Here is a 68,303-nt window from a genome sequence, read left to right as displayed (position 1 = left end):
CCCCCTTGCCCTCCCCAGTAGGAGGGACTAAGGCGCCCACCACCATGCTCAGTTAATTTTTGTATTTTTAGTAGAGACCGAGTATCACTTGGCCAGGCTGGTCTTGAACTCCTGACCTCAAGTGATCCACCCGCCTCGGCCTCCCAAAGTCATGGAGTTACAGATGTGAGCCACCGCACCCACCCGCTCCCCTCCAGGTGTTAAGGATCCGGCTCCTGCAGTCCTCCTGGGCAGGCAGGTGCGGCCTCCTGCATTCGACCCGTGGCTCCTCCAAGCCCTCTCCTCTCCCAGCGTCACCCTGGTTGGGCCTCCACAGGCACTGGGAAGGTGAGGGGTGGGCTGAGCTGGCATGGAGTGGCCGCTCAGTAGCTGGAGACTCCTTGGATGCAGCCAGCGGAGGGCTGTGCTGTGACCTGGGGCCGGGATGAGGGTCAGGGCCAGTTCCGGGGGCCTCTGGCCACCTCCTTGCCTCTGGGTTGCCACCCCGCAGCTCCTCCCCGCCACGCCGACGCCACGCCCCTCCCCCCCACGCCCACGCCACGCTCCTCCCCACCAGGCCGACGCCATGCTCCTCCCCGCCACGCCGACGCCACGCCCCTCCCCCCACGCCCACGCCACGCTCCTCCCCACCACGCCGACGCCACGCTCCCCCCCCCAGGCCGACGCCACGCCCCTCCCCCCCAGGCCGACGCCACGCCCCTCCCCCCACGCCCACGCCACGCTCCTCCCCACCAGGCCGACGCCACGCTCCTCCCCACCACGCCGACGCCACGCTCCTCCCCCCCAGGCCGACGCCACGCTCCTCCCCACCACGCCGACGCCACGCTCCTCCCCCCTACGCCCACGCCATGCTGCTGACACCTGCAAGGCCTCCCCACACACAGGCTTTGTCCTTGCTCCTCACCTCCACACTGCCCAGATGGCACATGTCCTGCCCCTGCACTGAGCTTGTCACCCGTGCGTGTCTCAGCCTTGCACTGCAGCCATCGTCCTGCTCCTGTCCACCCCGTCCCTAAACCTTGGGATGCCACCTGCCATCTGCCTGGCTTGGGGGCTGTCCGTTGACCTTTGACCTGCCAGGGCCCTCTCCACTCCCGGCCCACTTGGCCACTGCCCTTCTCTGCCCTGCAATCCACAGGCCCCTTACTGCCAGGGATGACTCCTCTGGCCACAGCGTCTGCTTGGTTCAGGGTTCCCAAGGAGGCCCCTTTCTCTCCTGCGATGCAGCCCCCATCGTCAGCCCTACCTGCAGCAACACCTGGGACGAGGCTCGCTACCTCCCATGCTCCAGAGCCCTCTCTTCCCCACAGCGTTAGCGGACTGCATCTCTGACGGCGCCGTGCCCCAACGCCACTGCACTCTGCCTCCTTCCCCCTCGGCCCTAGCTGTGCCCGGCCCACGCTATACCACCTCCTGGTTCAGCTCTCGTGCAGGCTTGGGGAGGGGGGGACAGTGGAGTGGCTGTTTGCACCTCTCCCCCTGGAATGGGAGCGACCAGCTCTCCTGCCTCTGTGTCCATCCCCAGCCCTGGCCCAGGGCCTGGCTGTCAGCGAGCTCACGCCAAGCAGTGAAGGCAGCAGAGTGGCAAGCGCAGGGGGAGGCCGGCGGTGCTTTTCAGAGGCCATGAGGCTCCTGGGCCCAACCTCTTGGCACTGGCACCCAATGGCAGTTTGTACGACGACTGTGCCTGGCACAGAGCAAGGGGCCCTGGTGCCCAGTGTGCACGCACCTGTGACTACCAGTCTGGAGTGGTGGGTTCACCCACTTACACTGCTTCACTCCCTTCTGGGCTCTGCTTGCAGGCTCCCACCATTCATTCATTCCTTCAACCCAAAGGAATTGTTCTCTGCCCCTTTTGGTAGTGGGGTGAGGCCTGGGACAGAACCGAGGTCACTGGTACAGGTGTGCAGGTCTCAGCTGCCTGGGACTGGTGTTCCTGCAATGAGGCAGGGCTGTGTGTAACTGCAGGGACCTTCTGTCCTGGAGCCACGGCCCAGTAACCAGCACCATCAACAGTGCAGAGGTGGGGTAGGGGAATATCTCTTTCTGGAAGCAACCCCAGGCATTCCCTGGCCAAGGCAGCTGCCGCTCTGACTCCCAGAAGGTCTCTGGTGCGCCCTGGAGCCTGAGGCAAAGCGTTACCTGATGGCCCCTTGGAGAGGGTACCCAGAGCCCCGACAGCCACAGCACAGGGGCCCTCAATGCACAGGATGCCAGCTCCCACCTGGCACTACCACACCACAGAGGACACTGTGGAAACACCCTGTGATCTCACACCCCTGCATACATGGCCATAGCTTTCCACCCCTGTCTGCCGGCTGGACACTGGCTCTAGCTAGACCTGGAGGGCACGGGAGGCTGGGAGTGCGCTATGGAGACCCAGGGCAGGCCCCTTCAGCCCGTGTACTGGGCATGGCCAGACATAAACAGCCCAGTGCCCTGAGGTCAGCATTGCAGCAGAAGGATGGGGATTCTAAACTCTGACCAGGGCGCACTGGAGCCCTGTGGTCCTCGGCAGGGAGCCCAGTTATCCAGAGGAAGTATCTTGGAGATGGAAGGAGGAACTAGGGGGTGAAGGCCAGGCACTGCCAGCCTGGGAACAGGGGGCAGGGGAGACCCCGGTGCGCCTGCCTTCAGCTGCCCATTTGAGGAGTAGGAGCTGGACATGCAGGCGGGGCACGCAGGGGAAGGAAACACCATGGACACGAGGGAGGAAGCACAGGCGGAGGTGCCTGGGGACCCCTCGGAAGTAGGATGGGGTGTCCGTGCCCAGAGAGAAGAGAGGGAACACAGGACCCCAGCACAGACAGGCAGACAATGTGATGTGGCCGCAGAGCAGGGAGGGCAGACCTGGCTCAGAGGAGACTCAGCCTGGAGGGGAGAGAGGCTTGGGAGCAGCCAGGGGAACAGGCAAGGAGGAAGATGGCACAGTGGGGCCAGGGGGCATAGTGCAGCCGAACAGACCCAGAGCCGCCCTGGAGTGGAGGAAAGACAGCCGAGGTGTGAAGGTGGGGGTGTGGGCAGAAGGTGGGGGACGCAAAATGTAGGCTCAGCCTGGAGAAGGGAGGCTGCCCAGGAAACAGGTCCTAAAGGTGGACCCAAGGCGGGAGACTGTGGGAGGTGACGACACTCTCAGGGGCCCCCAGGTGCACTCTGACCACAGGCCCCAAACCGCCGGGATGGGAAAAGAATGAGGCGAGCCGTGCGGGGCTTTGGGCAGCCCCAGATCACCTCTGGGCAGAGTGGAAAGTCCGTGTCCAGGGTGAGCAAAGCAGCGACTCTTGCCAAGTGCCAGGGGCCACCAGGGGGCTTGGGAGCTGGGCTCGAAGTGATGGCTCTGCTGGTGCAGGCGTCAGCAGAAGGCAGAGCCAGAGCCTGGGTGTCCAGAGGCTTGGGCAGCCAGGGAGGGAGCATAGTCAACACCCAGGGTGGCCCCAGGCCCAGGTGACCCTTCGGGGACTGGGGAGCAGAACAGGCTTGTTACCAGGGCTGGCAGCTTCAGCACTCCTGGCAGCCAGCCTGCCTCCCAGGTGCAGCCCAGCCCGCTCTGCCCACTGCATGCACTTTGACCACCTGAACCACTCGGCCCTCGCTCTGTCCTCTGCTCAGCCCCTCGAGTGAGAGGGTGAGGTTTGGCCTCTGTGCACCTGGAGACCTCCATGTCGGGTACCTTCATCTGGCTTCAGGCATCCACACTCCAAGTAAGAAAGACGCAGTCTTCCCTGGGGAGATCCAGCCAGACCCTCACTCTGCCAGCCTCTGACAACATGGGGTGGTCAGACATGGTGTGCACAAGAACAGGGGAGGTGCTGGGAGCCCGGTGGTGGGGGAGAACCCCCACCGCTAGGAGGAGAGATGGGCACTGTGAGGTAGGGGTCACTGAGCACTTGCAGAGAGCCTGGGGCTGGGGCCCCAAAGAAGACCAGTCCCTGACCTTCCCTTGCAGAGCGGCGCCCTGCTGAGATCCAGCTCGGTCCCCGCACTCGCGTGTGGGGACAAAGGGCCGGGCCCTGGGCTATCATGGTGGGCACGTGGCACCCGTGAGGGCTCCAAATGTGGCAGTGACTCATTCCTCCATGCCTGAGCCTCCGTTCCCCTGTGAAGGAGCTCTTCAGGATGATCCTGCCTCACTGGCTTGTGAGGAGGCTGCAGGGGGACAGGTGTGGGCTCCCTCGGGCTGTGGGGTGGCCTGGAGGGGGTGGCCTGGTGGCCCGAGTGTGGGATGGGCTCCAGCCTGCTGCATCCTCCGCGCTCCCGTCTGCAGCTGCGAGTGAGCGGGGCTGTGGGGGGACTGGAAAGGGAGCACAGCAAGGAGTGCCCAGATCTAGAACCATCTCCACAACTGGGAGCGGAGCCGGATGAACGCTGTGTACAGCAGCTGTAGGGGCCCCAGCCCGCCCTGCAGAAGTGCACAGCGCCCACCAGAGCTGGCAGCTCATAGGGAGGGGCATGGGCCTCACTGGAGCAGAGAGGTCTAAGGAGGGTCGGGGGCCGTGGCTGCCCCACGCTGAGGGCACTCTGGAGGGTGAAGAGCGGTAGAGCGCTGGACACGCCCCCTGGTGGCTGGGGACAAGGTGGCGGGGCAGAGGCAGTGTGGAGGGAGCATGGGCTGAGGACCACCTCTAGGACCTGGGGGATCTCTGGAGCGAGGGATGAGCTTGCCTGCTGCTTAGGACGGAGAGCGAGGGGGGAGGTCCCCCACCGTTCCAGGAAGAACTTTCCAGGAAGCCACAGTCCCTTCCGGCAGGAGGGGCTCAGACAGCCCTGAGCCACACAGGGTGCTGGGCTGACTCCCTTCTCTGACAGGGATCATCGCGGGCCAGCCCTTCTCTCTGGAGCTCAGGAAGGAGGCCACCGAATCCTGAGAAGGGGCGGTGCAGGGGCCCTTGTTCCATTATTGGCAGCAGCCCCAGGCAGACTCCAAACCCCAGATGCGTGCATCCCAAAGTTGACCCCTTTGTGCCTGGAGCTGTAAGTCAGCCCATGGGCAGCAGAATTGGCTGCCCTGGCATGGGGCATGCAGCCCCAGGGTGGCGGCCTGAGAGAGTGCCCAGTGTCCAGCTCAGTCAGAACAGATGGGGGCGCTGAGAGCCGCTGCCGGCTGGCAGAGGCCCCGCCCTGGGCCCTGGGGGACAAAGCAGGTCTGGCCTCCTCGGTGGCACTGCCAGCCCCAGGGTCACCCTGGCCAGAAGTCTGTGGCCCTTCCTTTCCCATGTCTGGCTAGGATGGGCCCAAGCCCCCTCCCTCAGGCCCGGCCCCAATTGCCCCCCAGGACGGCTGGCCCCCTTCCACCTCTGCCTCTCCTTGGCTGGCTCACCGGGGTCACCCCCACCCAGTGGGCAGCTTTTACCCCTCCACCACCTGCTGACCCTGCGGGGAGCCAGCTAAGCCCTGTCCCAGACCCAGACAGGCCCCAGGTGATCACTGTAAATGAGGAAGGGGGGTGTCTTGGGGGTCCTCAAACCATCCTGGGGCTGGGTCCTCTGGTTCCCCCATGGAGGGTCCAGCGTCGCACCCATGGCATGCGCCACCCCCTGAGGATCGGGTGTCCCCAACTCAGCGACTTGTATTTATAGCTGTGCCCTGGCCCGCTGCCAGGGTGGTGGAGGAGCGGTGGGTGGAAGGAGGGCGGTGTGTGTGGGTCGGGGGTTGTGTGAGTGGTGCGTGTGTGTGCGTGGGTGGGGTGGCCCTGGGAAAGGTGCTCCCGGAAGGAAGGCATCCAAGCGGGTGAGTGACCGGCCAGGGCATAGGAGGACAGGGGCCGTCTGGGTCGGGGAAGGGGGGCTCGCTGGGCGGTGGGGGAGGGACCCGGCGCCCCAGCCCGCACCTGGCAGCGGCTGATGATGTCGGCGTCCGTGGCCAGCAGGTCCACCACCTTGCCTTTGCCCTCGTCCCCCCACTGCGCGCCCAGCACCACCGTCACGCGGGAGCCGGTCGCCGCCGCCTCCTGTTGCAGCCTCCCCCGCTTGACGCCGCCTGCGCCGGGGGGCCGGTCGTTGGAGGCTCGGGTCCCCGACATGCTGGCTCGGCTCTTCCGCTGCGCTAGCCCGGCCAGGAGCCCGCCGCCGGCGGCGTCCGCGCCATTAAATGGAGCCGGGCCGGGGCAGGGGGCGGGACAGGGGGGCGGGCCGGGGGCGGGCCAGGGCTGGCGGAGTGACGCCCCGGTGACCTCCGGCCGCCAAATCCCCGCCCCCTCGCCGCTGCCCGGGAAGCCCAGTTGAGTCTCGAGCACTTTAGGGGTGAGGGGCCGCACGGACCGACGGCCAGGCAGGCAGATGGCCTGGGGCGCCCCACGAATTTGCCAACGGAGACAGTTTCTCGCTAGCCCGTCAGGAACCAGGGCTTGTGCGCCGCGACCTCACCCGCCCAGGCCCTTGCCGGGCCCAGGACTTCGGGATTCCAGCAACTGCAGGGGTGGTCGTTCCCTCCAGGAAAGGAGTGCGGTTTGCAAAAGGGGGGCTGCGTCCTGCACCCCACCTAGAGGGTCCGCACTCTCGGGGAGCGCACCTGCCCCCCGCGGAACCCCCAGTCCCCTGGGCGCGGGCGCGCCCCCTGGCGGCCACGAAGAGCCGCGCAGCGCGTCCTCGCCGAGGACGTTGTGTCCCCGCAACTGCCCGCACCTCGGCCCCACGGCAGGGGCCCCGCGTCCCGCCGGGGCGCGCTGTGGCTCGGGCCTGGCTGTAGCGAGCAGGCGGGCTCCAGCATGGAGCTCCGGCCCTCAGCACCCAAGTCTGGGGTAAAGGGACCCATCCTGTCAGCGTCACCTGGCTGGCATGGGAGCAACCCCCAGGGATGCACACCACCGTGGGACCCAGGTTCCCAAGAGGCCCCACCCCAGACCTTCCCGTCCTAGCCTGCGGAGGGACTAGGCCCCAGAGGGAGGCCATGGTCTGCGAGGCTCCCGTGTTCCCGGCTGGTTGTCCTGTCTCGCCCATCCCGCCCCACCCCTCCTAAGTGGATGAGGCTGGGAGGAAGCCAGCCCTGGTGGCCAAGAGAAGGGTCCTGGGGTCCCAAGGGCAGAAAGGAGAATCAGGTTCTTGCTTCAGAGCAGGGGGGCGGGGCCGTTGGTTCCCTCCCTGAGTGCTCTCAGTTGCCAGAGCCTGGAGCCACGAGGCTCCTTGGGCTCAAGGCAACTCCAAGGCTAGTGACAGGGAGACCATGGAGACGGGACACTCTCTATGGGGAAGGAGTGGAGCTTAGGCCTGTCACAGCAAAGGTCGCTCACACTGAGTTAGTGATTCAGGCGCAGCCAAGGACACCGCTGCCCACCCCTGCCTGCAGCCTCCCCACCCCTCCTTTCTGGGCGCCTGACCCTGCCCCGGCCTGGGGGAGAGGGGCTGTTCGAAGCCTGGCCTCCTGCCCCCTGCACCCATGTCCCCAGTCCCCTCTTCTTCCACCGGGCACATGGACGCTTCCTCTCCCTCAGCATCCTCGCATGAAAAATGCCGTTATGTGGGTTCCAAGCAGTCAGTGGGGCCTCAGTAGAAAAGCAGTCTTCATGCATGAAGTCCTAGTGCCACCTTGGGGGTGACAGCTGGTGGGGGGTGAGCAGACCACCTCCCCCAGCTTGGGAAGGGGCTGGAGCAGGGTTGGAGGGCTCCAAGATTTGGCAGAACCTGGAGCCTGCTGAGAAGGGGCTGCACCTGAGGGTGGGGCAGTGGGTCTGGGGGTGTCAAGGAGGGAATCTGGGGCACAGCAGATGGCTGTGCAGGTAGGGAAGAGGCGGACTGCAGCAGGAGAAACCAAGAGGGTCACGGGAGGTTTGTTTCTAGGTGAGAGAAACTGACAATGTTAAATGCCTACCAGGAACCACAAAGTCCCATCAGACAAGGGGGTGCTTCCAGGGCCTGGTGGGGACCACCAGCTCTGAGCCCTTCCTGGGGACCCCTGGGGCTCTGGGCTAGCAGATGTCAGATAGAGGCTTGGGGGACTGGGGGACATGCTAGACCACCTCACTAAGGGGGCTTAGACTGAAACTGCAGAGATGAACGCTAGTGACTCACTGACTTCTCCAGGCCTGGACTATAAATAGCCACGGGCCCGGGTGGGGGCAGGGAGTTGGGGATTTTCTAAAAACAGCCCTGCCCAGGCCCAACAGCTGGGGCCCCTGCCAGTCACACGGCCCAGCCCGAATTAGAACACCCCCACCCCATACCCCCCACAGTGGGCCGGTCCCCAGGTGGTGGGCAGCACAGGAGCCACCGAGCTTGGGTGGGGCCATCCATCTGGGCCCTGCTGTCTTGATGTGTGACCTTGGGCAAGAACAAGGGTGCATGGGCGTGTCCACCTGTGGGTTCCACTCTTTGGGGGCCACACCTCCCAGTGGGACCATCATACACGGTGGCCCAGGACACACAGACACCCACAGCCGCCTGCATACACGCTTGCAGCCACGGAGCCTCACCATGCAAGGCACCCCCAGAGCTCCTGTCCGTTTTGGTTCCTTTGCTGGCTGTAGCCCACTAAACTGACTTCTCATGGAGCACAGAGGAAAAAGAAAAACCAGGCTCCAGGAAAGGCAGCGCCTCCTGTCACAGGGTCCCCAGTCCCACCTCTCCAGGCAGGAGGGGCGATGGCCTCACTTGCTGCAGGTGACCTCGTAGGTGACCCCACCCAACACTCCATAGTCCAGTTTTACTGGCAGATCCGTGGAGGGCGGGGAGGGGGAGGCGTTGAGCTATTTAACTTAAAAACAATAGCACAGATGGGAATGAAAAATGGTGCAGCTGCTTTGGAAAACAGTTTGGCAGTTACTTAAAAAGTTAAACATAAACTTAGCATGTTGCCCAGTTGTTCCTCCACTAGGAATCTACCCCAGAGAAACGAAAACTCGTATCCACAAGAGGACTATGCAAATGCCCACAGCAGCAGGATTCACAGAAGCCCCAAACTGGAAGCAACCCAGATGTCCATGGACAGAAGAGCAGACAAAATGTGGTCCATGCATCAATGGAATGTGCTTCACCCATGAAACGGAATGAAGTCCCGACACGGCCTGCAGGGAGGATGGCGCCTGAAAACAGCCGAAGGAAGCCAGGAGACATGCATGACATCTGGAGCGTCTGGAGCGCAGGTGAGTGGCTGCCAGGGCTGGGGAGGAGCACCGGGAAGGGGTCGGACTGATGGGTGCGAGAGAACTTCTTGGGGTGACAGAGAGATTCTCAAAATGGATCACTGCACAACCTTGATCTGCTGGAAAGCAAACACCACCACAGCACGCACTTAACCAGCGAGTCTGGTGGTTTGTAAATTATGCCCCTGTAGAGCTGCACCCATCTCACCACTGTTGGGTGCGGTTCACCATTGGGTCTGCCCTCTTCTAGATGTTTCTTACTGCCTCCTGAGGGCTCCAGGGACAGCCCCTGGCCTGGGGGACTGGGGGACCCTCAACAGTGAATGTTCACACGGGACCTGGGGACCCCTCAACAGTGAATGTTCACACGGGGCCTGGGGGCCCCTGGACAGTGAGTGTTCACACGGGGCCCGGGGGGCCCCTCAACAGTGAGTGTTCACACAGGGCCTGGGGGCCCCTTGACAGTTAGTGTTCACACGGGGCCTGGGGGCCCCTCAACAGTGAATGTTCACACAGGGCCTGGGGGACTGGGGCCCCTCGACAGTGAGGATTCACATGGGGCCTGTCCAGCGCTCACCACGTTTGTGGGAGCCCACGTCCACTGCCCTCCCACAGCCTCTGAACATGACAGTCGCACACCGGGCTAGGTCTGCTTTTTATTGGCCACGCATCCAGCCGCCAGCCTCAGGGCACACACCTGGCAGGGGGCAGGCTCGGGCAGGCTGCCCTCCCTGGGTGGGCAGTGAGGGGGCAGCGGCTGCTGGGTGTCACCCTGCAGCCTCTCAGGTGGACCTGTATTGTCCCCAGGGCCTGCCCACACTGGGCAGCTGGCACTGGGAGGGGTTTTCTGTTGATGTGATGGCCAAGTTTCAGCTGCAGGGCAGAGACCTGGCATTGGCAGCAAAGGCAGACCGCCCCTCACTCCAACTTCAGGGGCTGGACATGCTGGAATGGGGGCCAGACCCCATGGGAGGGGACCCTGGCCTGCCATGGCACTGCCTGCCAGCTTACCCCTGCCCAGCACCCCCAACTCAGCCACCTCCAAGCAGTAAAGACTTGCAAAGCATTGCGTTTTGATTAAGCCCTGCTGGGCTGAAGGGCAGGCAGAGCTGTGGTGGACACTGGCAGGACGCAGCACCCCCCGACTGGCCCTTGGCAGGCTGCACCGGGCGCATGCGGGTGTGGGCCAGGGTTGTCTTTAGGAAGCAGGTGGGAGGCTGGCACGTGCAGGCGGTCCAGGAGGGCACCAGGCCTGGCAGGGCACTGGTGCCTGTCGGGGTCCCAGCCACAACACCCCAAGAAGGCTCCAGGAGGGCCCCGGCTGGGTAAGGCACGGAGTTTTGGTTTCCGGGGCCCAGTCCCAGCCTGGCCCCCAGAAGAGCCTCTCTTGGCAGAATGGCAGCATATCCTGTGGCCTGGGCTATCTCACTTGGCCTTGGGCCTGGGCCTGAGGCCTGTAAGAGAGAGAAAAAAATGACATTATTAGGAGCAGTTTTGCTGGGTACAATACCAGGTGCCCGCTTCTGGGTCCCCAGGTCCCTGAACCCCTCATCACCACTGTCCAGCAGGTTGTGCCATGCATCTCAGGTCCACTCTGACCCCAGGCTCTTTCTCTGGAGCAGCACAACTTATCTAGGTGGAAGGTGCTGGGATGGCCTGGCCAGGCTGGGTTTTGGCAAGGCGTGGCAGCCTGAGCCTGTCTCCTCTCTGCTGAGATGGGGAGTCTCTGTGGCCTGTCCCCCACCCCCTGTCTGAGACCCAGGATGCACTCTGTCCTTACTCATTCATCCCCACTGCCACCACCTGCAGCCCTCCATCACGTCCACATTGGGCCCTGGGCCCCACACGAGGACCACAGCAGCGCTTTCTCCAGTGGGCTGCTGAGGGCGCTCAGCCCTGCCCCAACAGCTCCCGCCACCCAGATGGCCCCCACACACGGCCCCACAGGCCTCCTGCCCCCAACGCCCTCTTCGCTTTCTGGTCCAGGGGCCCTCGATGGCCCTTGTCTGAGTGCCACCCCCACTGCCACCACAGTGCCAGGTGGTGTCGCAGCTCCCCAGTGGGATGGCCCAGGCAGGGTTTGAGAATCACTACTCTAAAGAGACAGCAAGAAAACAAAAACTGTCCAAAACAATCACTCAAAGGGGAATCTCAGCACCATTCCCCACTCAGGGAACCTGGAGAAATGGCCAAGACCAAGGCCTGGGCAGGGATGGGGGGGATCAGCAAGTCTGGGGTGAGCTGGGAACAGGGGCTTGTGCCAAAGATGGGAAGCGCTCAGGGGCTGTGGGTCAAGGGCCCCCGCTGGCCCCCATCAAATGCACGGCAGTGGCAGTGAAGGATTACTGCACATTCAAAACTCACGTGATGGAAAAAGGGAGGGGAGAGGGGAACGCTCGGAGGAGGGGCGGCGAACACAACCGCGCTGCAGCGGTTTGTTCCACAGGTCACCACCGGTGCTTATTAACCAGACAGCATGGTGTTCGTGCAGTGGAGGTTCAGAAACCACCCCCGCAGCCGTGGTCAGCACTGCTGCCACAAACGTCCCCACCCAGCTGGGGAGGACATGGCATCCCTTGGGGTAGAACTCCTGCCCCAAAACTCAACCTGGACCTACTTGGGGGGCGCAATCAGGCAAACCCAAAGTGAAGTTATCTTCCAGAATGTCAATGTCATACAAGATAAAAAGGGGCATGAATGTTCTAGAACAAAAGAGACTGAAGTGATATGACAACCAAACACAGCATGTGACTCTGGATACAATCTTGTTTGCAAAAACAACAAAGCAACAACTAGAGAAGGAATTATTGGGACAAGTGGCACATCCGCACTGGGACCAAGTATTAGAAGCATGTGGACTTGAAGCGCCCCGCAGCATACCCTGCCCGGGGGGGACTGGGAGGACGGCAGCGCACCCTGCCCGGCGTGGGGGGGACTGGGGAGGATGGCTGTGCCCTCAGGTGTCTGTGGGCGAGTTTAGGGCTCCAGTGCCATGATGTTTATAAGAGACTCTCAGATGGCTCAGTTGGAGGGGGGCAATGTAGCAAAATGGTCACAATTTTGGTATTTTTGGCAAATGGTTGTAATTTTGGGGAGAAGGTGTTGTTCATTCTGATCTCTATGCAATTTCCTGTGGTGTTGAAGATTTTCTAAATAAAAAGCTGGGGGCTGGACACGGTGGCTCATGCCTGTAATCCCAGCACTTTGGGAGGCCAAGGCGGGTGGATCACCTGAGGTCAGGAGTTTGAGACCAGCCTGGCCAACATGGTGAAACCCTGTCTCTGCTAAAAATACAAAAAATTAGCCATGCGTGGTGGCGCGTGCCTGTGGTCCCAGCTACTCGGGAGGCTGAGGCAGGAGAATCACTTGAACCTGGAAGGTGGAGGTTGCCGTGAGCTCAGATCGCACCACTGTACTCCAGCCTGGGCAACAGTGAGACTCCGTCTTGAAAAAAAAATAAATAAATAAAAAGTTGGGGAGAGAAGAGGATTCCTTCCTCTTGCCCTCAGCTGCCTGCATGGCAGGAGCTGGGGCGGGTGGAAGCTAAGCACGTGTAGCAGGTTCAGGAGGGAACCGGGTGGAGCGTGGAGCTGGCACTGGGCACGTCCATCTTTCACTGGACCATTGTCAGATGTGGCCGCCCGCCCCAGGCCTGCATGCTCCACTGTTCCTCACACTCAGGGCCAGCAAGTCCAAGTTCCAGCCTCTAAGGGAGATAGATGCCAGCACCTTTCTAAAAAGTACACGTGGGTGCTTCACACCAGAGAGCCACACTCGGAAGATGACCCTGGAAGCAAAAGCTGGAACCCAGGGTGAAGGCCGTGCCCCAACAGCGAGGACAAGCTGTCCGGAGAAGCTTCTCCGGGCTCACGACTGCTCTTGGCTCTGACGGGCACCAGCAGACCTCATGTGTGCACCTTGAGCCTAAGCCCCAGGCCCAACGGTCAGCATATCTGTGATACACGGACACCGGGCTGGCTCTGAGCAAGGCTGGAGGTGCTGGAAGACGCCACGACCTGGGCTCACAGAGCTCACGACTGGCCAGGCTGGACCTTCTGGTTCTCTGCTGTAGCCCCTCCTCCACCCAGTGCAGGCTGGTCTGTCTAGCTGGATGCATCAGCCTCTCCAGCCATGTGGACGGACCTGGCTGACTGACCTTTGGGCTGGGGGCCCCCCAGAAGATGCGGTGTGCTGGGGGTAATCTGCTTCTCCACAGACCCACCCATGGCCTCGGGGTGGGAGGACACTGTCCAACAGGAGGGGGGTTGCAGTGTGCTTGTCCCTGGCAGCATCTGCCCTTGCGACTGTCCCGGTCTCCTCACAGACTTCCTGGGGACATGCCCCAGGAGGCCCCACGCCATTGACATACTCAGAGTGAAGATATCCCTCCACCGACAGACAGAGCAGGAAAGCCACAGGGTTACTGGAACTGCAGTTAGGGCCAGGACACCAGACAGGAGCAACCTCAGCCTGTCCTGCCAGCCAGGAGGTCCCGCCCACACCCCGGGGCCCCGGATCCTGCTCGCTAAGGGAGCCCGGCTGGCCCTGCCACCTGCCCTCTCGAGGCCCGCATGCCCGGAGCCAGCACTGAGGTTGCGTCCTGCCCGCAGGAGGCACCAGTTGAGCAGGTAACCTGCGGAGAGGGAGGGGACTGGGCGGGGAGCCACCACCAGGGCTGCGGAGAGGCAAGGCCGCACTGACGCACCGCGCGGGCTGGAGAGAAGCCGGGTTAGTGTCCCAGAGGGGAGTGGGCAGCAAGCTCCAGCCCCACTGCCCTGCAGCTGCCGTTAGCCCCCACGGAGTGCCAGCTGCGTACATACCTTACTGGATCACACACAGTTTCTTTGTTTTATTATCATCAGAATCAGGGGGAACCTCTGCTTCCAAATAAAAGAAACGCACTCAACGGCTTATCACACAGGAGCAACCCTGACTTGGAGTGGGTGGGGCTGGGGGGCCCGGGACAGCCATGCCAACACCCTCTGAGGGCTGCCTGGTTCTCTGGCCACTAAGCCACATGGCAGCCACTTGCCTGGGACCTGGTGCCCGGTGTCCGCCCCCTACTCCCTAACGGAGGTGACGTGAAGGTGGGAATTGGTAGGTTGGAGGAACGGTTGCACGGGCCGCGGCAGCCCACAGTCGCCCTGTGGTGGACGCGCTGCCGCCTCCTCTCCCGCGCTGCACCCAAGTCACCTCTCCTGGGTGCCGCTGGAACTTGCAGTACCCAATGGGGAAGGGGAGGGACCGGCTGGGTGCCAGCGCCCTGGCGTGGGACGGTGCCCGGGGCCCCTCCCTGAGTTACCTTCCTGGCTCCTGGAGGGACGCTTCTTCCTTCGCTTGCCGGTCCCCTTTGAGGCCCGGCCCCGGGCCCTGGGGAGTGTGCCCGACCCCGAGGAGTCGGTCACCGCATCCTCGGAGAAGGACTTGTCCAGGGATGTGTCCAGTGCGGACTCTGGGGCCGTGTCCTCCTCGTCCTCGTCCTCATCCCCACCTGGGCCTGCTGCAGGAGGTCTGGCACCACGGCTATGGACAGCGTCCTCCAGCCCCTCACTCGTGCTGTCGGCTTCGGCCTGGAGGACGCCCAGCAAGGACGTGGGATCCTTGGCATCTTGCCTTGAACTTCCGGCTGCAGGGGGCTGGTTGCTGGAGAACTTGAGGGGCTTCAGGGCCTGAGCATCTCCCAGAGTCACCGGCCAGGCCCCCTCCAAGGGCTGGGGGCACTGGGGATCCTCAGTGGTTAGGACATCGCTGGCATCCACATACCAGGAAGAACGCCTCTCCAGGGGCCGGGGACCACCCTCTTCCGACTGCTCCAGGGTGGGCTGAGGGCCAGGGGTCACGGCGTCTACAAGGTCCCAGCCCTGGGACTCGATGGCCATTGTAGCATCAAGGCTGGGCTCAGAGGCAGGACAGCGTGTGCCGCCCACGGAGTCTCCTGCAGGGTTACTGGTGGCCACTGGACAGAGGGACACACCAGTGAAGGGCAGGCACCCTGCCCCGAGCCAGCGCAAGTGCAGCCTCCTCCATCCCGCTGTCTACCTGAATACCCTGCAAAGCCTCCTCCCCAGGAAGCCTCCTCTGATGTCTCAGAGCAGGACTCGGCCTCAGCGTCCTTGGTCTGTCTACACTGTGGCAGGGTGGGGGACACTGGGCCACGCCATTCCCAGCACCCTGAGGCAGCCACCCCAGGAATGGGGTTCTCCCACCAGGGCCTTGCTGCCTGCCTTTCCTGCCACCTCTAGCACCCGCCGAGCCCGGGGGCATCTGTCAGTGGGCGTGGCCTCATCTCTCTGGAGCCCAGCGGGCTGGATCGCTGCTTCAGCACTAAGGGCAGGGCCTGTTGTTACGGTGGAGGAGCTGGAGTGAGTGGAGGGAGGGATGAGGGATGAGGGCTGAGCGGCCACCACCTGTCCCCTTGGCTGTCCCCAGTCTTAGGGGCCTCCAGGGTGGCCCAGGGAGAGGAGAGGGCTTTCCAGTGAAGTCAGGAGGACTTCCTGGAGGCACATGGTAGGGACAGTGGCAAAAGGACCATGAGGAGGCAGTGGGAGGGGTCTTACCAGGCTCTGTGGCTCTTGGGGGATCCATGGAGGCTGCCCTGCTGCCCCCTTCGGTGTCCCCGCGGCCCCGGGCCGTCTTCCGCAGCTGGAAGCCCTTCCTGATGTCGGCCAGCAGAGCATCGATGACACACACCTCCTCTTGCTTCCCGGGCCCCTTCCTGACTGAGGAGCGTGGGGCACTCAGAGAGCGGCACGGGACCCTGGAGCCCACCTAGAGGGCTGGGGGTGGTGGGGAGGCTGGAGCACAGACAAGGATCCCGGAGCCGCCCCCTCCCCGCCCAGCCGGCCCAGCCTCACCAGGCTTCCCGTCCTCTCCCCGAGGCCGCCGCGCCTCCTCCTCCGCCAGCTGCTGCTTCCTCCTCTCTGCCTTCGCCGCCTGCTCCTTCCGGTCCTTGTTCTCCTGCACTGGCAGATGTGGCCCCGTCACCCCAGCGTGGCATCCCTCAGGGGCTCCGTGGGCCTGGGCGTCCCCCTCCCTGAGCCGCAGCAGCGCACGGCCCACATGGCTGTGTCAGCCCGGTGAAAGGTGCCTCTGCCCGTCCTGCTGGAGGAAGCCAGACAGGCTGTGCCCCGCCGGGCTGCCCCACCTTCAGGGCGCGGAGGAATAGGTCCCGGAAAGCCTTCATGGTGCTGAATGTGTCCTCCAGGGACAGCTGCTGGGTGTCCTCACACAGGTAGTCAGCCAGCTCCCGCTGCTTCTGCTCGATGGCGTCAAACAGCTCGTCCAGTGCCCGGAAGGCCGAGATGCTGGCCTGGGGGCAAGGGCACGTGTCAGTCCTGTGAGAGCCCCGCGCGGGCACCACCTGGGGTGAGGCTCTGAGTTGCGGGAGGGTGGCGGCCACAGGGACAGGCCCTGAGGATGGTGGTCTCTGAGAAGGAGCAGGGGCCTGTACCCTGACCATGCACACCTGGGGAAACTCGGTCCCCAGGATCCACCCTGGAGCCGGGAGACAGCACAGCCACTCGCCCGGCTCGCTCTATCAGGGCAGCCTCTCCTGCCAGCCCCAGGCCCAGGTACCCACTTGCCTGGAGGCGCTCGGTGTACTGCTCCTGGACCTCGGCCACGGAGGCAGACACCTTCCGCTCGGTCTCCAGAAGCTTCTTCAGGTTGGAGCTGGCCTCTGAGCGGATGATCTCCAGGTTGATCCTGAAAGGTGAGGACGGCCGGGCAGAGACAGCAACAGCTGATGTCAGCCTCTCTGGGACAGGGGAGCCCCTCCTGTGCACACCCCCCACCCCGGGTGCCCCACTGTGTACACCGCAGGCTGTACTCTGAGGCTGCACGTGCAGTGTTGGGGTTGAGCGCCTGTTCCAGCCGGCCCTCAGCCCCCTGTGAACATCTGGGCGGGGACCCTAATGGTCAGCCTGTCCTGCTTGCCTAGTTCTCCCCAAGGCTGAGCAGCTCCTGAGCCAGAGAACCTTCCAGGGCAGGTGGAGCCCAGGAAGGACCCTGTGCTAGGGGCCCAGACTGTGTAGTGGGGTGGCCCAGGCTGCCCTCCTGCCTGGGTTGTGTGACCCAGGAGGTGACACTGCTTTCCTGGGCCTCCGTTTCCTCATCTATACGATGAGGGAGGCCCGAACCTGCTCACGGCTGTCGTGAAGGTTCACCTTGTGAAGGGGCTGTATTAGACCTGCCCCTGGCGTGACCCTGACCTGGCCAGCCCTTGCCCCCTCTAGGTCTGTTTCCTTGCTTAAGTCAGAAGGGCAAAGGCCACGGCAGACCCGGTCCTGTCCCAAAAGGAAAGTGTTCTATTGGGCAGGGCTCCGCGGCGCCGGGGCTGCGCTGCGGCTGTGAGACCCAGCCCTGGCGGGCAGCCACCTCACTGGCTGGGGACAGAAGTCAGGCCCCCGCCTGGCTGAGGTGGGTGGGCTGGCAGGAGTTGCCTACCCTGCTGCTTGCGAGGGCTGCTCCAGGTCCCGGGGCAGCTGCAGGAGGTCGGGGTGGCTCTTTTCCGCTTCCTGCAATGGGACACGTGCAGTGAGGTCCACTGTGGCCACACTCTCCACCTGGGGATGCCCCTGTTCCCACTCCCCCAGCTCCACCCCTTAGCAATTAAGGTCCAGAAAACCCCCAGCACTCCAGACCCTCAAATCTTTCCCTTGGGCCTGGCTATGACTTTGTGATGTTTCTGCTTTTCCTAGGGACTGTCCCCCAGACCAGGGACAGATATCCTGGGGAGGGACAAGGCTCGTGCAGGGAAGCCAGTGCTGCAGGAAGGAAGGGGTGCTGGAAGGGGTGGGGGCGTGGCTCTGATTGAGGCTGCTGGCTCTAGACGGGGTCCTGAGACAGGGAGACCGGCGGCCTGAGTGGTGAGCACAGGGGGGTATGGCCTCTACGCCTCTACACTGCAGGTCCGGGGGGACTCGAAGCCCTCCCATCATGCCCCCGCTGGTGCCCGCCGCCACGGCCCACCTCCAGCACGTGGTGCAGCAGCGTCACGCGGTTCTGCTGGGACTTGGTCTCCGTGAGCTTCAGCAATGTGCTGATCTTGAAGCCGTCGGCGTCACCGGTGTGGCTGCCCTGGGAGGGGCAGGGAGTGAGTCTCGCCAGCCCCCGGCACCAGGTGGGATGGGGAGCTGCTCCTGACTTACGTAGTTGAGGAAGTTCCCAATTCTCAGGATCAGCTGGCAGAAGATGGGCAGCTGGCGGCTGGTGAGCAGGCCTGCAGGGGCAGCCAGGGCTGGAGAGGGGCTCTTGGTTTGGAGCCCCCAGATGCCCTGGCGGTGTGGTCCTGCTTGCCAGTGCCGCTGCACTCCCTGGCTCCTCCCCAGGCTCAGCCCAGCACCGGAAGGGTCACAGGACAGGGCTTGGGGGCTGCAAACCCTCCACCGATGGGAGTGGACACCTACAGTGTGCCTGACAGACGTGAGCTGTGCCTCACTGGTCTGTACCTGTCCCTCTCCCTGCCCAGTGGCTGTGGCAGGTCTCCGTGGATTCCCCTTTCAGAGATGGTGCCCGTGTGTGTGCACTTGTGTCTGTACATGTATGTGAGGGTGTGTGTGTTGGGGGGGCGTGTACATGTGTCTGTGTCCTGTGTGCATGTGTGTGACTGTGCTTGTGGGCTTCTGTGTGTGCACGTGCCCGAGTGGCAGTGTGCTTGTGTGCACGTGCCCGAGAGTGGCGGTGTGCTTGTGTGTGTGTGTGCGTGCCTGAGAGTGGCGGTGTGCTTGTGTGTGTGCATGTGCCTGAGTGGTGGTGTGCTTGTGTGCACGTGCCTGAGAGTGGTGGTGTGCTTGTGTGCACGTGCCTGAGTGGCGGTGCGCTTGTGTGTGTGCATGTGCCTGAGTGGTGGTGTGCTTGTGTGCACGTGCCCGAGAGTGGTGGTGTGCTTGTGTGTGTGCGTGCCCGAGTGGCGGTGTGCTTTTGTGTGTGCACGTGCCCGAGTGGCGGTGTGCTTGTGTGCATGTGCCTGAGAGTGGTGGGGTGCTTGTGTGTGTGTGTGCATGCCCGTAGCGGTGTGCTTGTGTGCACATGCCTGAGAGTGGCGGTGTGCTTGTGTGTGCACATGCCTGAGAGTGGCGGTGTGCTTGTGTGTGCACGTGCCTGAGAGTGGCGGTGTGCTTGTATGCGCGTGCCCAAGTGGCAGTGTGCTTGTGTGCATGTGCCTGAGTGGCGGTGTGCTTGTGTGTGTGCACGTGCCTGAGAGTGGCGGTGGGCATGCGTGTGTCTGTGCGTCCAGCAGGTGTGTGCACCGAGGTGGCGGCAGCAGGGTGGTTTCCGGAGTGGTGGTGAAGGCTGGCACCCTTAGGTGCTCTTAGCCGCCATTATGATATTGGCAGTAGCAGGGGCCCCGAGCAGCCCTCCGGCCCCAGTTCGGAGGCCTGTCCCTCCTGCACACGTGCCCTGCTTGGCCCCACTCACTTTCGCAGGCAGCCAGCACCAGCTGGGCCTTGGGCCGCACCATGTCCAGCACGGCGGCCGCGCCCTCACACAGCAGCATGCACTCGATTCGCAGCTGGTAGCTGGGGATGGCACAGACAAGGATCAGTGGCCTGCACCCTCCACCTGTCCCTGCCAGAGGGGCACTCAGCACAGGGCTCTGGCTTGGGTGGTGGGCAAAGGGAGGGGGTTTCCACCGCCAGCCCCATCCAACAGGCACCCTCCTGGGCCTGTGCAGAGCGGGATCCAGTTCCTCCAGAGGCCTCCAGCCCCATACTTTGAGGGGAAGGACTGGGGGTGGGGCACGAGTGATGTTTAGAAGCCCGACCGCTGCAACGCTGCTTCTGGAGCCCAGGGCAGCCATTGGCACAGCCCCTTCTCCTCCCTGGCTGGGCCCTGCTCCCTATTCCTGTTCTCCTCCCACCTGGGGCCCAGGCCCTGGGATCTGAAGGCGGCCGTGCTCACCAGGGAATGGCCAGCAGGAGGAGGTAGAAGTGGTCGGCGCTGGCCAGCTTGGCTCGCTCCTCTGTGAATGCCCGCAGGTTTTCAATCTGCCAGGAGGAGAACGGCGTGTGGGATCCCCCCACGCCAGCTTCCCACCCTCCCGGACTGCCCGCCGGGCTCAGCCCCTCCAGTGCTCAGCATGGCTCCCTGTGGCTCACGGTTCAGGGCAGAGGTGGGGCTGGGGTGCCTCCCTTCTCTCTCCCTGCTGGGAGCCCCCAGGACAGCCTCTCCCTTGGTTGGTGGCACTAACTGGGGGCGGGGTGTGGGGGTGGTCCTCTCACCTCGTGCTTCTCCGGAAGGAGCTTAAGGAGTTGTTTGAGAACCTCCACATCAAACTTGGTGGTATCCCCGGCCCGGATCATAGCAGCGACCTCCTCGTTGGAGCTGGAGCAGGGAGAGGACCAGGCAGGGGTGAGTGAATCATGAGTCACCCCCACCCAGCCTCTTTGGGACCCCGCCTGGCAGGGTCTCCCCACGTAGTCATGGGGTGGCCAGGGCAGGTGGGACACAGAGCGGTCGAGTTGTTGCCCACGGTCACGCGGTGAAGGGGACCCAGGCTGACTCCCATCCTCGCTACCCTCCATGGGCCCTGCTCAGAAGATGCAGGATGGGTCAGGTCCAGCCAGCTCCCTCGGGCCAGTGCTGGACACCCGCTGCAGGAAAGGACTCGGGGGCTGACAGTCAGGGCCCACTGGTTTAGCTGCTACTTGTCTGTGGCCTTGTGGGGGGAGGTCCCAGCGCTCTGTGCCTGGGAGCCTGGACCGCCCCTAGCTGGGGCAGCATAGGGTTATTACCCGCCCACAAGCCTGCCTAGGGGGTGCAGTGTGCACTTCCCATGGTGGCCTGCAGAGGGCACTGCTGGGCCCAAGTCAGGAGGCTCAGGTGGAGGTGAGGCTCCGTGGCCTGGGACGGGGGCCACCTCCGTCACTCACCACTTAAATTGCTTCAGGAAGATGTTGAGGTTCAGGCTCTTCTTGGCATCGAGGAAAGTGATCTAGAAAACCCCCCACCCAACAGGCTGGTACCGGAGGGTGGCCAGGCAGGCGGCCCCGGTCTGAGTCCCTTCCCCGTCCCCACCTCCTTGGGCTCCTTCCTGGCTCGGGTGGCCGCTGCGGTGGGCTCCTTGGGCTTGGCTGCAGGGAATGAGAACAGCCGCTCGATGCTGGAGAAGTCGGGCTCCACAGCCTCGGCGTCGGGGCTGCTCAGGGACGCCCACATAGAGTTGTGCTCTGTCGGGTGGGGACACGGCCAGTGAGGCTCTCGCAGCCCCGGGGCCTGGCGATCCAGCAGGCAGGGGCTGGAGCCTCCCAGAGGGTCTAAAGGATGCCCTGCCTGGGGCCCAGCAGGTCCAGCACACAGCAGGCACCCTACCTCCCTACCTGAGCACCTGTAGCCCGGGCCCCAGGGCACCATGGCACCCCGGATGCACTGGCTCACGGGAGCATGTGGAGGGGGGTCCTCAGAGGTAGCCCCTGCCCTGCTCCTTCCCCGTCCCCACCTCAACCACAGGCGCCGAGCCCAAAGCAAGGGCCAGGCTGCCCTGGCCACGCACGGGCAGGACGCGCACACAAGTTCCATGTGCCACCTGCCCCTCTCCCCAGCAGAGACCAGCCCCCGTCCTCGGAGAAGCTTCCCTTGGGGGTCTGGGGACCCTCACCACGTGCCACGTTGGATGGCAGCTTCTGCCAGTTCAGTTTCTTCATGCGCAGTGTGGGTGGGTTCACCCGCCGATGGCTGGGGACCCATGCTGAGCCCAAGCCGTGGTCTACCTGGGCCACGATGACCTCCTCCATGCCTCCTGCCACAGGGCGGCTGCAGGTGCAGGGCAGTAGTGGAGGTGGGGGTGGAGGAGGGCCCCAGCCCATACCAGGCAGCAGGGGTGGGGGTGGGGGCGGGCATCCCATGCCCGGGAGTGGTGGAGGTGGTGGGGGCAGGAACTCACAGGAGCCTGGCAGGGGTGGTGGTAGAGGAGGTGCTGGGGGGGCCATGGCCCCCAGGCCTGGCAGGGGTGGGGGTGGCGGTGCTGTTGGGAGGGCCTTAGCCCCCACACTGGGCAGGGGGGGTGGTGGGGGAGGGGGAGGGGGCGCGGCACTGGAACCAGGGAGCAGGGGTGGGGGTGGGGGTGGGGTGGACGCCTGCTGCTCCAGGGCTCTGGGCTGTGAAACTTTCAGGATGCTCTCACTCTGGGTGTGGTCCACGGGCTCGCAGGCAGCAGCTGCTGCTGGCTGCTGGCCCTCCACGCTGGGCTTGGGGGTTGTAGTGTTTTGCGGGGAGCTGCCCCTCTGGCTCTGGTCTAGGTTGGCTTGGACGCTTTTATGGGCCTTGACCAGGGGGCTCGGTCTGGGTCGCCCCTTGACAGACAGGAGCCGCTCAACCACTTCCTCCAGGGTGCATTCCTGAGCTGCAGTAGGGGATGTCCAGGGTGAAGGGAGAAGGGAGCAGGGGAGGGAGGCATGGGGGCTTGAGGAGGAGGCAGGAAAAAGCGGCCACCTCCCCTGGGCAGAGGATGGGTTGGGGCCAAGGACAGGCTCCCTCCCCCATGGTCTGAGACCCCAGTGTCTGCCCACCAGGCTGTGCCTATGCCCCTGCCCCGCCCCCTCACCATCGCTGGCCAGGAGCACGGCCCGGTTCACGAGGCTCTCCAGGGCCTCCCAGAGCAGCTGGCTGGAGCGGAGGGTGGGCTCCAGGTGCAAGAGGCCCTGCAGCACCGACAGGAGCTGGGCAGACACCGGGGAGCAGCTCACCTGGACGGGCGAGTGTGGGGTGCAGGTCAGCAGCCGGCCCCTCCCTGGTGGGCTAAGGACTGTTGGCCTGTCTGCCAGGGCGTCCAGCCCCATCACCCCCTCTATTCCCACGGATCCCTAGAGATGAGAGTCTCAGCGACTGTGGTACTGGTGACATGTGGGACTGTCCTGTGCATTATGGGATGTTAAACAGAACCCCTGGTCTCTACCTACTCAATGCCAATAGCACCCCCTGCCCAGCCGTGGCAGCCAAAAATGTCTTCAGATGTTGCCAGATGAGAGCTGCCAGGTTCAGGGAATGAGGGGAGGGCCTGAGCTTGATGAGAATTCAGCCTCTTAGACCCTCCCCAGGCCCTGAGGCCTCTGAAGCCCACCTCATGGGGACTGGACAGCTGGGGCCCAGGACAGTACGGCCGGCTGTGGGCCGCACTGGTCTTTGGAGCCCTGTCCTTCTGGGTCCTCTGGCCCTGGCTTTGCCCCTAGGGCCCAGCCCAGCCCCCAGGCTGCCTGCTCTAGGCGCCAGCTCCCTTTCCAACCCCTGGGCCCCAAAGCTGGCACCATGGCCCAGGTCACAGCAGGGTCTGACCAGGGCAGGGAGGACCATTCCAGGCCCAGCATCTGGACCTCAGGGCCACAGCCTGCCCTGCAGGGCTGCCCTCCGCCCTCCGGCCCCCAGCCCACCTTGTGGAACAGGGAGGCAAAGACCTCCTGGTGGCTGCTCATGTCGACCCCGCCAGAGACTCGCAGCAGCTCCTCCTCGTCCTCGGCTTTAGCCTCCTCGAAGGCCTCCAGCTGGATCAGCAGGTCGGCGTCCTCCAGGTCTCTGTGCAGGAGGGGCCAGGTGGGCTAAGCCTGCTGCTGCTGCTGCTGCCGCCACCAACATGCAGGAGGGGCAGCCCGGGTCGGTGCCAGTGTACCAGCCCCGCTCAGCCCACCTGGGACTCTGAGCCAGGCCGTGGCCAGCTGTGGCTGACATGTGACCCACACAGCCAGGGATGGCGACCTAAGAGTGGCAGCTCCCAGGTCAGTGCCTTGCGCCCTGCCAGGCTGCCCCCGGGTCACCAGGCATCTGCACGCCCCTGGGGAAGGGGTAAGGGTGAGTATTCCCACTCCCATCGAGTAACGTGCACCAAGGCCTGGGGAGGTGGCACACAATGGAACCGGGCCGTGACCTTGGGGGAGGGAAGGCCCTCCCCTGGGCGCTGTGTGACCACAGTGAAGACCACACCTGAGGTGGGTCCACAGGGCTGCATGGATACAGGAGGCACAGGGCTCTGGCCTGAGCAGGAGGAACCTTAGTGTTCACTGGGCCTAGGACTTGCCAGTCATTTCAGTCTGGTCAATGAGCAAAGCCCTCCGCAGGCAGGGCCGGCCCCCTTCAGCCCACACTGGTGGGGCACAGGCACCCATGTGGGCAAACTTTGCCTGAGGCCATTTCTTTTTTTTTGAGATGGAGTCTCACTCTGTCACCCATGCTGGAGTGCAGTGGTACGATCTCGGCTCACTGCTACTTCCACCTCCTGGGATCCAATGATTGTCCTGCCTCAGCCTCCTGAGTAGTTGGGATTGCAGACACATGCCACCATGGCTGGCTAATTTTTGTACTTTTAGTAGAGATGGGGTTTCACCATGTTGGCCAAGCTGGTCTTGAACTCCTGACCTCAGGTGATCTGCCCATCTTGGCCTCACAAAGTGCCGGGATTACAGGTGTGAGCCACCGCGCCTGGCTCTTGAGGGCATTTCAACACCAGGCATTCTAGCCCTGGGCTCCTCCAAGCTGATTTCCCTGGGTGTCGGGACACTCCCCTGAGTACAGTCCTGACTGAGGCCTGGGATAGAGCTTCTCAGCTATGTGGGTTCCCAGCAGGGCTGCAAGATTTAGCAAATGAAACTACAGAGTACCTGTTCAATTTGAATTTCAGACAAACAATGAATAACTTTTGGCATAAGTATATCCCATGCAACATCTGGGATATACTTACACTAAAATATTGTCTGTTGTGTATCTGAAACCTGAATGAACTGCATGTCCCATACAGTACCTGGCAACCCTAGTTTCTTTTTAAAAAAAATTTTTATTTTAGACTCAGGGGGTACATGTGTGTGTTTGCCACATGGTACACTGTGTAACGTAGGCAATGGCCTTCTAGGGCAGCGGTCCCCAGCCTTTTTGGCACCAGGGACTTGTTTTGTGGAAGACAATTTTTCCATAGACCGGGGTGACGGGAATGGTTTAGGGATAAAACTGTTCCACCCCTGATCATCAGGCATTAGATTGCCATGAGGAGTGCGCAGCCTGGATCCCTCACGTGCGTGCGCAGCGAGAATCTAATGCAGCGCTGATCTGACATGAGGTGGAGCTCAGGCAGGAATGCCCGCCCACTGCTCACTTCCTGCTGTGTGGCCGGTTCCAATAGGCCATGTACTGGTCCGCAGCCTGGGGGTTGGGGACCCTTGTTCTAGTGGGCCTGACACCAAGTAGCGACGAACACTGTACCCTGGAGGTAGTTTTTCAACTCTCGCCCTGGAGCCCGTGTCCCTGTCTCCATCTTGTGTCCACGTGAACCACCCTATAGTTCCCTCTTACTGGCATTTCATTTTCTGTTTCTGGGTTGATTCACTTAGGATCATGGCCTCCAGCTCCATCCACGGTGTGCAAAGGATATGAGCTCATTCTGTCCTTTCTATGGGTGCTGCAACCCCAGTTTCTGTGGGCAGCTGCCAGGGACAGTGAGCTGGATGCTAGCCTGAGACCTGGCTTCTGGCTGGACCCCTGGGGTTACTCCAGGGGAGCCACCTCCCTGCCATCTGGAGGTGCTGCTTAGGTGAGATGGCTGAGATCCAAAGGGCAGGTGGGCCTGGCTTTGGGAGCAGGAGAGGCAGCCAGCAAGACCGCTACAGTGGGGACTCACCGCAGGCGAGCCAGGACGTCCAGCAGCTGCAGCCCTAGGAAGGGACGGACAGGGTCAGAGGGTTTGGAGGCCACTCCCCGCCTTCCCCATTTCACTTCTGCCACCCAGAGCACCTGGCCCTGCTCTGCTGCACTCATGGGACACCAAAGACCTGAGGCTCCAGAAAGGAGACATCGTGCTGGACACAGTGATGCTGACTCAGGGCTCGCCGCCAGAACAGGCAGGGCTGGAACGAGGTCTCAGGCCCTCTGGCCCGCTCCACTGCCTGGCGAGCCTCATAACTGAGAACGGTCCAGGGTTGACCCCCAGGCGTTCTGAGGCCTGTGTCCATTGAAGGGGCAGGTGGTGGCAGGCCTGAGATGGCGCCTTCCTCTGGGGCCCTGGGTCGGGGGCAGGTTTTGTGGCGCTCCCACCTCCCAGGTGGATGCAGCATGGGATGCGCTGGCCAAGAGGCGGGCAGAAGCGGGCATGCAGCCCAGGGCGGGTGCTTACCAATAAACTCGTTCCGCAGCTGGGTGCGCGTGCGCAGGTCCTCGGGGCCCAGGATGACGGCGTTGATCACGCTAAGCAGGGTGACCACGTAGGGCACGTTGTCGCTGCCGGAGAGCTCGTTCATGACAATGCTGAAGCGGTACTGCTGGCTGCACACCGTCTGTGGGGAGGGCGGGGTCAGGGCACACCCAGGTAGGGAGCCCCATGTGCCCAGGCCCAGGCCCTGCCGCCCACCTTGTAGTGGTCCAGGGCGTCCAGGGTCAGTGCGTGGCCCTCGGGAGAGTAGATGCACAGGGCGGCCAGTAGCTCAAACACCTGCTTCTTCACCATCACGTTGGATGTGTCCAGGGCTGCCAGGGTGGAGTGGGCAGGCTCAGCAGGGCCAATGCACCCCTTCCCATGCCTGTGCAGCTGGGCTCAGGGCTGGGGCTCTGGGCCTGGCAGGCAGATGCCAGGGGGTGCCGGGCACTTGTCTGTGGCCCACAGCAGTGCTGAACAAAGGGCTGGGACCCAGCGAGCTGCCCACTCCTCGGTGTCCTAGCCCTGCTCCTGGACCACAGGGCCAGACCCTGCAGGGAAGGGCTTGGAGGTAGCTGCCCCATCCTGTCACTGGCTCTGGGCCCAGGTTTTCTCCCAATGCAGCACTTACTGTGTTTATGGCAGACACAACCTCATTCCTATGAACCCCTGCCTCCCACCCCATCTGGAGCTGTGAAAGTTCTGGGGGTGTCTCTCATCTGACCCTGCTGAGAACAATTCACAAAAGACTCCACAGAGGGGCTCTGCCAGGCCCAGGTTGGGGAGACAGGCTGAGAGTGGCTGGCCTCTACACCTGCCTCTGTCCCCTGGGTCCGACAGAAACGAGGCGCCTCTGGCTTGCTTGCCTGCACAGGTACCTGCCGCCCCCATGGGCCCAGCCCCGCCCATCACTGCCCACCCTAGCTCATCCCCAAGCATCGGTGGGACCTGGCAGCAGCCATGGAGTGGCACAGCAAGGGTTTCTCTCAAGGGGCCGGGACTAGCTTTGGGCACAGCCTGGGGAGACTTCCTGGAGGAGGGGAAAGTGAGCTGGGGCTTAAAGGCTTAGCGCAGGACCTTGGAGGACGCAAAGGCAGAAAACACGAGCAGAGGCAGAGACCAGGGGCCGGCCTGCCTTCCTGCCTGCCTGCCGGGGACGAGTCCCCTGGGTGCTGGAGTAGGGGACAGGGTGGGGAGGAAGGCGCTGGGAGTGGAGGGTGACACCATCAGTAGGTGTGGGCCAGACCTGAAGGGCTCTGTCTGGGCTGAGGCTGAAGGGCTTGGAGCCAGGCAGGTGTATGTAGGAGCCACTTGGGTGGATTCGCATCTCTGACTCAGGTGTCAGGTGACTCCTGCCGCCGAGGTGTGGACAAGGGCAGAGAGCCCATAGGGTGGGAGCCAGCACAGGACGTGGAGGAAGGGTGGGGCACAGCCACCGAACAGAGGAGCACAGAGGGACCGCTGATGCAGCAGTGCAGGGACTGGGATGACCTGGAAGCCTCAGACTCGGAATCAATGTGAAAGTTTTTCCTGAGCCCAGGAAGCCCTCCTTGCCTGTCTGGCTGCGCTTCCTCCCGGTGGGTCCCCAGGCTTCCGGGGGCCTTTTGGGCCTGAAGCCTCATACCAGGTCCCTAGCGTCCGCCTGGGCGGCCCTCCCGCACTGCGGCTCACCCTGGGAGAGCTGGCGCACGTAGCCCTGGTTGCTGAGGATGTACTCGATGCCCTGCCGCGAGTTCATGACGGCGCGCACGCAGCTGACACAGGTGAGCTGCAGCAGGGCGTCCGAGATGCGTGCGACGCCGCGGCCCGACAGCCGCGCCAGCGCCTCGAGCAGCAGGTCCAGGCCGCTCTGCTCCAGGAACTGCACCATCCAGCCGCCGTCGCTGCCCTCCAGGCGCTTGCGCAGGCCGGAGTAGTTGACCACAGAGGGCATCTGGAGCAGCCGGATGCACAGCTCAGGGTCCGCGCTCTCCAGGTTGGCCTCCGTGGGGTCCGAATCCTGTGGCCCCAGCTTCTCCTTCAGCGCTGCCCACTTGCGCTGTGCGCCCTCCTTCACCGACATCTTGCCGAGCTGCGGGCAGAGGGCAGGGAGCCGTCAGAGGGGAGGGGATGGGGGCTGTCCTCCTGGCCACCAGTGCGGGCGGGGCCACTTCCCTGGGTCTCAGTTTCTCTGCTGCAATTCCTGCTCACGTGCCATGCTGAGGGTTAGGGGTAGCACTGTGTCCCTCACTATATCTTAGGCTTCTCTGTACCCATCCCTGACCGAATTTCAGCAACTGAGGCGGCAGCAGGAAGGGCCCCACTGCGCTCATGAGGACCCCGGGGCTCAGGGCTGGGAGGGGAGGAGTCGGCTCAGAAACCTGCACCGCGAGGCCAGCACGGTCCCTGCAGACTGACGGGACCGGATGAGCTTGGGGAGGACTCGGGGGAGCGGGAGGCTCCACTGGCTGGAACATTATCCATGGTAATGATGCAACAAAACGGCGCATCCGAGGCTGCCTTATCTCACCCCAAGGCACTTCCCCCGCCCCAGTGGACAATATGGACAGGGAGATTCCAAACCTCAGGCATGCCTGAGTTGCCCACAGCGTCAGCAGCGTGGCTGGGGAGGAGGGGCGGCTCCCGGGTCTCCCCTGGGCCTCAGTCTGCCTATCCGCACGTGGGTGGGGGGCTCACACCAACAGGAAGACAGAGACCCTTGGCACTCAGGGTTTTACCAGGATTCAGTCGCAACAGGTCTGACACCAGCCCTGGGAACACTCGGGTAACAGGCCCAGCCCAGAAGAGCCCCAACACGTGCCTTTCCCCAAAACAGAACAGCAGGACAGGCGGGTTGCACCTCTGACACCAGCTCCACGCCACCACATCCCCCCAGCCGCTGTCCCCAACCACAGACCCTGGGAACTGGCCTCGAAGGTCAGGGGCATCCCAGGCCCTCCTGCAACCATGTATGGCTCAGATCTTATATTTAGCGTCTGAGAACGGCAGCGTGGAGCCTCGGGGAGGGAGCTCGGGGCCGGGCCTGGCAGGGACACGCTCTGAGCCTCCACCCTGGCCCGGCACTCTCTACCCTGGCCCTCGGCTTCCCACCACCTCCAAGGCAGGCACTTTATACCTCCCTCAACAGCTGGGGAACTGGAGGCGGCTGGGTCCCAGAGAAGCTGGGTCTGTGCCCACAGTCCCACATGGCTTTTCTTCAAGCGCTGCCCAACCCGGTAAGTCAGGGGACCCCAGGCCGAGGGGCATTTGAGGTCACAGGAGCTGAGCGGGGTCGAGCACCCAAGCGCCTGCCTCCCCAGGAGGCTCTGGCCCCAGCCCCACTGTTGTCCTCACCACTGGAGGCCCTTCTTCCCCTCCTGCCTAGGGAGTGTCCTGGAGCACCTGCCCTTGAGGTCTCAGGCCCACTCCCCAGACTGGCCCACGACCACGCCTGGTGTTTCTGCAGTCCAGCCCCTACTCCCCGCACTGCCCCTCAGCCCTCCGCCTGTCCAACTGCCCCGGGGGGCCAGTGAGCTCCTTTGCGGAGGCAGCCTGACAGGTGTAAGCCAGAGTTCTGATCTGCATGTCCCCAGCTCGGGCCCTCGCCAGCAGACCTGGGCCCAGTCACTCATCCTGCCTGGGCCTCAGTTTCCTCCTCTGCACCTCCAGCATCAGGCTGCCAGGAGCATCCTGAGAGGCTGTCCTTGGGATACCCCTCCTCCCTGAAGGGGGTCCTGGTCTGGGCACTGTAGAACGGAGAGCCCAGAGCCCCCGGCCCACTGTGGTTTTAAGCCACTCGCCCAGGCCCAGCCCTCTTGGTCACCCAGTGGCTGTCCACTCACCCAGATGCGCAGGACCTTCCGGCCGCCTCTGCCCACCCACTCTGGGCCCTGCCCTGGGCTGCTCCTCACGCTCCCCTGGCTTCTCATCGCTGCTGACCGCTGAGCTGCCAGAGCCACCCGGGTCCCTCCCAGGCAGCCTCAGGTCCCCAACGCCCCTCCTGGTGGCAGGAGGGTTGCTCCCACCACTGTGAAGAGCCAGGCAGCCGGGCCTCTGCATATATTCCCACCCACCTTGGCTGTTGCTGCCTAAAGAGGCCCCAGAACTGACCCTCCTTTCCCCCCCCGCCTCCATTGGCCGGAGTCCCTGTCCCCTTGGCACAGGCTGAGTGGACGGAGTTATGAACTCTCCCAGGCCCGGCCCCTGGCATCCAGAGTGTCCTCTCCAGCCAAGAGCCCTGGGGGTCCCTCCATGCAAAAAATCCTGACCTTTTAGAGACAAGCAGTGCTGCTGACAGCCACCGTGCCCCAGGCCCCAGGGTGTCCCTGGACACAGAAGGAGCTCCCTGAGCTGAGTACTGTCCCTCTTGGCACTGCCCAGCGCTCCTTGCCCTGTGCAAGCCCCTGAAAGACCCCAGTCAAGAGGAGCCCCCTTGGTCAGTGGGGTGGAGCCACGGTGGAGGAAACTGGCCCTCCTGCCCATCAGGTTCCTGTACCCCCGTGCCTGGGTGCCCAGCTCTGTGTCTGAGCTGCCCAGCTCTGTGTCTGAGCTGCCCAGCTCTGTGTCTGAGCTGCCCAGCTCTGTGTCTGAGCTGCCCCAGTGGGCCGTGCCCCACCGGGTGCTGTCTGGGGGCAGTGAGTGTAGCAGGGCCTTGCTGGGCTGCGGCCCGGCATAGACGGGGCTCCGGCTGAGGACCCGGAGGCTGAGGCCAGAGCTGCTTTCCTTCTCCTGTGATGACACCAAGGCTGCCCGATCTCATCCAGGCCCCCCGGTCAGGCTGGACACGGGGAATGTTCCAACTGCTTTTCAGCATGAGGCTGAACCTGCAAACACACTACGGCCAGACCGTATATGCAGCACTGTGACCTGCAATCTGGCCACTGGCCCCAAATGGCCAGGACCTGGTTAATAACTGACAGCTTCTGTGATTTTTTCCCATCTCATAGGAGCCCAACTTCCAGCCAGCAGCCTCTCTCAGGGCATCCCCGAGCCTTCCCTGTGTCTATAAAAAGCTTTCTATGTATAGAGTGAAGTATCCATATGAGAAAACCATGAGGCTTCCCACTTCCCCGCCCGCCTGTGAGTCTCTGCTAAACGCGGGTGGCAGTGGCCGACTCCCTGCTACAGTGAGCTCTGCACAAACAGCCTTGCCTGTTCTCACTGGGGGGTGGTGTCCACTTCTGCAAGGATTCCAGAAGGAATCCACAGTTTACTGATCTCAGGGGCACGGGGCTATGGGGAACAATACGCTGGAAGGCGCCAGTGCCAACTGAGAAGGGAAGGGGGCGGGAGTCTCATTGCTGAGCTGTGTGCCCCTGGGCAGGCTACCCTTCCCCTCTGCTCTCCATCTGGAAAGTGGGTTGGCGGGGCCACCAGCGTAGGAATGTGTCCTCAGAGCTCCCCAGCCCCGGCTGTAGGGCGTGGCCACTTCCCCACAGGCACAGGAATTTGCGTTCTTCGCAATCTTTTCTACAGCCGGCACCAGCTCTGGCTGAGGCAGGGCAGGACCATCCAGGCTCTGCAGGGCCCAGTACCCATGGCTCAGACCAGACACCATGCCTCGGACAGCAAAAGGGTCAGGGCACCAAGAAGGGGTGTCCCATCCACCCCACCCCCGGCAGTCCACCAGCACCAATGGAACTGCACAGGGCAGGGTCTTCTGCAGATGAAGACTCCGAGGTCTGAGGGGCTCACCCCACGCATGCTAGTGGGACATCACCACGGTTCTTCAGCACTTGCTTTTGTCAACCAATAGCATGGGGCTTCCAGAGGACGGGGCCATGCCTCTCCCCTCAGACTCCAGCTCCGGCAGGCAGGGTCCCCCTCTGGGCCTGGGCCTGGCCAGCCTGGTGTGGTGATGCCAGCACCTCCATCCGAATGCCTACACGCTAGGGCAGCTGCACTGACTCTCGGGAAGCCACCGGGCCACCGCCCCGCCTGGCAGTCAACAGTCAAGCTGAGTGTGTGTGGTGTGGGTGGGGATAGGTCCATGCTGGACCTCACTAGACCTGCGGCCATGTGCCTAGCCCCTGCGGTGCAGACAGAAAACCAGAGCCAGGGAGTGTGGGCTCTCGAGGCAGGCCCAGCACCAAGCTGTGGAGAGTAGCTGGGGGCTCCTGCATGGGCCCATGGCCCTGAGCGGCATGCAGGCGGGGTTAGGGTACGCAGGCTTGAATCCCAGCATGCGAGGGACCTGAGCCAGCCACTGAAGCCCCCAGGTCTCGGCTCCCTCACTTGCCTCCCAAAAGCCAGGTGAGGATGGCCTTCCACAGCACAGTGTGGGGGGTCCTATGCCCTCGGCCAGCACCAGTGGGCCTGGAGGCCCCGCTGTGACATGTTCTGAGTCTGCCTGGGACAGCCCCCTCCCCTGTGAAGGCCCCACTGGTAGGGAAGGGAGAGGTCTGCCTGGGTCCAGGCCCCCACGAGGAACAGGCCAAGCCCTGAGCCTGGCAGCCCTGGGGCGGCAGGTACTGCCTTCTGTGGCTGGGACGAAGGGGCTCTGGGGACCCTGAAGCAGTGGCGGGGGTAGGGCAGGCACCGGCTGGGCACATGAGCACCTGTGGGGGGCCACTGCCTGGGAGTGGGCAGGCAGCTATGGTGTTGCCCTTCTGGCACCGGCACAGGGCTGGGTGCTTCTGGGCCCTGAGCCAGCGTTGGTGGTGGGGGTGCAGGGAGGGAGCTTGTCTTCCACGGGGTGGGCGGGCAGAATGGCAGGAGAGGATTCCGGAACTAGGAGGCAGGGGCTGCCACACTGTATTTTTAGCTCCTCCGAGAGCCCCAATTTTTCCACTGCTTGGCAACCCATGGATCTCCAGGACTGCACGCGTTCCTGGCAGCACCCTGGGGTTCTCGGCAGCCCAGGCCCTGCAGGGCAGTGGAGGCACCTGGAGCTGAACCTGTCCTGCCATGATTCCCATTCCCCTCCCTCACACTCAGACTCCCAGCTCCTTTGAGCCTCCAGCATGTGTCACCTTCCCCACCAGGACAACAGCCCCTTGAGGGACCTTTACTGACCTGGTGGCTCACCGACTGCCGGCAAGGCCCAGGGAGGGCCTGTGCACAGGGGGCCTCAAGGCAGGTGAGGATGGGGGTCCACCCACTGCCACCTGTCCAGGGGCATGGGGCGCACTGGGCCTTGGTGAGGGCTGGCTGTGTCCTCACTGTCACACCCAAGAAGCATTTCAGCCTCATGCCGCCTGCAGTCCCCAAGATCTGGATGGAGTGCAAGGCTCCTGCCTCCAAAGCCCTCCAAGATCTTGAACTCCGCTTGTTGTGCAAAGAGGGCCCCCGGGTCACTGTGGGGACCCACAGCAGGACAGAAGGGTCCCCTGGGAGCAGGTGGGCAGAAAGGCGCTCTCAGCAGCGTCATGATCAGAAGACAAAGATGGGAAGCAGGCGGCATGGTGACTGATTTCAATCACATGGTGGGTGTGATACCACCAGGACACCTGCCCAATCACTAACTGAAGCTGCATCTCGGATGAATATGGTCGTTTTATACTGAGGAAGAAAGCAAGCAAAATGATCAAAAGACAGCAACATCTCACAGAGGGAAGCTGGGCTCAGAGCAGTGGCAGCCCCTGCTTGGGTCACCCAGAGAGCAGAGCTGGGAGCCAGGGGTCCTTCATGGCACTCTGGCAAGTGTCGGTGGAGGCGGCTGGGGGGTCTGGGCTGGCCAACACTGAACGCCAGGGGACACCACTGGTCCGGGAGCCAGGCTACAGCTGGGCTCTCTGTGTCCCCAGGATCTAGGGCAGACAATGGGCCTGGGGGAGGTGCATCTTCCTGGGTTAGGAACAGAGCCCTGTGGAAGCCACAGGGAGGAGGGCTCTGTAGGGGGGGTGGGGGGATGCAGCAAACAGGAAATGCCCCGGCTCACTGGGAGGAGGGCTCACTGGGAGGAGGGTCGGAAAACGCAGCCCAGGCAAGGGAGGACAGGAAGGGCGGAGGCCCCATGCCAGGAAGCCCGGCTCTTGCTTCCACCTGCACTGAGGGTATGCAGGGCCTGGGCGGGTGGGCGGCTCACCAGTCACCGGATGGGCCTTCTCCAGGCCACAGTGTCTCCACTGCACAAAGAGCAGGGCCAACGGGGTGCTGCCTGAGGGCCTGGTCACCTCTGGCATTCTCAGGGGTCTGGGCTGGAGTCTGGGGGCCCAGGGAGAGGCGTGGGGGGACGAGCGGCTGCATTGGAAGTACTTCCTGAGCCTGAGGGCCTGCCAGCACCTACCATGGCTGTGGCTGGGAGTGGCGTGTGCAGATCTATGGTTAGGGACTGGGGAGGGCACAGGGCCTGATCAGGCCCTGCAGGTGGCATGAGCCCAGGGCTGGCCTATCACAGGCCCCAGACGTACCCTGCAGGCGGTCTGCTGGGCAATGAGGGCAGGTGGCCAGGAGCACGAAGACCAGGAGCTCATCACCAGAATCCCCCCACCTGGGTTTCCTCCCCCCAGACCAGACACACTCAGAGATGCCTCCTTCGAGGCCCCCGGGTCCCCCTGTCCTCAGAAAAGGCCTCCCTCAACCTGGGAGGGGGAAGGGCAGCAGCTCGTTGGAGCCAGGCCCCGGCTTCAGGGATCAGGTCCTGATTGCTGTGTGCCTAGCTGGGCCCCAGGGTGCCCAGCCCCCACCCTGCCTGTGCCAGGACAAGACGGCTGCCCGCTGCCTGCCCACGAGCCAGGCTCCATGGTCCCTGCCCCCAGCCCACATCCCCACTAGCAGCTGCCTTCCCAGGAGCAGGGAGAACAAAGACAGATTGAGAGTGGGGGAGAGGCTGAGCCTGCGCACCCAGCATGGCCAGGGGCTGCTGCCAGGGCCCAGGGTGGGGGACAGCTCTGATTCTGGGTGAGACCGGGCTCTGCCGCTGACCGGCCTGTGACCCATAGGATCTCCTGGTTCCTGTCCTCAAATGCAGATGAGTGTGCCAATGCCAACCCCACAGCTTACTGACAGATCGACGAGATGCCGCCTGTAATGCCAGTGCATAACCACGCACTGACCGCCCGCCTTCCCGCTCAGCCCACCTCCTGCTTGGCGGCTGGGACGGAGCTAGGACGTTGCATGAGTCTTCCCAGCCCCTGCTCAGCATCTTTTGACCTCTGCTCCAGGCAGCCAGTGCCAGGGAGCCCGTCAGGCCCAACTGGGCAAACAAGATCCTCAGTGTGGGTGCAACATGCCGCTTGGCAACGCTTGCTGGGACACGAGGGTGCCAGGGGCCTGGGACAGCCAGGCCCATTCTGGACTCAGTTTTCTCATCTGTAAAATGGCCAGGATGTTCTCCAGGGCCCCGTAGCTCTGACCTGGGTTGGCTGAGCCAGCACCGCCCATGTGGCCCCTCCTGGGTCCAGCCCATGGCTCTGCCAGCTCCTGCAGGCAGCCCCTCACTGTTCTGCCTACGCCTCCACAGCCTGGCCTGGCCCAGGCAAGAGGCAGCCGGGGGGGCCCTCTGCACATGGAAGCATAGGCAGGGGCCCTGGGTGTCCCCAAGGGGCTCCCGTTCTCAGGCCACTCATGTCTGTGCACAAGGTGGAAGTAGAGGCAGGTGGGGACAGGTGGCTACTCCCTCACCCCTGCCCTGTGTCCTCCTCCCAGTGTAGGCTGGGTGCAGGCGACAGTCTGAGCTGTGCCTGGAGCAGGAACAGGGACCCAGGGGCACAGAGGGTGGGACAGGCAGGCTGCACACCGAGGCCATGTCCCAGGGCCTGCAAGGACCCAGGTACAGATGGGGAGATGGAGGCCAGTGGGATGCTGGCCCTCCTCGCACAGCTGGCCACGTCCACCCCCGACCCGGCGAGGGCCAGGACAGCTCAGGCACGAACAAACCCCTGCACCACTGGCCATGCCCACTGGGATGCCATGCGTGCTGGGTGGCCGGCCACTGGCTGGGCAGAGTGAGGGGCTGGGGCTGGCCTCTGCCCACAGCAGCCGAATGGGGGCTTGGAGATGATACAGAAAAGCCACTACCCAGGGCTGTGTGCTCAGTGGCCACTGCTTCTCTCTCCCTCCCTCCTCAACTGTGCCCTCGGTTAGCCTCAAAGCTAGGCTTTGACACTAGCCCTCATCTGCAAAATGGGAAGCAGACAGCCTGCCCTCCGCCCCCGGTGTGGCTCCTGGTTGAGTTCTGGCCACCAAGGGCTGCCTGGGGGCCTCTGCCTTCACTGTGAGGTGGGCCCGGGGCAGAGCCCTGTAACAGTAGGGCAGCCTCCAATCCACCCCACCCCCTCTCCCCCACCCCACCTCTCCCACTTTGGACCTTGGGGTGCTCAGACTGTGTCCAGGTCACAGGAAGCAGGTGGGGTGGTAGAGCGCTGTCACAGCATGGGAGCAGGGGGTCCCTGCCCAGGGCACCAGGGCCAGGGGCCTTGGCAGCATCTTCCCGTGTCCCTCTGACCCTGCGAAGGCCTTGATCGGCGGCCGGGAGCCTGGCCAGGCCTCCAGTGGTGCCCATCTGCTCCTTCCGGGTCTCCATGCCATTTCCAACAGACAGAGGTTGCGGCTGAGGGAGACAGAGGGTGCCCCAGCCACGGCCAGTCACTCTTCTGGGGTGAGAACAGGAGTGAACTGAGGGCACAGAGGCTCGGGGCGGCCCAGCCTGGCCCTTCTCTCGGGACTTTCCTGGCCCCTCTCTCTCCCTCCCTGCTGCCTCTGGGAAAAGCTGCAGGCGAGAGAGGAAAGCAGCCTTGGCCCTTGCCCTTGGCCATTCTGTCCTCAGGGCCGCCACGCTAGTCATCCCATCCGGGCTGCGACCACGCTGGTCGTTCCACCCAGGCTGTGACCGAGGCCGACTGGCCGGGAGGGCTCCGGGGTCCAGGCTGGCCCTTGGGCAGTTGTCTGTCTGCATGGGCTGCTCTGGAGTGACACAGGTGGTTGCCTGGAGGGCGGGCCTATTCCTGCCCCACCAACCCCTGAGTTTGGAGGCCCGGTAACGGCTATTTGACCAGGACAGGCCTGTCCTATTCCCAGAGTGGCAGTGCCAGCACCCTGAGCCTACCCCAGTGGTAGCAACAAGGGGTGGGGGGCCTTGACCTCCAGCTACTCTGTGGGGCCAGCCCATTTGCACCCTGGCCCCCAGTAAGTGCCCTGTACCTGCCTGGCACAGTGCTGAGTAGGGCTGGGCTCCAGGCTCTGGGCACAAGGGCAGATGCACACAGTAGGGGCTTTATCAGCACCTCCTGGCAGAATGGATGGCACTGAATGTAAAATGGCACTGACTGTCCCATGCCTCATCTGTGAAATGAACACTCCTGCAGGACCCACGCCGCGCTGGGAGGGATGAGGGTGGGAGACCGTGCAGAGGGACTCGGCAGGTTGGCTCATTCCTTCCCTCCTCACCCACTCACCCACCCAGCCCACAGACCCTGCCCAGGCTGGTGTGAATGGTGAGTGGACAGGCCCGGCCTGAGGCTGGCCCTCAGGGACTGACATGAGCCCTCAGAGGGGTGACCCTGAGTAGCCCCTGTGGTTCCTTATTTAATTACAGCTTAGAAAGGGCTGTGAGAGAGGAAGGCCCCTCAGGAGAGGACAGGCACCACCAGTCTGCCCTGCTCTCCTGGCCTGGTGGTCACCAGGGTATACTGGCACTGGGCTGGGGGGCAGCTGTGTGAGCAGACCCCACCCCAGCTCAGGACTCAGGCTGTCTGGGTGCTCAGAGGCAGACCAGGCAGGACTCTCTCTCCTAGGGTGAGGCTGGCAGGAGTGGAAGCTTCTCTAACAGGGGGCCAGGTGGTTGGACCCTGCTCACCCCTCCAGCAACAGGGAGCCCGCGCCCCTGCCCTCTCTCCTTCCCACCGTTGGTAGGACTTTGTCTTTGACTTTAGGTGTCCACTAGGCCTGGGTCTGCTGTGGCCCCTGGAGACTACCCTCCAGAGACTGGCTCGTATGTGGCCTCCACCTCCCGGCCTTCCCATCCACCATCCTGAAAACAGAGGTGGGTGTGCCTTCTCCAGTGTAATGTGTCCACTGGGCCATGAACCACACACCTATCAGACACCTGCTGTTTGCAAGATGGAGGTAGGGGAGGGGCTGGCAGCAGGGAGTCAGATCTCATTCCTGACTACAGGGAAATTTGACCTCCAGGCACCAGCAAAAAGCCAGGGGCTTGAGCTTACTTCACTGTCCCCGTCCAGAGCTGGGCCAGCTGCGTCCTGCCCCACACCCACAGGCAGCACCACATCACTTTCCAGTCACCACCCACCCCTCCCGCAGCCTGCACGAACCCCATAACTTTTCCAACCCAGGAAGTAACTGCACTTTGATGGAAGGCGCAGAGTCTATTTCAGGTAGGAGCTTCCACGTCCCCACATGTGCGGTGTGTGTCATTCGCTTGACAGCCGTCAGCTCCTCCACAAAGTGGGCGCTCACCTGAAGGTTAACTCTTCACTGCTCAGGAGCCCTGGAGGTGGAGGCTACAGTAGCACCTGGCCACTTGGTCTGTCCCCACTAGTGACACCCCCTTTGCCAGGCTGCAGGGCCCATGACAGTCCAGGGATGGGAGGGCAGGGCCTGGGCAGGGTTCAGCTCCCTCAGGTTCCAGGAGGGCCCACTGCACCAACCTGGCTTTTAGAACAGAAAATTGCTGCTGCGCTGGTAGGGGTGGGAGCAGTGTGAGGTCTCAGACCCCAGGCCTGGAACCCAATGCTGCTATTTGCTGCACTGGGGGCAGAGCACCCACACCCTGAAAGCCCCTGGCTGGGTGGCACCCTCGGGGTCTGAGGCGCTGCTCTGGGACCCCACCTTCCCAGTGCAGGGTGGCAGGGAGCAGATCCCAGCCTGAGCTGCTGTCCCACCCTTCAGAGTGCAAATGTGGAAACTGAGGCCTGAAGAGGGCAAGTATCCTGCTCCATTCCAGTGCCAGAGAGAGGGGCAGGGCTGGCAGTAAGGGAATTTCCTACGTCCAGCGCCTTCTGGGTGTGCCTGACCTCTGGCCCGGTTCCTGGGTTCCTGGTTCCCTGCCTGGGCAGGGTCTCTGCCTCTCTGCCTCCTGGTGAGTCCAGCTGGAGTGGGCAATAATGCTGTGGTCACAGCTGAGCTGTGGGAGCCCTGGGTGGGGAGCTTGAGCCCCGGAAGGCCCAGACAGACAGACAGACCACCCCCCACGCCTGTGCTCCCCAGGGGGGACTGGGGGTGGTCAGGGACACAGCTGGTCACCCTGGCTTCCCCTCCTTAGTCATGGTCACTCCTGGGGCGACTCCCCAGTTAGAGGGTTGACGGGTGGGTCTGGGGGCTCACAGGGATTGGCTCCTACCCCACCCAAAAGGAACAGAGAGCTGTGATGGAGGCTGATTCCCTAAGCCTGCCAGCGGTTGGGCGTGGGGAGGGCCCCCTGTGCGCCCACCTGCGCGTGGGCAGCTGGAAGCCAAGCAGTCAGGGTGGGGCCGCAGGCCGGCGCGCACCTCGGGGTGCCACCCGGGCGGCGGACCCGAAGTTGAAGTTTATTTTCCCAACTGTGGCTGATTCATGGTCAGGATGTGGCAGCCGCGAGGCGCAGAAATCCCGCCTGCCCTGGGAGTAGGCCCGGCCGACCCTGGGCCCACCACTCTGCAGGCAGTGCGCGTTCGGGCGGTGCCTCGGCGCGGAGGACCATAGTCCCGAGCGGGGCGCGCGGAGCCGGGGGGCCAGGGGCGCCCTGGGGTCCCCGCCCGGGAACTGTACCCTGCGCCGCGGGACCGCCCGCCGCCACCTGGGCACACACGCCGCAACCCGGAACCTCACTCCTGGACCCAAGCACGCCCCTGCCTCCTCCCGGACTCAGTTTCCCCTGAGGCTCCTAGCGGACCCCGAGGCCAAGGACTTACCCGGTGAGGCAACGGCCAGAGGGCGGTGGTGCGGCCGGCGCTCCGTCCGGGGCCGGGTCAGGGGCTGCGGGCAGCCGGTGCCCACTGCGGCGCTCCGCAAAGCTCGGACGGTGGCTCCTGGCGGGCGCGGGGCGGGCGGGGCGGGCGGGAGGAAGAGGAGGTGCCGCCCCGCCCGTCAGCGGCCACGTGGGGAGCGAGCGCGGGCCGGGGGCGGGGCCTGGGGGGGGTCCCTGGGTGTGGCCCCGCCCACTGTGGCCGGTCCCTGAGGGCGCTTTAAGGGGTCTCCCCACGCCCGTGAACATCCTGGCCGCCCCCTCGCGGTCCCCGCTGGCCTTGCTCCTGGTGGGCGGAGATGGGGGTGGGACGCGCAGAGCGGGGCCGTCCCCCGCCTCAGCCCCCACTGTCCGCCCCGTCCCTGCCCTCCACCGCCTCCAGTCCACCTACACCCCCATCCTCCCGGTGGCACTGGCTTCCCAGGCGCCGCTCACCTCTCTCTGCCCCGGCCCGGGACTCCTGTTCCAGCCAGCCGGATCCGCAGTCCCCGCGTCCGGGGATCCCTCGGCAGAGATGGCTCTTCCCAGGCTTTGGGGAGAGAGAGCCTACCCATCAACCAGCCCGCCCATGTGGCCTTCTCTCCGCAGCCCTGCCTGACCCCCTTCCACCCTTGATGGGGTCTCGGCGGCCTTGGGCAGCCGCACTTCGCCGGTTGGTGGAGGCAGTTGCATGAGGGCCGCGGAGGTGTCGCAATGGGGTGGGTTTTCTCTGCCACCCCTCTGCAGTCCGGCCTCATCTGTCTCCTAGATTGAGGGGGGCACCCATCCCCCCACCGCCGACATTGACCAGCGTGGGGCGTGCCCATAGTCGGCTCTGAAAGCCAGCCTGGTTGGATGAGAGCCAGGCCCCAGCTCTGGAAGTCCCTTCTGACGTCTGACCCTCAGTCAGAGCTGCAGGAAGCAGCGCACCAGGCCTGGGGTTTGGGGGCCCCTGGCAGCTAGAGGGAGGGCAGAGGGAGGCAGGCCTGGGGGAGCCCCCGTGTGACGTGTGACAGAGCAGACACAACCCCTGCCCTGAGAACCGGCGGCAGCACTCCCTGTGCGGCCTCAGGCTCGGATATGACCCTGTGGAGCCTCAGTTTCCCCATCTGTAAAATAGAATAAGTACCCATAAGGGCTGTATGAGGCTCACGAACATGCAGATAGTGTCTCCACTCGGAGTCCTGACATCTCTCTCCAGAGGGCCTGCTGTGTGGGCCGTGGCGGCCAGGGCTCAGGGTGAGGGTGAGGGGAGAGAGAAGGGCTCATGAATGGCTTCCCAGCCCCAAAGCAGCTTCTGCTTTGAGGCCAGCTGCATGTCCTTTGGCTTCGGTGTGCCTCCACTCTGGTGGGGATAAGCCCGGAATTGCAGGCTGTGTCTGTCTGCTCCCTGTGCGGACCTTGCCCTGCCCAGCAGCCCCAGCCCCGGAAGTTTGCTGGCTCAGCCCCAGTGCAGGAGCAGCTGCAGGCAACAGCCCCGGGTGTGCCTAAGGAGCCAGCCAAGGCAGGCGCTCACTGGACACCCTCCAACCTGGGCGGCGGCTGCTCCTAGACAGGCAATCTGCAATTCTTGGAATGCACCTGGAAGGCCTGCCGCGGGCCCTTCACACCGGGCTCCAGGGCCCCTTCCAGAGCAGGAGGCCTTCCTGCCCTCCCTGAAGCTGGGCTTTGGGTCTCCTGGTGCACTCCTGGACCCGAGCATTGGTGCCTGCCCTGGCACCACCTGAGGGTGGGGTGGAGGGCACGGGCGGGGCTGACTCATCTGTGTTGGGAGCTGATGCCTGGCAGCCCTGGCCAGTGGGTGTGTTTGTTGATCCAGTGAATGGAGGAATGTGGGGAGGTTGGTGGGGAGTGAGCTTTGACCTGCAGCCGCCTCCCCTGTCCACCTGCCTGGGGGGAAGGCAGAGTCCTGAGCCTCACTCAGAGGCTGGAGCAGGAGGCCAGGTGTGGGCGAGGGGTCCACCTTTCCTGCCCTGATGGGGGAGGGAGGCCCAGCGCCCCCAGGGCCGCTTCTGCCTGGGGCTGTCTCCCTTGCGCCCAGTCATGCTTCCGAGCTACACACCTGGTCCAGAGAGGCCAGCACAGGCCGGAGCAGGGTGAAGAAGGTGGGGTGAATGTGATTTAGTTGGAGAGAGGTTGGAGAAGTCCCTGGGGTCGGCAGGGAGCGCAGAGGAGGGCTTTGGGCCCTGATTAAGAGTGTGTGTGCGCGTGCGTGTGTGTGTGTGTGTGTGTGTGTGTGGAGTGGAGGCCGAGGTCAGAGGTCTGGGTGGGTGGAACTGTGGACACTGAAAGGGGGTTTTCCGTCAGGCTTGAACCCACCATGCCCGGGGCAGCAGGGTTCAACCCGGCTTGAGCACTGATGTTTTGAGACATACAGAGGCCCCCTCCTCTTTTCCTTCAGTGGCTCACCCTCAACCCTCTGCACCTCCAGCGCTCCCAGACTCCATCCCGGCCCTATTCTGAGCTTGCTTCCTGGACATGAGGTTGAAGGGAGGACCAATTTGGCCTCAGAAACACACAACCTGCAGCCACTGCCTGCGGCTTCCGGAGCTGCTTCCTGGAAGCCATGGCCTGCCTGGAGCCTCCCCTCCTGGGTGTCGGTCCTTCCTCGGAGCCAGGTACACAAGTGCTGGCCCACAGCTGCGGGTACCCAGATGCCTGAGAACAGGGTCGTGCAGGTACAGGCTGGTACGGTGACACACCCAGGCGGAGCCATATGTGCCTGGCCACTGGCACAGAGTGCAAGAGTGGCCCTGCCACTGTAGGCCTGTGGAGAGCTTGCCTCTACCTCTTGCTGGAAGATTGGGATGAGGGGAGAGCAGGCCTTGGCACCAACAGCTTGAGTTCTGCTAGAAACAGGCAGGCAGGCGTGGGCGTTCTGAGAGAAATCCTCCCAGCCTGATGTTGGCGCCACCGTGCAGTCAGGACAGCCCTGCGTGCAGCAGGCGGCCACTTGCAGGCCCAGAAAGGCTTCCTGGGGTCCACCTGAGCAGCAGCCTGGCCATGGGTTCATTTCCTTCATCAGTTCAGCACCCAGAATGCTTTTTATCTTTTTTCCCCTTTTGAGATTTTATTTTGCATCCTACTGGGGTGCCCTGAGATGATCTCTGACATTGTTACAGAATAATGTATTACAGAACAATGACATTGTTACAGTAAGTGAAAACATGCCTGCTCACCCATGTCCACCCACCTTGCCCACCTATGTACCCATTCACCCATTCATTGATCCATTCCCACACACACCTACACTTCATCTGTCCATTCACCCACCTACCCACCCATCCACCCACCCACCCTCACCCATCCATCTGCCTATCCATTCATCCATCCACCCATCTGTCCATCCACTCATCCATCAACCTACCCATCCACCTACCTACCCATTCATCCACCCATCCACCCACCCTCATCCATCCATCTGCCCATCCATTCATCCATCCATCCACCCATCTGTCCATCCACTCATCCTTCCACCTACCCATCCACCTACTCACCCATTCATCCACCCATCCACCCACCCTTATCCATCCATCTGCTCATCCATTCATCCATCCACACATCCACCCACCCATCCATCCATCCACCTACCCACCCATCATCCACTCATCTACCCATCCACCTACCTACCCACCCATTCATCCACCCATCCGCCCACCTCATCCATCCATCTGTGCATCCATTCATCCATCCACCCACCCATCTGTCCATCCACTTATCCATCCACCTACCCATCCACCTACTCACCCTTAATCCAATCATCCACCCATCCACCCACCTACCCACCCATTCATCCACCCACCCTTATCCATCCATCTGCCCATCCATTCATCTATCCACCCACCCACCTATCCACTCACACATCCATCCACCTACCCATCCACCCATCCACCTACCCACCCATCATCCACTCATCCATCCATCTGCCCATCCCTTCATCCATCTACCCATCCACCTACCCATCATCCACTCATCCATCCATCTATCCACCTACCCACTGATTCATCCACCCATCCACCCGTCCTCATCCATCCATCTGCCCATCTATTTGTCCATCCACCTACCCACCTACCCACCCACCCATCCATCCATCTACCCATCCATCCATCCACCTACCCACCCATCATCCACTCATCCACCCATTCCCCCACCTACCCACCCATTCATCCACTCATCCATCCACCCTCATCCATTCATCTGCCCATTCATTCATCCATCCACCCACCCATCCATCTACCCACCATCCACTTACCCATCCACCTACCCACCCGTCATCCGCTCATCCACCCATCCACCCACCTACCCACCCATTCCTCCACCCATCCACCCACCCTTATCCATCCATCTGCCCATCCATTCATCCATCCACCCACCCACCTATCCACCCACACATCCATCCACCTACTCATCCACCCATCCACCTACCCACCTATCATCCACTCATCCACCCATCCCCCCACTTACCCACCCATTCATCCACCCATCCACCCACCCACCCTTTCATCCACCCATCCACCCACTCACCCTTCCAGCTGTGGCACCTTGGGCAGCTGTTCTGCTCTGTGCTTGCTGACAAGGACACGACCACCACCGCCCCCCCCCCCCCCCCCCCCGTCACCTCCCTGCCCCTCCCTTGGCTTTTTGCTCTGTAGCTGGAAGCTTTGCCTGCTGGGGCTTCAGCAGCCCCCTGTGGAGCCTCTCAGCATTTTGCAAGCTTCTCTTGCATTTCTCAGTTCAAACTCCAGGAGCACCTGAGTCAGCCTGTCTGTGTCTGGCTGCAGGAGGTAGACATTGGTCAGGGCTTATCCCTGGTCTGAGGAGGGGAGGCAAGAGCTGGGACCAGGCTGCTGCTCTTAGAAGGGACGGTGGGTGGGGCGTTCAGTCAGGGGCTTGTGTCAGGCAGGAAGTTCTGTCCTCTTCATTTGAATATTGCACACACATACAGTAGAATCTCATTATTTACAGATTCTGTACTTGCAAATTTGCCTACTCGCTAAAATGTTATTTGTAAACCTAAAACCAGTACTTGCTTAAGAACAGTCTGCATCTCTTGAAAATGAGATAAAATAAGATCAATACTTGCTTTTGAAGTGATGTGTCCTAAAGAGAAAATACATGTGTTGGACAGGCTCTGTACAGGCATGAGTTGTAGTGCTCTTGGCTGGGAGTTTAGTGACATATATTAACAGAAACACAGAAATAACTCTATAACTGATTGGTTGCTGAAAAGGCTGGAGCAGAGGCTCATAGGAACCTGGCCCTCTATTTCCCTTAGGAGCAGAGGTTCGGCATTCACTGAGTCAAGTGTTTGCAGCCATACCATGGAACACAGGACTCGCTGTCACAGATCGAGCTGCTGCATGGCATGCATGCGGTGCCCAGAGCTTGGGTCTACCACACCAAGAGTTTTTACATTCATAGAAACCCACGTAACTACCACCACCCATAGCAAACTATGCAACACCTCCAGGGCGCAGAAAGTTCGATTGCATAGCCCCCTCCGTGGGCACCTGCCAAAGCTAACTGCTTTTCTCCTCTCTGCCACCATAGATCCGTCATTCTAGGATTTCATGTAAATGTCAACCTTTGTGTCTGGCTTCTTTCGCTCCACAGTCTCTGAGACTCATCCACGTGGTGGTGTGCATCGTTCACTCATGTTTCTTGATTTCTATGAAATATTTTGTTGCACAAACCTATCTGCTGAAAGCTGAGGTGCAGAGGCTGGGTGCTGGCAGAGCTGGTGGGCCTCCTTCGGGCACCTCGCTGAGCAGGCTGAGCCAGTGCTGGCCCTCGGGAGATGCAGCCCACCTCCCTGCTGACCTCCAGTGAGCCCTCGAGCTGTCCCTGCCCTCCCCAGCCTCCTCGGTTGCCTCAGTTGTCCGGTGGGAGTCCAGATGGGATGCGTGCTGTTCCCCGTGGCGGCACGCAGGTTACTTGCATGATGGGGAGAGCCGCTCAGCTTTGAACTGTCTTATGTCGGGGGTCCGTGCCATCTTTTGCTTAAAGAAGGGGTTCTCCAGCTAACGAGGTGAGAAGACACTGGGCCTTGCAACCCTGGTGTTGGGAATTTGAGGGGCTGGAGGGAGCACCAGATGGGCTCCCTGGAGGTGCTCCTTTGAGAGCAGGGAAGTGCCTGAGACCCACCCACACCCCAACCCATAGTCTGCCTGCGTGTAGCTGTGTTCTGACTTGCTTTGCTTCTGGCCTTGAACCCTGCAGACTCAGAAGAGGCAGGGATGGGGCGGCAGAGAAGGGGAGAGGGGGAGAGGGCTCAGGGCAGGCCCTGTAGGCTGATGAATTGAATCCTGCCTGATGATCTTAGAGGGAAGGAAATAAAGTCTAGGATGCCTTGCAGGTGATTTTTGGCCACTGGACTGTGTTTTGAAGAGACATAGTGCCAAGACTTTGTAGGTCTGCAAAGTCTCCGGAGGTAATTGTGTGTGTGTGTGTGTGTGTGTGTGTGCGCGCGCGCGTGTGTGTGTGTGTGTGTGGTGGGGAGTGGGGCGGGTTTCGGAAGTATTTATGAATGGAATGGTGACTGGAATGAGGACACCACTGCGACTCTCTGCCCTCCCCTGCGGGCCTTCTCCCTCCTCCTTCACTCTCCCCTCCACCCTCCCATCTCTCTCTGAACACCTCCCTCCCTGCCCCACGGCTCCAGGGCCTTCAGGTGTGCCGGTCACTGATGCCAGCCTTCTGCTTTGACACCCCTGGTGGGGGACCCAGGCACCCAGGGGAGCCAGGCTCTTGGAGTGGACGGTGGGAGGCAGGGAGTGGCAGCCTCAGGCTGAGGCATGTAGGAGGATGCATGCTTGGGATTTATTCTGGAAGGGTCACCAGGAAGCCACGGAGCGGTCACTCTACAAACCAGTTTGTGCTGCCTCCCCAGGGCCCCTCCTCCCCTCCACCTCTCCCCTCCCCCATTGCAGCCACCCGCAGACCCCTCCCCCAGGTCTCTGTGTTTTTGAGGACCTTTGCTGCTCCTTGGGTTTTCAACATTAATACTTAGTTTATTAAAGTAGCACATTGAAAGTCTCATTTTTGCCAGGCACAGTGGCTCACGCCTGTAATCCCAGCACTTTGGGAGGCCGAGGAGAGTGAATCGCTTGAGCCCAGGGGTTCAAGACCAGCCTGGCCAACATGGGGAAACCCTGTCTTTATAAAAAATATGAAAATTAACCAGGCATCATGGCGTGTGTCTGTAGTCCTAGCTACTTGGGAAGCTGAGGCATGAGGATCGCTTGAACCCGGGAAATCGGGGCTGCAGTGAGCCAAGATCAAGCCACTGCCCTCTAGCCTGGGGGACAGAACGATACCCTGTCTCAAAAAAAATAAAGTAAAATAAAAATAATAAAATCAGTTTTTCCCCCAAACGTTTGGGTTTATTTTGCCAATCTTATTCATCTGCTAAATTCTCCCAGTCCCTTTCGAGGGGCCTGTCTGGCATTTTAAAGGAGCTTATGAATGAAGCATCTTTCCATCGTCCTTGTGAGCACTTCGGATGCACACGGACTTCACAAGCAGCGACTCCACGACGCAAACCTTTCAGTATACTGATTCTCGGGTTCTTCAAAAATTCCAGTGTTGTCTGAAAAGGCAGCTCAATCATTTCCTTTATTTTCCCTTAATGTCACAGCTCTGAGTCAGCCACACGTGGACAGATCTGTAACAGCAATGATAACCACAGAAGCACATTCCATAGATGTCCAGGTGCCAGCTGCAAGTGCCAGCGCTCAGCACACTGGCTCTCCTTCCATCCTCCCTGCCCTGTGCAGTGGGCACCGGGACCCCCACTTTACAGGGCATGCTGAGGCCCAGGGAAGGGCAGCACCCTTCCGGGGGAGCCAGGCTCTTAGAGTGGATGGTGGGAGGCAGGGAGTGGCAGCCCCAGGCTGAGGCATGTAGGAGGATGCATGCTTGGGATTTATTCTGGAAGGGTCACTAGGAAGCCACGGAGCGGTCACTCTACAAACCAGTTTGTGCTGCCTCCCCAGGGCCCCTCCTCCCCTCCACCTCCCCCCTCCCCCATTGCAGCCACCCGAAGACCCCTCCCCCAGGTCTCTGTGTCTTTGAGGACCTTTGCTGCTCCTTGGGTTTTCAACATTAATACTTAGTTTATTAAAATAGCACATTGAAAGTCTCATTTTTGCCAGGGACAGTGGCTCACGCCTGTAATCCCAGCACTTTGGGAGGCTGAGGAGGGTGGACCACTTGAGCTCAGAGCCAGAGGAGACTGGCTTCCCTTCCAACCCTGAGTGCTGTCTAGCAGTGTTACTCTGAGCTATCCCAGGCACACCCAACATTGCAGAGGCCCCAGCCACTAGTGCAGGCTGCACGCACAGGTGACCCCTCAGTTCAACCCAGACGCGATAATCCTAGGGTTGGCTGACTTTCTTCCATCCTGGAGGCTAGACTTGTCCGGGAGGGAGGTGAGGATTTTAGGAGTGGCCACTGCTGGGGTGGCCCTTCCCCTCGATGAGGGCTTGGTTTCACAGTGAGCATTCCTGAGTTAGGGTACATAATTCCCCAGTCCTTACAGAACCTCCTAGTTTCACTGCTAGCCTGGAAGTAGATCAGACTCTTTCTTCCCACCTTGATTGGACCTGCTGCCAGGTTATGGCTGGATTCTGGCCTGCGTTCTCCCCTCACCTGGCCTGCAGGCCAGGCAGCCCCCTCTGGCTTCCCCAGGCCTCCAGGGGTGCTGCCCATCCCAAAGGTCGGATGGCTGTCCCTGCTCCCCGCGGCCCTCCCGGCTCCTGGCCGTGCTCCGCGCCCCAGTGCAGGCCGCTGCCTGCTCATCTGGGGCACCTTATCTGCCAGTCTTGGCTTTGCTTAGCCCCAGGCACCATGCTTTTTTCATGGAAAGGAATCCATTTGCTTCTGAGCTCTTCCAGGATGACAGGTGACAGATTCCAGAGGGGAGGTGGGAAGGCCAGCGCTTCCCTGCTAAAGCCCCTTGGGCAAGGCTCTGACCCAGCTCCCAGGCCCTCCCTGTCCCTCCCCACACTGCTGCCTCCTGCCTGCATCTTCCTGAGCGCCCAGCACAGCGTTCCCTTTCTCCTGTAGAATAGCAGGGAGACTTATGGGTTAAAAATAACCCCAAGCCCCAAAGCCCTATCTGACTCTACATACACTGGCTGTGCCGATTCCTCGCCAGGCACTGGGGTCTTTCCCATGCCGCTGCACAGGCTGCTGGCTCTTCTGAGACCCCCACCCCAGGGAACTCCTCCAGGCCCTCCTCCCCTCCCTGGAGACTCCCAGCCCCTCCCACTTCCCACCCTGGGAGAGTGACAGCTCCCCTCCTTCCCACAGCGCCTCAGCCTGGAATCTCCACTCGCATCCGGTTTCCTGTCTGGCTCCCTGCCTGGCTCCCCAGTTAGACTTCAACTTCCAGGCCCGGTGTGGCCAGGGGTCAGCCGTGCTCAGCAACCAAGGGGATGTCATGGGCTCCAGACCCCATCCTCACCTGCCCCGCCCACCCTGCCTCTCCAGGAGTGCCTTAGAGTGAACCCCAGGCTGTCCCCGCTCCGCACCAGCGTGCTGCCCTCCGGGGCCTCCGGGGCCTCCGGGGCCTGTGCCTCCTGCACTCAGACGCTTGCAGCCACCTCTCCGCCCCCGTGTCTGCTCTGCTTTCTCGGCTACCCCAGCTTGGCCTTGTCATTCCTGATCTCTTACCTTGGCCATATTTTCAAAATGAAGTGGAAATTCAGTCCTAATTTCATAAGACGTGGAGGTGGAGTTTGCTGAGAGGGGGCGCTGGTGCCCGTGTGCCGGTAACTAGGGCTTAGCCGAGTGCCTTCTACATCAGGCCTCCTAGACGCTGCCCCAGCTCTGAGAGCCAGATGTGACATAAACAGCTCCGTGTCCAAGGTCCCCAAGGTGAGGGCCAAGCCTGCACGTGGCTTTCTGTGGGTGGCGTCCAGGAGAATGTTCTTTGTTCCTCTTTTCACCTTTCGCTGGCAGTGCTTTATTCAGTGAGCACGGGGCATTGATGAGGCCCTGTTACAGTGGGGTGCTGGGAGGGCCCTTCCCTGCCCCTGCTTTTTGGGGTCCTTACCCCTCGCCCGCCCCATTTCCTCCTGCATATGCCAGTCTGTGGATCCTTCACAGCCTGGTGCCACCCCCCAGATGGCAGCTCGTGATGTCGACTTCTCTTCCAGGGCCTGGCTCGGGGAGGAGCTGGTGTTTGCTGGGAGAGTGAGTCAGCTGGTAGCTCTGTTTCCTTGGCCTGTGTGGAGTTTCTGTTTAGGAGGCACATGAGTGCTCCGCAGTCTGAGTGAGCCCCTCCAGCCGAGACCCCACCTCACTGCCCACCGCGCCCCACCATCTCTGGTTTCTCTTCCCTGGGCTGGTGTTAGTCCAGCCCCACCCACCCTGATGGCAGGCCTCCTCTGTGTGCACGCGTGTGCTTGTGTGTGTGCGTGTGAATTTTCCCTGGGAGGTGGCTCCCGGGCTCCTGAGCGCTGATGAGCCTGGTTCGGTTCCAGCCAGGGGTCCCCCCAAGCGCAGCTAGCAGAACTCGGGGCTTTCTGGGGCTCCCTTATGCTGGCAGAGGGTTGGCTGCGTCCTCATCCAATGCTGCTGACTCAAGGCCTGAGTCATCGCCAACCTCCCTCTGACGGTGGCTGGGCCTGGGTGGGCTGGGCAGGTTGGGCATTGCGGGTGCACCGGCCCTGAGGGGTGGGAGCTGTCGGACCACCATCCTGCCCTGTGCAGCAGGGAGCCCTGCGTGGGCTGCATTACAGAGCACAGGCCTGGCCTGGCCTACCTGGAGGGACTCCCCAGAGGCCAGGAGTGGCCCTGTGAACAGCGCAGTCCCGTGGTACAGTGGGAGGGTGCTCTGGCTGGGCCGGTCTGGGTCCTGGCTCTGCTGCTCGTGCTGCCTGCTGAGATGGGGGTGGTGATAACAGTCCCACCTCCTAGGGCTGCTGGATGGGAAGTGTGTGTGAAGCCCCCAAGCCGGGGCAAGCTACCATCAATGAAAATGACCCAGATGCCAAGGCACAGGCGGAGGCAGCAGCCTGGTCAATGGCCTGGCCAAAGTCCAGGGTAGGGGCCACGGGGCCACTTCAGCTGTGTGCAGGGAAGGCTCCTCTGCACACACTGAGGTGGGAGGGGTGAGAGTCAGAAGAAGGAGGGTGGGTTTGTTCCACAAGCAAGGAAAGGTGACGGAGGCTTTGAGTGCAGCTCGGGGACCCTGATTTATGGGATTGGATTGGAGGGTCCCCTTGGTGAGGGGCAGAGGATGGTAGGGCCAGGCGGAGGGGGTGAGCTGGGGCAGAGCCGGTGGGGTCTGCTGAATGGTAAGGGGATGTGTGAGCGTGAACCTGAGAGAGTGTATATGTTTGGGCAGAGGCCGAGGAATCAGCATTCACTCTTTGCAGAGGTAAGTTACAAATGACTGGGGACCCTCAGGGATCCATCTTGACCCTGTGTTGCCTTCCTCTGGGGCCTCAGTCCCCTGTTCAGCCCAAGATCCCCTAGAGAAGAGCCAGGACATCTGGGGTCCCCCAGGAGCAGTCTGGTCCCCTGCAGTCCTTTCTGGGGCCTGGAGTTGACACTACGGGAGCCACAGAGCTGTGCCGGCCCTGGAATCCTGGGAGCCCTGTTTGCCTCTGTCCCTGTCAGGGTAGCCCAGCTGGAGGTTTGTCCCCATCCATGTGGTGTGGGCCGGGTGCCCTGCCCCAGCGCTGGGCCTGATGAGCACCTAGGGAGGGCAGCTGGGCCCGCCCTCAGCCACTTCGCCAGGCAGTGCCATCACCCTGCTTACAGATGGACAGGCCCAGGGCCCGGGGTTCACTGGGGCCCACAGAGTGGCTGCTGCAGCTGGGGCTGGGCCTGTGACTCCCTGACCTGGCTCCACTCAGCTCCTGGCATTTCCCTCCCCTTCCCTCCCGCAGGACGCCCAGCCTTCCCAGCGGGCCGGCTGGGGAATCTCATTACTCCCAACCTACAGATGCAGAAACTGAGGCTGCAAGAGGGGAGTGGCTGGCAGCCAGGAGAATGGGAAGGCACCCGGTGGCAAGGTCGGAGTCTGCCCAGCTGGGTGGGGACGAGGCCTCTCTGCAGAGCTGTCGGGAGTCCTGGGGGAGAGTAGAGGGGCCGCTGCCAGCAAACGGAGGGTGAGCTGGTGCTGGGACCCACCTGGACCTGTGAGCACTGGTGTCCCTGGCCAGGTCACCCTCAGGGCCTCCTGGCAGGAAGCCTCTCACCTGGGCTGGCTTGTCTGGTCCTGGGCACCTGCTCAGGCCCCACAGGAGGGGCTTCCCATGTCAGGGCAGGAGCCTTCAGCTGGGGTCTAGGGTCTCTGATCACCCCAGCTCTGCCACATGGAGTGAAGGGACTTGACCCCTTTGAGCCTCAGTTTCTGCAGCTGTACCTAGGGCTGTGGGGAGGGGGATAGAAGGGGGAGGAAGGGGTGGGGGTGCTGGCAGGTCTTGTTTTGGGGGTTGAGAAGGGGACTCTCAGGAGAGCCCAGTTGCTGAGACGGTGTGTGTGTGCACGAGTGTGTGCCCACATCCCGAGGCACGGCTCCGTGATTACGGCCAGGCAGGAGTGGGGAGCCCACCCCAGCTGGCCACCCCCAGGGGCTTACAGAGAGCAGCTGGGGGTGCCAGGACTCTCCTGGGCCAAGCCCACCACAAAGGGAGTGAGGAGGAGAGAGGGAGGAGTCACCAGGGGCTGTCAGCAGTGAGGGTTCCTTTGTCCCGAGAAGGAGCTGAGAGGATCTCTGGGGCTCCCAGGGGAGGCTCTGATGTAGGGAGGAGGAGGGCCGACCAGAGCTCAGAGCAGGACCCGGGGCCACGTTGGTGGGCTGCGGTCAGTGTTTTCAGAGATTCTCCGGGGGGTTGAGGCCTGGCTCTGCGACATTCCCCATGGGCCAAGCCTCTTGCTTCGGAAATTTCTCTTATTTTCCTACCTTCCTGTGTTTTCTGATGGGTCCTTTTTTGGGGTCCCTCCTAGGCCTTCCCCTCCCCTTCGCTCAGCCCAGTCTCCTGGGCAGGGCGGCCACTCAGAAGCTAAGAAGCCCTGTGGTCGCCTCTGTGTGTCCCTGAGATCTGGGGCTGCAGCCCCGCCCACCTGCCCGCACTCCGCCCCGGTACACGCCCTCTGCCGTCGCCGGGTGGGCGGGAAATTAGCTGCCTAGGAGGGGTACGCTGGGCTGGGGGCTCCGGGAAGGTGGGCTCGGCAGCCCGCCGCCCTGCGTTCTCCAGATGAGTTGCGGGAGGGGTGCTCTGGGGAGTCCCCGGGCTCCGCTGTTGGGGAGGGCAGGCTTCGCGCTGCTGCGTGGGGGCCGAGGCGGCAGCTGCGGTGCTGAGTCACGCTCCGGAAAATGAAGGAAGCAGAGTTTCCACCACCATCTGCCTCCTCCTTGGGAGGAGGGGGAAGGGGAGGAGGTGGAAGGAGGTGGAAGGAGGTGGAGTAAGGGAGCAGGGCGCAGAGCAGGGCTGCAGGCACCGGGGTGGGGGCACCCGGCAGGCCAGTGCCCTGCCTGTCCCAGACCGAGTGGGGTGAGGGCAGATGGTTCTTCCCGAAGCAGCTCTCGCCTCTTGGTCAGGGAAGGGGGTGTTCAGTGTTCCGCCCAGCAGAACCAGGCCACACCAGGGACTCCCTCCTGCCTGCCCCACCTCAAGGAACCAAGAACCTCCAGGGCTTTCCGGAGCTCAGCAGGCTCAGGTGCTAAGTCCCACTGCCCCCGCATGTGGCCTGGCTGTCCCCAGTCCCCAGAGGCAGTGGGAACATTGACACAAAGTCCTCAGCCAGCCACAGCCTCCTGTCCCCCATAGCCCTAGGAACCTCCAGCCTGCCGGCCGCAGAGTCCAGGGCAGTGGTGGGGGGGAGGGGGCTACTCTGAAGGGGGTGCGGTAAGGTCCCGCAAGCGCTGCCTCTGGAAGGCGGCTGCTGCCTGTCAAACCCAGGGGTGCGGCCCCTCATCTCGCCTCCACAGGACAGGGGTGGGTACCGGGAATGCCCCTATATCTGGGGATCCCCCCTCAGCTGCCCTGCCCTCCTGTCCTCCTGGAATGACACGTTTCTCCCCTGTCACGTGCAGATGTGGCAACCAACGCCCAAGGCGGGAGGGCCCCCCAGGCCCTTTGATCTCCCCGTGGGTCTCCCCAGCTTCAAAAACAGGAGCTGGGTGGGTGCGTAGGTTTCAGCTCTAGTAACAGCAGACCCCAGCCCCAGCCCTCTCACCCCTCAGGTGGCCCTGGGGTGGGGATCCCTCTTTGCTTCCTAGACGCGTGATTTGCCTCTCTGGGCTTCCTGCTGCTCTACTAGAATGGGTGGTCCTGACACACGGAATCCAGCAGGAATCCTGGGCTGTCCTGGTGGGGGCAGTCCCCCTGCTGTTGTGTGTGGCTTTTTCACAAGGACACAGGAGTCAGGAACCTTGTGGCTGCAAGGGCCAGAGACCCGACCTAGTGAGGGCAAAAGAGGGAGGGAATTAATGGGCTGATGTCACAGGAGGCAAGGAAGGTAGCCGGGCCAGGACAGCTGTCCCCGCGCCCCCCAGCAACACCCACCTCTGACTCCACTTCGCCCTGATTGTGCTGTCCCCTCCCCCAGGCTGGGGCTACAGCGGCTTCAGGTCGAGACTCGCTGCTCCTTGCCCTGGGGCCCTGGGAGGAGAGGCAATACTGTTTATGAGAAGTCCATCCCTAGGAATAACTCTGGGAACACTGGGGGTCCCACGCCCACCCTTAAACAGCCTCTGGGAGAAGGACTGGGGAGAGGGAGATGCTGTGAATGGAAGACCCTTTCTAAAACACAAGGTTTAACAAGCGGGGTGGCAGCTTCGGAGTGCGGGGTCTGCAGGTGCTTCCGGCCTGCCTACCTGAGGCCCTTCCCCACAGGCAGAGGTGGCCTTGCTGGAAGGGCACGGTGCTCATGGCCACCTGACACACTTGTGTCAGACTGGACACGGCTGTGGAGGCCTCTGAAGGGCGGCTGGGGAGGCGCTGGCAAGCCTAGCCTTGGCCGTCAGGATGGTCAGAGTCCAAAGGCAACTCCTTGGTGCTGGGAGTGGAGAGGTCACCTTTGCGTGACGCCTGATTGGGGCTGGGAAGTCAAGGATCTCGGCAGGCAGGGCTTTGAAGTCTGCAGGCAAATCACCCCCCACCATCCCCAGCAAGGCACCCACGTCAGGGACATATAACTTGTGTTGCAGCACATGGAGCTTCCTCTTGCTGGAGCATAACCAAGCATTCCCATTTTACAGATTCAGAATCTGAGCAGGAGAGTCCCAGAGGTGGTGAGAGGTGTCAGAGCCGGGAGTTTTCCCATCAGCTGGCACTTCATTTACCCCCACCCTGGTGCCGTCATGGGGCATTTAAGATAGCTTAGTGTTAAAACCCCTCACCGAATCCAAATCCCATTCCTTCGTCTACCCATCTAGGCATCCGCCCATCTATCCACCAGTCTGTCTACTGTCCCACCCACCCACCCAACCCCCTACATCCATCCATCTATTCATCCATTCACCCACCATCCATCCACTCACCCATCCACCGATCCACCCATCCATCATCCATTCACCCACCAATCCACCCACCCCCATTATCCATCTGTCCATCCGTCCATCTATTCATCCATTCACCTACCACCATCCATCCATCCATCCACTCACCCATCCACCGATCCACCCATTCATCATCCATTCAACCCACAAATCCACCCACCCCCATTATCCATCTGTCCATCCATCCATCTATTCATCCATTCACCTACCACCATCCATCTAACCACCTACCCACCCATCCACCCACCGCATCCATCCAACCATTCATCCATCCACCCATTCACCCACCATCCATCTAACCCCCATCCACCCACCCCACATCCATTCAACATTAATTGAAAGCCTGCTATGTTCTGGGCACAGGACTGGCAGTGGTGGTACCAGGTAAGCAAGGGCACAGCATCACCCAAGTGGGTTGCAGCTTTACTAAATAAAGATACAGGGCACAGAAGTAAATTTGAATTTCAGATAAACAATGATTACAGTTTTAGGATAAGTATGTCTGATATGGTTTGGATTTGTGTCCTTGCTCAAATTTCATGTCAACTTGTAATCTGCAGCCTTGGAGGAGGGGCCTGGTGGGAGGTGACTGGATCATGGGTGTGATTTCCCCCTTGCTATTCTCCTGATAGTAAGTTCTCAGGAGATCTGGTTGTTTAAAAATGTATGGCACCTCCCCTTTGCTCTCTTCCTCCTGTTCCCCCATGACTGTAAGTTTCCTGAGTCCTCCCTAGCTGTGCTTCTTGTACAGCCTGCAGAACCATGAGCCAATTAAACCTCTTTTCTTTATAAATTACCCAGTCTCAGGTAGTTCTTTTTTTTTTTTTTTTTTTTGAGATGGAGTTTAGCTCTTGTTGATCAGGCTGGAGTGCAATGGCACGATCTTGGTTCACTGCAACCTCTGCCTCCTGGGTTCAAGCGATTCTCCTGTCACAGCCTCTCGAGTAGCTGGGATTATAGGCATCTGCCACTATGCCTGACTAATTTTTGTATTTTTAGTAGAGATAGGGTTTCATCATATCGGTCAGGCTGGTCTCGAACTCCTGACCTCAAGTGGTCCACCCACCTTGGCCTCCCAAAATGCTGGGATTACAGGTGCGAGCCACTGCACCCGGCCTCAGGTAGTTCTTTATAGCAATGTGAGAATGGGCTAATATAATGTCCTATGCAATATTTGGCACCAGCAAGTCCCAAATATTGCATGGGACACACTTGTACTGAAATTTATTTGTTGTTTATCTGAAATTCAGATTGACCTGGGAGTTCTGTATTTTATATGACAACCCCACCCCAAGGTGCTTGGTGTCGGGGTGAAATGATGCAGGTGGGAGATGCCTGGACATCACGCATGCAGAGGGCTGTAGGACAGGGCAGCTCTTCCTGTCTGCAGGAGTTGAGCAAACCTCTCTGGAGAGAGCTCCACCTGTGTGCTGAGCACCTTTTGTCTTCTCAGGAGCCTCCACACCTTGACTGTGCCTTCAATATCTTCTATCCAACAGAGTCTTCCAATAGCACTGGATGAACTCAAGCCTCTCCTGATACTGTCTGTATTAGTCTGTTTTCACACTGCTATAAAGAACTGTCTGAGACTGGGTATTTTATAAAGGAAAGAGGTTTAATTGACTCACAGTTCCACATGGCTGAGGAGGCCTCAGGAAACTTACAATCATGGGGGAAGGTGAAGGGGAAGCAAGTATCTTCTTCACAAGGTGGCAGGAGAGAGAGAGCACAGGGGAAACTGCCACTTTTAAACCATCAGATCTCGTGAGAACTCCCTCACTATCAGGAGAACAGCCTGGGGGAAACCACTCCCTGATCCAGTCACCTCCCACCAGGTCCCTCCCTCCGCACATGGGGATTACAATTTGAGGTGAGATTTGAGGGGGGACACAGAGCCAAACCATATCACTGTCTACAGCACCAGGTCCAAGGCACCCATTCCTCATATTGGGGTCTCTGCGGACAGCAGGGCTTTCCAACCCATCACCCTCCTGCAGACAGCCCCCGCAGGAAGTCCTCCACTGGCCCAGCAGGCCAGGGTCTCCCCAACTCCCCAGTCTGGCAACACCCTCAGGACAGGATGCTGTCTCAGACCCTCTGAGTCTGCAGGGCATGTGCAGCGGTCCCCTACTTCTGGCCCACCCCTCAGTTCCCCCAAGGCTTCATCCCTCTGGCTCCTGCTTACTCTCCCGACATGCCTGTGGCCGCCCAGGGCAGTAGGCTGCTCATGAGGCTCCATCTGGGCGTTTGCTCTCGCCTCTTTCTGCCAGACTATCACCTCCTGAAGGGAGGGCTGAGTCTCTTTGTTGTTTTCTCCTCTATTTATGTTTGGCAATAATAATAGCAGCTATTGTGTATTAAGGGCCTCCCGTACTCTATATGCACTTTGAAAAATAATTTAATCTTTCTAAAAAAACCCTATGCATTTGGTAATATTAGTATCCGCATTTTACAGCTGCAAAAACCAAGGCTCAGCGAGGGTGAGAAACTTGCTCTAGGTCACCCAGCTAGTGATGGAGCACAACAGAACAGCTTTATTAACTTGAAAAATGCTTTTTATTAAAACACAAATGAATGCAAACATGTACAAAAAAGAGTCTCTAAAAGTCACTTTAAATCCAGCCACTGGCCAGGCGCGGTGGCTCATGTCTGTAATCCCAGCACTTTGGGAGGCCGAGGCGGGCAGATCACGAGGTCAGGAGATCGAGATCATCCTGGCTAACAAAGTGAAACCCTGTCTGTACTAAAAATACAAAAAATTAGCCAGGCATGGTGGCGGGCGCCTGTAGTACCAGCTACTCGGGAGGCTGAGGCAGGAGAATGGCGTGAACCCAGGAGGCGGAGCTTGCAGTGAGCCGAGATCGCGCCACTGCACTCCAGCCTGGGGGACAGAGCGAGACTCCATCTCAAAAAAAAAAAAATAAAAAAATAAAATAAAATAAATAAATAAATCCAATTACTAAGAAATAACCATCATTAAATTGCTAAACCTTATTCCAGATGTCTTGCTTGGTACTTATGTAGAGAGACAGAAAAGAGGGCTGGAGAAGAGAAGAGTAGCTGAGAAGTGGAGTGGGATAAGATGATGATAGGCTTTATTTCAAAATAAAATATCAAACTTTATTTCATTTGGATTTAAATGGAAAGAGTTGCTGCATTTCACATAAATATTTTACCGCAACAAAAGATACTGGTTCCTTAATGAGCTCCTTAGATTTAAAAAAATGACCATGGAAGACATTAAGTGGTTGGGTCATTATGTTTATGTAACCACATATTTTACAATTATCAAGGCCTGCTGATTCTGTAGGGGAATGAGAAGCACCACTCAGGCCTTCTCCTACGTTCCCTCCTTCCTCTGCTTCCCAAATGTGCTGGTTAAATACATGATTGTGTTTAGCTGACTTTTCACTGACATATAATGGAGATATGGAAAGATGCAGCCAGCCCAGCCTGGGCGTCTTCACAAATTCAACACACTCCTCTAACCAACATCCAGACAGAATTAGACCATCCTCAGCCCCTGCACCCCCAGGTCTCCCCATCAGCATCCCCAGGATAACTATCTTTTTTTTTTTTTTTCAGATGGAGTTTCACTCTTGTTGCCCAGGCTGGAGTGCAATGGCACAATCTCAGCTCACTGCAACCTCCGCCTCCCAGGCTCAAGTGATTCTCCTGACTCAGCCTCTTGAGTAGCTGGGATTACAGGCATGTGCCACCACGCCCGGCTAATTTTTGTATTTTTAGTAGAGACGGGGCTTCACTATGTTGGCCAGGCTGCTCTCCAACTCCTGACCTCAGGTGATCCACCCGCCTCGGCCTCCCAGAGTGCCGGGATTACAGGTGTGAGCCACCGTGCCCGGCCAGATAACTGCATCTTATTTACCCCCTTCCTAAAAGGGGATCGCACAGTGTCTCGTTTCCTCCACTCAGCGTACAGTCTGCAAGGTCGCCTTTGTTGCACGAGATTCTACATCAGTCATTGTCACTGCTGAGCGCCATTCCATGGGGTGAGCAGCCCCCCCACTCATCTATCCCTTCTACAGCGAATGGGCGTTTGAGCGGCTTCTGGCTCTTGGCTTTTGTATGGCCATGAACGTGCTCACACAGTACATGTCTTTGGTGAACAGGTGCAAGCATTTCTGTCGGGTGAAACTTGGCAGTGGGTCCACCTGTGTTCAGCTTTAATAGTTACTATCCAGCACTTTTGTATAGTGGTTGTATCGACTTTCATGTGATGAGCAATGTGTGAGGGTTCTGGTTACTCCACAGCCTTGCCGATAACTGGAAGTGTTCACCTTGTTCATATTGACCATTCTGTGGGTTATGATATTACTTTGTGATTTGATTTGCATTTTCATGATAACCAAGGAAATTGGGGTATCTTCTTACATGTTTACTGACTGCTAGACTATCCTCTTTGGTAAAGTGTCTTCAAATCTTTTTGCTCACTTCCTAGGGAGTCGTCTATCCTTTTCTTGTTGATTTGTAGGAGCTCTTTACATATGTTTTGGACATAAGTCTTTTGTACTTGGCTGTACACTTGTATTGCAAATATCCCCGACCTCCTTTGTTGTGGTTGTTATACACGTGGTTTTACTTGTATTAAATTAAATTAAATTAATGAATTAATTAATTTTTTGAGACAGGGTCTCACTCTTTTGCCTAGGCTGGAGTGCAATGGCACAATCTCAGCTCACTGCAAACTCCGTCTCCTGGGTTCAAGTGACTCTTGTGCCTCAGCCTCCCGAGTAGCTGAGATTACAGGCATGCACCACCATGCCCAACTAATTTTTTGTATTTTTAGTAGAGATGGGGTTTCGCCATGTTTCCCAGGCTGGTCTCGAACTTCTGAGCTCAGGCAATCTGCCTGCTTTGGCCTCCCGAAGTGCTAGGATTACAGGCGTGAGCCACTGCGCCCGGCCTACTTGTATTTTAAACTCTGTAAGATACTACAAGGGTTGTTCTGAGCAGTCGATATTCAATTGAATTTACCCACATATTTTACTTTTTCTGGTATTCTTCATTTTTTTCTACATGTTCATGTTTATATCTGTGATCATTTTCCTCATGCCTAGATATATTTCCTTTAATATTCCATTTATGCAGATCTGTCAAAGATGAATTCTCCTGACTTTTGTTTGTCTAAAAAGTCTTTATTTCATTTTCATCTCAGAAGGATATTTTTTCTGGGTGTAGAATTGTAGGTTGGCCATGTTTTTTCTTTCAGTACTTTAAGGATATATTCCTTTGTCTTCTGGCTCCCATCAATTCTCGGTCACATTTGCCTGCTTCTTGGTGTGTCTGTCGATTTGGAGTTGACCCTGTGCATTGTGAACACTACATTGTAGGGATGTGCGATTCCGTATCTTCCTCTCCAGATTATTAACTATTTTGGTTTCGTGTCATCAAGCAGTTAACCTGACTGAACTCAAACAGTAAACGCTGCCTCCTCTGTGTGGCTGGCAGGTAAATCTCTCTTCAGCTATGTGAGTTGCTGGGATCTGTCCTGTGCGCACATAGCTCAGCGTTCTGCCAGAGATCTGAGCTGAGTTTTTCATGCAGTCTTTGGGGAATCCCTCTCTATGGCTCTCTCCTTTCTGGGATTTCCCCCTCACATTCCAGCTGCCATGGTCAGCCCAAACTCTGTCCTCTGGTTCTTCGGGTCATTCCATTTCCTGTAGTCAACCCCCTACAGCCTCTGTCTGGTTTTGGTCACTCAGAATGCAGTGAGTTTATATATATAATACATATATAACATATATAAAATATATATATATATATGGAGAGAGAGATGGAGTCTTGCTCTATTGCCCGGGCTGGAGTGCAGTGGTGCGATCTCGGCTCACTGCAACCTCTGCCTCCCGGGTTCAAGTGATTCTCCTGCCTCAGCCTCCCGAGTAGCTGAGATTACAGGCGTGTGCCACCAGGCCTGGCTAATTTTTGTATTTTTAATAGAGACGGGGTTTCACCATGTTGGCCAGGCTGGTCTTGAACTCCTGACCTCAGGTGATCCACCCGCCTCGGCCCCCCAAAGTGCTGGGATTACAGGCGTGAGCCACTGTGCCTGGCTTAGTGAGTTTATATTTTGGCGTTTATATTTTGTCTGGCAATTATAGTTTTTTTTTTTTTTTTTTTTTTTTTGAGGTGGAGTCTCTCTCTCTCGCCCAGGCTGGAGTGCAGTGGTGCTACCTTGGCTCACTGCAAGCTCTGCCTCCCAGGTTCATTACATTCTCCTGCCTCAGCCTCCCGAGTAGCTGGGACTACGGGCACCCGCCACAACGCCCAGCTAATTTTTTTTTTTTTTTTTTTGTATTTTTAGTAGAGACAGGGTTTCGCCGTGTTAGCCAGGATGGTCTCGATCTCCTGACCTCGTGATCCGCCCGCCTTGGCCTCCCAAAGTGCTGGGATTACAGGTGTGAGCCACCGTGCCTGGCCTGGCAATTACAGTTGTTATTTGCACAGGAGTTGTTCTAATTGGAGCTACCTGGCCTGTATTGGGAGCAAAAACTCCAGGCAGTTAGTATGGATGGAGGGGCAGGTCCCTCAACCCAGTGAGGGATGGGCCCGGGTGAACTGGTATGTAGTTTGATGGGGTTCAGGCTTTCTCTGGTTTGCCCCAGTTTGGGGGATTGGTCTCTCCAGATTTCAGCTGGGAGCCTGGCAGGTCTTGATCTCCCCACTTTGAAAGGCTGTGGGAAGTGCAGTCCAGCCTCACAGAGCTGCTCAGCTTGTTCCTGAGCCTTCTCCTGCAGCAGCATTGAGATCCTACACGTGTCTTGGAGTGGGGCTGAGGGCCCCGCTGCCTGGTTGAGGCCCTGGACACTCCGATTTTGCCACTTTCCTCCCTGTGACAGTGAGAATCTTTGCTGGTTTCTTCTCCCCCAGCTGCAGCTCTCTGCCTGGGCCAAGCCCAGTCCTTAGCCCAGTGCCCCAAATAGGCAAATGTCTCCAGGTAAAAAGACGGCTGTGGATCACCTGCTTATCTGACAGTTCTCCATTCTCTGGAATTTTAGTCCGTTAAGTCCTCACAGCCTCTGCAGCTCTCCGATGCCTTTGCAGTAAGGTTTTCACAACGTGTCTGGCCTCTTCAGTTGTTGTGAGTGGTTGTGGTGGCCTTCCCTGTGGGATCCACCTTGCCTACGTGAAAGCAGAAGTCCAAGTATTATTATTATTATTATTTTTGCTCTGTCGCCCAGGCCGGAGTGCAGTGGCACGATCCTGGCTCACTGCAACCTCCGCCTCCCAGGTTCAAGTGATTCTCCTGCCCCAGCCTCCCGAGTAACTGGGACTATAGGCACATGCCACCAAGCCCAGCTAATTTTTTTTTCTATTTTAGTAGAGATGGGGTTTCGCCATGGTGGCCAGGCTGGTCTCGAACTCCTGACCTCAAGCGCTCCACCTGCCTCGGCCTCCCAAAGTGCTGGGATTACAGGCATGAGCCACCGCGCCCGGCCAGAAGTCCAGGGATTAGTCTTACACTGTCAAGGTGTATTGCATTCTCGTCTGCATCCAGTAGGTTAGTCTTATTTCCAAGGCAGAATGGTTCTCGTGTTCCCCGCAGGCTCAGCGTCTGCCAGGCTCTTCGGAGTTATAAAGATCAAGGAAGAGACTGGACTGGAAAGCCTATTGGAACCCCTGCTTTCCATAAGGCATTAAAAATACCCTTTAAGGCTGGGCACAGTGGCTCATGCCTCCTTACTGTGTTTCACCAACATGGTGAAACCCTGTCCCTACTAAAAATACAAAAATTTGCCAGATGTGGTGGCAGGTGCCTGTCGTCCTAACTACTTGGGAGACTGAGATAGGAGAATCGCTCAAACCCCTGAAGCAGAGGTTGCAGTAAGCTGAGATCGTACCACTGCACTCCAGCCTGGGTGATAGAGCGAGACTCCGTCTCAGAAAAAAACAAAAACAAAACAAAAACAAAGAACCCTTTAAAATGCAGTGAGTGTCTTTTGCCCCAGCAACACCAATCTTGGGTCTTTACCTCAAGATAGCACCTTAAAGGTGCTCAAAGACCAAGCTGTCAGGATATTTGCAGCACTACTGTTTAGAATTCTGAAAGAATAACCCCAGAAGGGGTCAATTTCCAACAATACATGGATTTGTTGGACACAGATTGGCTTATGCACACAGCATAATGTGCACTCATTTAAAATATTGTGTCAGAGTTAGTGGAAACATGGTCAGGTTTTGTCACTGACAGATGTAAGTGGCATTCACGGCAGCCTGCGTTGTGTGGTTGGCGTTGCGTGTGTGTCACACCCGTGGAGGCGTCTGGACAGGTGGAAAGTACCTGCAATCACAGCAACTGGCCTCGGGCAGCGGCCGTTGGTTGTTCAGAATTCTTTCGGCTTGCCTGTATTTTCTGGTGTTTTGAAACAATGACTGTGTATTTTTTTGTGGCCATGTATTTTTGAGATACGATTTTTTTTTTTTTTTTTTTTTGAGACAGAGTCTTGCTCTGTCGCCCAGGCTGGAATGCAGTGGTACAATCTTGACTCACTGCAACCTCCACCTCCCGGGTTCAAGCGATTCTCCTGCCTCAACCTCCTGAGTAGCTGGGACTACAGGCGCCTGCCACCATGCCCGGCTAATTTTTGTATTTTTAGTAGAGACAGGGTTTCACCATTTTGGCCAGGCTGGTCTCGAACTCCTGACCTCAAATGATCCACCCACTTTGGCCTCCCAAAGTGCTGGGATTACAGGCGTGAGTCACTGCGCCTGGCCTGAGATACAGTTTACCCGGAGTAAAATGCATAGAACTAAAGTATATGAGTTTTGACAAATAAAGAGGTCCGTGGAGCCCACACCCAGAACAAGACTGGAGGCAGTGGATCCCCTCAGAGGGTCCTGGCCTTCTGTAGTCCACAGTGTATTGTGGGTAACACAAGTTAATCAGAAACGTAATTTCTCAGCTGGCAGAGAGAAGTTGTGTATAATAAGCCTGGGCTCTCCGATTAGATCGTTCTCACCAGGGTGCTCTGCAGCCAGGGGGTGCCAGGGAAGATGCCCTGCAGGTGCCCTCTGCCCGGGCCTGGGGGAGGAGGGAGACCCTGCTGCAGGGGAGCTGGGAGCCACTGGGGCCGCCATGGAGGCTGCCACTCTCTCAGCTCCAGCGTCACCTCGGCGGGGGGTGCTGGTTGTGGGGACAAAAGGCCTTTGTACCCGGGACAACCTCAGCCCTGCTGTAGGGGCGGGAGGAGAGAACGGCCACATTCCGGGGTGGGGGGGCGGTCACCGGACACAAGGCCTTTCTTTCTGAGCTGCTAGTGCATGTCGGCCTGGCTGGGGACCTCTGTGGCCGCTGAGGGCAATTCCAACCAGCTTCATGGGCAGTGGCTGGTGGGGCTGGGGGTGACTCCTGCTCTGGGGCTAGAGAGAGGGGCTCAGTCTCGGGAAGAGGGGTAGGGGCGGTGCCTGGGACTCAGCCACCCTCTGCCGCTGAGGTCTGCCACCAGCCCGGTGCCAGCCCTCGGGGACGGTGCCACGCCAGGGCCTGCGGAGTGGTGGTGGAGCTCCCTGGTGGTGGAGGGTTGCCCACATCCTTCTCCTCTTCCTTTCCCTGGTCTACACCTGCCCCAGGTGTGAAAAAGCCCAGGCCCTCTCTACAGCCCGCAGGCAGCGCCAGGCCCGGGGAGGGTGCAGTTTGAAGAGGGGAGGGGCCGCCTCGGGATGTTTCCATTTGGAACTGGGACCTGTGGGCCACCAGAGAACCTAAAAGCAAACATGTCTGGCCAGCGACGGGATTAACTCTCAGACTGCGAAAGCAAAACACTTCCTGTTAGTGTGAGCTCACTCAGTTATTTAGGCGAAAGCACACTGCCTTCCTGAGCTGGGAGAGTTTGTCTCTCCCAGTCCTGGGGTCCCTCCTGGATTTTCCTGCCTTGATAGCTCCGCAGAAAATGCTAAGAGCCCAAGAAGGTTGTGAAGGGTGTGTGCGTGTTTGTGTGTGTGTCTGTGTGCTGTGTTTGTGTGTGTTTGTGTGTGTCTGTGTGTTTGTGTGTGTGTGTTTATGTGTGTGTCTGTGTTTGTGTGTGTTTGTGTGTCTGTGTGTGTCTGTGTGTTTGTGTGTCTGTGTGTGTTTGTGTGTCTGTGTGTGTTTGTGTGTTTGCATCTGTGTGTTTGTGTCTGTAGGTTTGTGTGTGTCTGTGGGTTTGTGTGTGTGTGTGTGTGTGTTTTGGTTTGTGTGTGTGGGTTTGTGTGTGTGTGTTTGTGTTTGTGTCTGTGTGTCTGTGTGTGTTTGTGTATCTGTGTGTGTTTGTGTGTGTTTGCATCTGTGTGTTTGTGTCTGTGGGTTTGTGTGTGTCTGTGGGTTTGTGTGTGTGTTTGTGTTTGTGTGTGTGTTTGTGTGTTTGTTTGTGTTTGTGTGTGTCTGTGTGTGTGTCTGTGTGTGTTTGTGTGTGTCTGTGTGTCTGTGTTTGTGTGTGTTTGTGTGTGTCTGTGTGTTTATGTTTGTGTCAGTGTGTGTCTCTGTGTGTGTGTGTGTGTGTGTGTATGTGTATTGGGAGGGCAGTGGTCCCAGCTCCTCACGGGCATCAGGCTCTGTAGCAGGGCCCACCGTCTCGGCAGGAGGGTGCGATGGCCTCACCCACACTGTCCAGGCAGGTCTCTTGGGACCCCTTTTCCAGCACAGGTGCCTTCTCCCTAGGCTAAGACATTATCCATCATGGTGGTGGTTCAGATGGCAGCGCGGGGAGTGGAGATTTTGGGGTCGCAGTCTTCCCCAGCCCAAGGTGCCCCAGGGCGTGCCCTGGGATGTGGGTTCCTGCCAGAAGTGCCTTTTGCTGCCTGGAATCATGGGGAATGTGGGCTCCTCCCCAGTCAACCTGGGGAGCCCTAGCAGGGAGGTGAAGATGGGTTTAGGGGATCATAAAAAGCAAAAACCAAACCAGATCCCAATAGAAATCCCCTGGGGAGTTGGGGTCATCTTGAACCAAGGGGAGGGAGGAGAGGGGCTGCAGGTGGGGTGGGGTTAGTGAGAGGGGAAGAGGGTGAAGCCCTGCTCACAGGGGTCACCCGTGGCCCAGGCTTTGTGTGGTGGGCACACAGATGCCAGCAGGTGGAAGCTGAGCAGGGAAGAGGTTCTCATCAGCTCACCCTCCCTCCTCCAAGCCCCAGGCTGGCCTGGACTACATAGGGAGCCCTTGGGGTCAAAAGCACATCCACCCCCTATAACCTTCCCCAAGGGCGTGGACACCTGTAGGAAGGGAGGGAGATCAATTACCTTGGTTCAGATTACAGGTTTTTTTTTTTTTTCTAAAAATCAGGAAACGGCGAAGATGTAATCACCACACTCAGGTGTAAACTCTGTAGCTGGGTTTCTAAACTAGAACCTACTGATCATGGGATAAAAATCAGGAAACGGTGAAGATGTAATCACCACACTCGGGTGTAAACTCTGCAGCCGGGTTTCTAAACTAGAACCTACTGATCATGGGATTCAGGTGTGCCTGAACTTGGATGGAAAAACGTTGCATCTTTATTTTCACCAACCTCTAGCCTAAAGTGAGTGTTCCTCAATAGTGAATGTGGCCAAAGGACCTAGCGGTCTCCACAGAACCTGGGACTCCACCGTCAGCAAAGTCCTGTGTATTTTCCCAACGTGTTTCAGTTGCTTCAGTGTCTTGAAGCCTCATTTTTCTTCCTGCTTCAACACTGTTAATCATGAGAGCTGCTGCTAGATCTGGATCAGTAGGTTATTTTTTTATCTGTTGCCCAGGCTGGAGTGCAGTGGCACAATCTCAGCTCACTGCAACCTCCGCCTCCCGGGTTCAAGTGATTCTCCTGCCTCAGCCTCCCGAGTAGCTGGGACTACAGGCGCGCGCCACCACACCCAGCTGATTTTTGTATTTTTAGTAGAGATGGGGGGGGTCTCACCATGTTGGCCAGCCTGGTCTTGAACCCCTGACCTCAGGTGATCCACCCGCCTTGGCCTCCCAAAGTGCTGAGATTACAGGCGTGAGCCACTGCGCCCAGCCTGAATCAGTAGATTAACAAGAAATCCAATAACAATTACTTTATTATTTTGGTAACCGTATTTCAATATAGTTGGTGTATGAGTTGGTTCTCACACTGCTATAAAGATACTACAAGAGACTGGGTAATTTATAAACAAAGGAGGTTTTATTTATTTATTGAGACAGAGTCTTGTTTTGTCCCCCAGGCTGGAGTGCAATGGTGCAATCTCAGCTCACTGCAACCTCCGCCTCCTGGTTTCAAGTGAGGCTCCTGCCTCAGCCTCCCAAGTAACTGGGATTACAGGTGCGTGCCACCATGCCTGGCTAATTTTTGTATTTTTAGTAGGACGGGGTTTCACCATGTTGGCCAGGCTGGTCTCAAACTCCTGACCTCAAGTGATCCACCCACCTCAGCCTCCCAAAGTGGTGGTATTACAGGTGTGAGCCACCTCGCCCAGCCCACAAAGGAGGTTTAATTGACTCACAGTTCTGCATGGCTGGGGAGGCCTCAGGAAACTTACAATCATGGTGGAAGGGAAGCAGGTGCCTTCTTCACAAGGCAGCAGGAGAAAAAAGTTCAAGCGGGGAAATGCCAGCTGAAGCCTGGGCCCAGGTGATTACTGAGGCCGAGAGGTCCCAAGCCTACCGCCTGCTCGTTGGGACTCAGGGAAGTTGGTGGTGCAGTGAGGTCTGAGTCTGAAGGCCTGAGAGCCAGAGGGCTGATGGCGTTAATCTCAGTGTCAGGGCCAGAGACGGTGAGGTGAGTGTCCCAGCTCAAGCAGGGTGGCAGGAAGAGGGGGGCAAATGCACCTTTCTCTGCCTTCCGCGCTATTCGGGTC

At 60.0% G+C, this 68,303-nt stretch overlaps 2 protein-coding genes and 1 long non-coding RNA gene across 8 annotated transcripts in view; all 3 read right to left on the bottom strand.

Annotated features, from left to right (window-relative positions):
* Positions 1-6,117, bottom strand: part of ADSS1 (adenylosuccinate synthase 1) — a 23,312-nt gene extending 17,195 nt beyond the window's left edge. For 2 of the 3 annotated variants that reach the window (XM_063652091.1, XM_054447954.2), the window contains exon 1: positions 5,828-6,111. In XM_063652091.1, the coding sequence (XP_063508161.1) occupies positions 5,828-6,019 (192 nt within the window). In that variant the 5' untranslated portion in view covers positions 6,020-6,111. Of the gene's footprint in view, positions 1-5,827 lie in introns of all 3 variants that reach the window. The other variant, XM_054447956.2, reaches the window with a different exon arrangement.
* Positions 6,118-9,717: 3,600 nt separating this feature from the next.
* INF2 (inverted formin 2) lies at positions 9,718-40,145 on the bottom strand. Of its 4 annotated transcripts, none has more exons than XM_054448738.2 (23): positions 39,950-40,145; positions 27,852-28,251; positions 26,397-26,512; positions 26,163-26,322; positions 25,671-25,704; positions 23,440-23,581; positions 22,617-22,758; positions 21,672-22,415; positions 21,092-21,243; positions 20,947-21,008; positions 20,296-20,398; positions 19,976-20,061; positions 19,493-19,593; positions 18,223-18,293; positions 18,044-18,151; positions 17,519-17,589; positions 16,657-16,777; positions 16,218-16,382; positions 15,928-16,030; positions 15,631-15,792; positions 14,376-15,029; positions 13,894-13,950; positions 10,349-10,527 (listed from the first exon to the last, which is right to left on the bottom strand). In XM_054448738.2, the coding sequence occupies exons 2-22, from the start codon at positions 28,240-28,242 to the stop codon at positions 13,895-13,897; spliced, it is 3,744 nt and encodes a 1,247-aa protein (XP_054304713.2). In that variant the 5' UTR covers positions 28,243-28,251; positions 39,950-40,145; the 3' UTR covers positions 10,349-10,527; position 13,894. The 4 variants fall into 4 exon arrangements, with proteins under 4 accessions (XP_063508159.1, XP_054304713.2, XP_063508158.1 ...); XM_063652088.1 differs by lacking the exon at positions 10,349-10,527 and adding an exon at positions 11,822-13,502; XM_063652089.1 differs by lacking the exon at positions 13,894-13,950 and having other exon boundaries at positions 9,718-10,527.
* Positions 40,146-46,965: 6,820 nt separating this feature from the next.
* On the bottom strand, positions 46,966-53,034 carry LOC134738174 (uncharacterized). Its single transcript, XR_010123795.1, has 2 exons — positions 49,657-53,034; positions 46,966-47,644 (listed from the first exon to the last, which is right to left on the bottom strand). It is a non-coding gene; the product is annotated as an uncharacterized LOC134738174 (long non-coding RNA).
* Positions 53,035-68,303: the final 15,269 nt, after the last annotated feature.

This window comes from Pongo pygmaeus, chromosome 15, assembly GCF_028885625.2.
Source record: "Pongo pygmaeus isolate AG05252 chromosome 15, NHGRI_mPonPyg2-v2.0_pri, whole genome shotgun sequence".
NCBI lineage: Eukaryota > Metazoa > Chordata > Mammalia > Primates > Hominidae > Pongo > Pongo pygmaeus.
This window is presented reverse-complemented; position numbering and strand designations above follow the sequence as displayed.

Coding starts and splice junctions, on each gene's coding strand:
- INF2 (XM_063652087.1), bottom strand. CDS start 28,242: ATGTCGGTGAAGGAGGGCGCACAGCGCAAGTGGGCAGCGCTGAAGGAG. Junction 22,759..23,439: donor TTGCCTCCCTGTTCCACAAG/GTGGGCTGGGGG, acceptor TCGCCCGTCCAG/GTGAGCTGCTCCCCGGTGTC. Junction 21,009..21,091: donor CCAGGAAGGAGCCCAAGGAG/GTGGGGACGGGG, acceptor GGGGTTTTCTAG/ATCACTTTCCTCGATGCCAA.